This window comes from Hetaerina americana, unplaced genomic scaffold (assembly GCF_022747635.1).
Source record: "Hetaerina americana unplaced genomic scaffold, ioHetAmer1.1.p SCAF_1, whole genome shotgun sequence".
NCBI lineage: Eukaryota > Metazoa > Arthropoda > Insecta > Odonata > Calopterygidae > Hetaerina > Hetaerina americana.
In genome coordinates this window covers 73094092-73162843 of record NW_027286069.1, presented here as the reverse complement: position 1 = coordinate 73162843, position 68752 = coordinate 73094092, and the positions used below count along the sequence as shown (strand labels likewise).

General features: G+C 38.3%; 1 long non-coding RNA gene across 1 annotated transcript; it reads left to right on the top strand.

The window, feature by feature from the left end:
- The first annotated feature begins 29357 nt into the window (after positions 1–29357).
- On the top strand, positions 29358–51913 carry LOC139686060 (uncharacterized). Its single transcript, XR_011700292.1, has 3 exons — positions 29358–29440; positions 36633–36684; positions 51829–51913. It is a non-coding gene; the product is annotated as an uncharacterized lncRNA (long non-coding RNA).
- Positions 51914–68752: the final 16839 nt, after the last annotated feature.

Below are 68752 nucleotides of genomic sequence, written 5' to 3'. Positions count from 1 at the left end.
ATGTCGAATCATGTGTTATGATGTAAGGCCTATGGTCGCAAACCGTTCTACAGAAGATAATGACGCGGTGGACAGTGCTAAAGATAACATGCAAAATAATATCCATGGCAATGTGTCAAGGGTCTTATGTAAAAATCGTGACTCTAATTTACATCGTTGGAGACCTTCAATCCCTTCTCCGTGCAGATCTGACATTTCAGGAGATATTAATTTACTCTTCCCGCTTCCTCATGTCCATTTCCATTTTCCGCGCGTGCAATGATTGAATATATGTATTCCCTAGCATTCTTCTATTTTTCTTTATTCTACTTCACTGTCCTACACGATTCCAATAAATTAGGATTTATTATTTCTTTTGATTTCTCACCTCAGAAATATGAGTTCCTCAACGACAACAGAATCATTCATTTCAAAAATTGTTCAACTTCATTTGAGCTCAGATTCTGGAAGATGATTTGGCTGTTGTAGTTTAAAACATCTAGTTGCGATGAGTTGTTAGGGTTAAATGTGGAGTAGTTTTCGTGGATGAGGGGGTGGAAATTTTCGTCCACGATGCGCCCCATTTCAAGTGTTCTCCACGAGTAGCGTTCACAAGGTCGTCCGAAAGCCCTATCAACATCAAAACCGAAGCCTCTTCTTGTGAGGCAATGTAGTATCCTCTTTACTTATCCGCTCCCCGGTGTGTGCGACGCCTTTGAAGTAATGTACCATCATCATCATTGGTCGTACAATCCTGAGATAGGTTGACTGCAGCCCTCCATCCTACCCTGTCTGATGCTAATTGGTTTACTTCCTGGTATTTTTTGCAATGTACTTTCTTCTTCATTTGTCCCATCTATTTATCCCTTGACCTTCCTCTTGGGACTTTTCCCTCGATTTTTCCTTCTATTATATTCTTCATGAATCCATTGTGCCTCAGGGTGGGGCCAATCCATCTGGTTCTTCTTTCCTCTATGCTGTTTCATAAGGTCCGTTTTTCGTCTATTCTTCTGTATACTCCTTTATTTCTTATTTTATCCGTCCACTTGATCTTAAGCATGGTCCTCCAGCACTAGGTTTCGAAGGCTTCTAGTCTTTTCTGGTCTACTTTTCCGATGGTCCATGCTTCTGATCCATAGAGTGCCACGCTCCATACGAATGTTTTCACTTATTGTTTCCTCGTCTGTTGTTCTATCATCTTTGGCCCCCAGCAGTTGTCTTTTCATTGTAAAGCTCTCTTAGCTTGAGCTATTCTTCGCTTGATGTCTGTAGTACTTCTTCTGTCCCATGAGATGGTACTTCCGAGATTGGTGAAGGAATCCACTTGCTCTAATTTTTGTCCTTTCAGTGTGAATGCTGTATTCCGCTTCTTTCTTCCACATACTAGGATTTTAATCGTCGTCTTATTTATTTTAATTTTTGCTATTCTAGAACTTGATCGTTTGGTGACCTTTGAATATTCTCCTGGTTATCTGCTATCATTGCAATATCTTCGGCAAAGCGTAGCGTGTTTATCTTTTCTCCATTAATCCTAATTCCGTTTAATCCGATGCCTTGTGCCTCTCTTATTGCCTCCTCTAGTTACACGATGAACAATTCAGGTGAGAGGTGGCATCCTTGTCTAACTGCTTTGTTAATTTTAGCTTCTATATGGCTTCTATCTCTCATTCGCATTGTGGCCACTTGCTTCTTGTATAGCTGATAGATCATTCTTCTGTTGTTGTAATCTATTCCGAGTTTTTCCAGCAGTCCAAACATCTTGTTCCATTCCACATTGTCGAAGGCTTTCTCCAAGTCCACGAATGCCACATACGGTTGCTTGTTCACACGCATTGTTTTCTCTATCATGATTCTCAGACAGAGTATGGCTTCCCTAGTTCCTCTGTTCTTCCTAAAGCCAAATTGGTTTTCCGAGAGGTTATCTTCAATTTTCCGTTCAATCCTTCGACCTTTTATTCGGGTAAGTATTTTTGATGTAAGTGACACAAGATTCAAGGTTTGGTGTTCCTCACATTTCTCTGTCCTCGGCTTCTTTGGTATCGCAATCATCACACTCTTTTGAAAGTCTTCTGGAAGACTTCCGTCATATTCTTCCGACTTCCGTAGTTATTTTTGATTATTACATACAGATTGTCCTTTGCTTTGTTTTCGAGTGCCTTGATGACATCTCTTCGATTTTGTCTTCTCCATGAGCTTTGTTTTCCTTAAGGTTTTTTTACTGCTCTATCGAATTTGCTCCTCAGTATGTATAGGCCCAGGTGTTCGTCATCCGTTTCACTCTCTTATTTCATCAGATTTTCTTCCAGCGACCTCGGACCTTGTTAGAGTTCTTCGGTGTATTGCTTCCATCTATCGCTAATATCTTCACCTTCTATCAGTGTATCCCCGTTTGCATCCCTATTGTTGTTGCTTTTCATTTTCCTTTCTCCGAAATGCTTCTTCATTAGTTTGTATGCTGTGTCGGTATTTCCCTTCGTCATATTTTCGTTGATTTCCTCGCAGCAGCCTTCTAGCCTTTTGAATTCTCGGTTGACTTGGTTCTTCAGCTTCTGGTAGACTTTCCTCATCATCATTTCTGGTGTTCTTGTATTTTCTTCTTTATTCTACTAGTTCACTTATCTCCGTCGTGATCCATGGTGTCTTCGTGTCGGCTCTCTTTCTCACCAATTGCTACACTGCAACTTCTGCGATTACTCTCTCCAGTTCATCCCATCTCTCTTCGGTGCACCTTTATTTCTACCTTATTGGTATAGAATTATTCGTAAAAACATGGTGACATATCAAAGTGAAAATAGAGCGAATAATGTGAAGATATTTCGAAGTATCGCGAAAAATTTCGTCATCCAGACAAGCTCGTAATTTTCAACGTCCCTAATATTGATATTTTAGATGACAACACTTACTAAAGGCAAATATTTCTATTAATAATAAACTAAACTACCAATCGGGTTAAAAATGTCTTGTAGCAGTAAAACATTATTCCGTCGAGAGTCAAGTCTAAAAATTGCTCCTTGTCGATGGAAATTTTAAATTGATCAGTGTCAATTATTGCACGAATAACTTTGATTAAATGAGAATATCTCAATTTTGAAATGATCACATTTTTTCTTCTGTATTACTTCTGACTGGCTGAAATGTTATTACATGCATGGCATATGTGTGGACTTAATATACTGATTTAAAGCGATACATTCAACTTTGATCCATGGAACTTGCAAATACCCCATATGTTTCCGAGCTTTAACTTTCTTACGTTATTTATCGGTATCATACTAAAACGAGAATTGAATACGGAATTAATGTTAAGAAGAGAAACTATTTTAGCGTATGCAGATGCATTATTCCCAACATTTTACTGAATCACTCCTTTGTAAATACCCATACATTTTTTCAATTTATCCATGGAAATATTAATGATTTTCCTTGTAAACCGATTCAGTCATGACAATTGAACCATCATAAATTGCTAGTATTTGCTTTTTACACAGGGCCAGAACATTAAATTATTTGATAATACGTGTAATTGCCAAACTTATTCCTCAACAAACAATACATTTTCCTCTTCGCAAATTTCGTTTATATTGTTTAATCATTGCTATGGTTCATCATCTTAATTCGCCGTGTTTTCCATCCCACCCGAAGATATAAATAACACACAGCGCGGCGTATCAAATCGGACACTGACAAAAATATTCACCCTTGAAAAATTAGCTGCTGTTGCCACAAGTAAAGAACCATCATCTTGAGTCTTTTGTTGTGATTTTCTCGCATACCATGTGGTCAGAAGGACATCTGGAAATACTTGCTAAATTGCTTTGTAACATTACTGACAGCCTTTTCTTGCTCTCGAGAGGGAAATTAAAACAATTGTGTTTTCCTTTTCATTCTCCGCGCACTGCGAGGACTCACTGCATGCGGTGGTTTAGCCCTTGAGGCCTTAAGGGAAACAAATGCATCTTGTCAACTTGTCACTATACCCCAATCACTCAGAACTTCTCGAGTTCCCTCCACCAAGTCCTTCACCCCTCCTATTGGTTAGCAGTCGGCTGCAAGGAATGTAGCAGCACTCCTTAGTTTCAATCCACACTTGAGTCGACGGACACCAAACAAAGTTGTGTAAGCAAATACCTCAACCGAAAGATTATTACATTAAAATTTGATAAGAACCCCAAGGTAACTTGGGGTTCTTATCAAATTTTATAAGAAGTCCTTTACTCGTTTTCAGCGTTTTTCAGGCGATATTTTCAGTCATTAGCTTTTTAAAAAACCAGTTTCAATGCCGGACATCTTAATGATTTTAGACAGTACCCCGAAAATCCGCGGCAACTGCGTGTGGCGATTTTATATAATGCTATTATTGAATTCAAATTTAAAATCTTTTCATTTCAAAATTCAATAAATCAGTTACATAACAAACAACGCCAGTTTTCTATGCCATGAAGATAATCCGTTCGATAGGTTTTAATGTAATTTTGTGCATCTAACATGACGCCAATACAATTGGTTACAAAGAAACTTCCAGAAGGTTATTTTAAAATATTTAGGGAAAAAAGACGGATGCTGCGAAGCCTTTAATTCGAGTGACATTTGTCATTTTATAGAAATAGATATTTCATTATTTTAGATATTTATAGATTTTAGATAAAATATCTATATCTAAAATACCTCGTCATTTTTTTCAAATTTTCCAGTGCGTGACATATTTTGAAATATTTGATGCTCACTCTCAAAGCGTTTTGTTTTGTGTTACGATAGTTTCAGTTTATTTACTTGCCTGCAATACATTCAAATAAATAAGTATTCAAAGAGCAAAATTAAAAGTTAACTTTTCACGCATGCATTCATTTCGAGGTTCATCCCCTCCCTGGCCTTCACATAGACGCACACCGTACACTCACTCTCTGGACATAACACTATTTCCGTCATACTATATTCAAGTCAACACACACATGCGGATTCATCCTCAGGTAAATTAAAGGCCCTTCAGATACACTGCTTTTTCTATGGGGTTGCTTTTTTTCTTTCGGAGATGGTTCTACTGTCACATTTTTTTGTTTTACCTGTATGCAATTTTTTAATTGCCGACTTTTGGTTTGATTTTAGCATGGCACGAGTGTGGCTGTCGTATGGTAAAAATATCAATGCTATAATGTCATTCCAATGAATTAGCAGTAGGCATGTATGTAAGAGTCGTAGCGGAGATGAATCTTCGACTTTCATCGGTGACCACCATCTAGGTGTTGATATTGTCATTACATGTAATTACATTTGACGGATCTTAGAAGAATTAGATGCATAAGTATTCGTTAATAAGCCGCTCCCGATTCACTTTTATAGTTTCCTTTTACAATTAGGTTGCTGAAAACTGGTGTTGGGTTTCTCTTCTCGGGATTTTCCAATCTGTTACCTATTCATATATCCAGTAATTCACTGGCATGTGTTTCAAACTGGAGCGGCAGGAACGTGGAATTTTCCCGCAGCTAAAGATTATCCAGACATTTTCCCTCAAATGCACTTATCTATCCGCTGAAATGATGGTACATTGATACAATTTACTGGCTAAGTTTCTCTTTCACATCGCCGTTTTCACTCCTTCATGGCGGCAATATATTAGACATTTATTATTGGCATTCACCTCTTCACAACATCATTGTAAATCTAGAAAGTAACTTGTCTGATAAATCGTTTCTCTTTTTAAAATAAAACTTCATTGCTGGAACTTCAGGCTTCGCTTTCACGGGATATGTTCTTTGACTAAATACCACGGAGATACAACCCTCTTACTTACAGCAGTGAAGGTCGCCATGCGGAATCACTTGGGCAATCGCCATCTAATTAACTGAATCAATGAAGTCGTTCCTTTGACAATAGCTACAACAAACTTCGCCTACTTAAATTAAAATATTTGTGTATTTAAGCCTTATATAATCGCATTTTCCAGATGCAAAGTTTTACACAGAAATGCTGTATGAGTGTAAATCTGTTTCACCCCCCATTTTTCTTTCGGGAAGAAAAACAGAGAATCTCGTCAGTTGCGGGTTACGCATGCATATATATATATATATATATATATATATATATATATATATATATATATATATATGCATAAATATAAATACCTTCGCCAATCCTTTGAAAGCGCCAAAAAGTCCATACATCCCGCCAACCTCAAGTATAGCTTCTGGCTCCTCGGTTCTCTCCTAACGCACTGAGGACATGTGGCGCTAATGTTTCCTTTAACACTGAATCCTTTCAGTTCCGAAAAGATATCAAACATCAACAGATATTTTGTCACCTATTGACTAAGGCGACTTATCTATGAACTCAACCGGTATTTATTTTTTTTGACGTTCCTCAGCGCTGGTATTTTCTTGACTTTTCTTAAACCAAACAATAAGAGATATCGCAAATATCAAGGAAAATTGTTCCTGAACTAGGTACTAATTCATTTTTGTGGATAAAGAAAGCGGAGTAGATACAACCACCATTTTACATTTTAATCCGGGCAGTTTCAAATGTTTGCTTGTTCTTTCAAAAATATTTTCCGATGCAATGGAAATAAGTTAGGTTTCATTAGTTTTTCTTTTTGAGCATGGTAGTTTTCTTAACCTTTCTTTCGTTCTGAATGGGTTCTCAATGCAATGGCTGAAGAGGAAGGTGATTAACCCTTGAACGAGAACGCTATTTTTTCACCCTATTCTGGTAACGTGGGGTGACAATTTTCGAAAATTCTTATCTCATGCCCATTATGACTATAAGAGACCCATGGGGGCTCATTTTTTTCTTTTTTTCATGCAGAATCACCTGACACATGCATTGACGTGAATTTGTTAAAGGTCTCGAGTAGCAAACATACGCCGGTATCGTTTGGCGCGAGATTTCAACCCACTCTGGGGTGTTTTTTCACCCCCGTTACCGTTCTGGGGTTGAGTAGGCAGATATTCAATGACTATTAGATCTAAAGTAGTTAAATACGAGGAGTTGGACGAGGGAAAAGAAGGAATTACGAAGGGGAATGGTAACTCATGATGCTCGCCGGAGAATCTGTCGACTCATGTCGCGAAAAATAAGTGAAAGTGCTTTCAGTATCTCTGAGGGGCAGTCAAATGAAAACATAGTGGACGAACACATTAGACCAGTCCTCACACCAACAAAGACATAACCCAACAACTGCGTGCGCCTGTGAGTTGTCACTACGCAGTTCTACAACCACATTGATGTCAGTATTGATACGTAACAACAGTGTTGCCACCTTTCGCGTGGATTGTATGTTATCGCGGGCGTTCGGTTTTCGTTTGACTGACCCTTATAGTTGTTCCTGTGGCAGATTCTCCAGCGAGCGACCGAGCATCGCGAGTAACCCTTCGTAATACTTCATCCCCCTACTTTTTCTTCATCCCACTCCTCGTCTCCTCTCACTTGATGGTCATCGACAACCCCTCTATTTAATCTTTTTTCGCCTTTTCCTGCACGCAAGTGAAATTCTCACTTGTTTGTTCCACAATTCTCTTGTTAAAAAGAGAATTTCATGTCTTAGCCCCATTAATAATAAACATCAACGCATCTAAATTTGATTTTTAAAATTGAGTGAGAAACACGAAGAAATTTACATAAGATCTCATTCCAGAAGCAGTCATTAAACGCTGAAGAATATTCCTATGACAATGTTAGATAGGTTTTAACTCCCTGTCCTACGTATAAATTCTTAAAATCAATTGAAACAAAAAATGTTACTCATGAAAGGAAGAAGGAATTATCAGTAACCTTTGAGTGTTTTCCTTTTTTACTATTGGAAATTTTTTAGGACCACTAGCTGGTTGTGTAATTATTCTACATTTTTCAGAGATAGGTTATCGTTAATCAAGCCTTTATAGGTTTGTATATAGCCCTACATAATGCACACTGATATTTTTTACCATTTCCCCCCCCTAAAATGGTTATGGAGGCCATAATTTAAGAAATTCTGGATTGCAAAATATTTCGGTTTTTTCTTTATTGTTTACGTTTCGTCCCTCGGGAGGTGATTCTAGGTCCACCCGGAATATCTCTGGTAAATGTGAAATCGTTCGTGTCGATTGCGAGCAGCATCACTGAAAAATGTTTTCGGGAAAATTAAAAGCATGAATATTGACTCAGCTTATTGTGGTTTAATGCAATATGGTATTCCAACTAGTCTAAACTACACTTGAAAACCGTTTTATTAACAAGTTTAAGTGTAAATAGGGCCTAAACTGGTAAATGTAAAAGCAATCTTTGCATGCACAAGTGGCTATGAATAAAAACAATTTATAGTAGGATTTCGCAGTATCATTTGGATTTTCAGCAAATTATCTTATCTTAGTAAATGCACGCTTGCCACTTGAAAAATTCTTAATGATGCAGATTAATTTAATGACTTCGCTTTCATTTCCAGAATCTATTCACTTGAAATAGTTTTCCGGCCATTTTATTAAGATTGAGGTCTTAACATTTTTGTACCCACACTACTGCTTTGATCTTTCATCCTTTATGTCGCAATACCCAATACGTCTTCACGTCTCCGAATGAATAAATCAACTAACCATAAATTTGCATGCTCACTAATTGTTAACTATAAATATATCCTCGCAGGAAAAGTGAGTCCTTCATAGCTAGGAGGCTCCTCAACACCTCGTTTACCCTCCGCCACACACACACCTCCCGGGGAAGATAAACGCCAAACTTCAAGGACTTTCCAACGATACGCCTCTAAATCTTTGAGACTTAGAGTGATTTTTTTTTTTTGAAAGGACGATCCTATTTTTTAAATGCGTCATCCTACTCATTCCCTGGATTTACTTTAAAAGGATGATAATCTCCTCAGTAATTTCAAAGTATTAATGATGGCTTAAAAATTCTTTCATCCGTTAAAGGTGAAAATTATGTTACTCGTTTGCTTTTTATTCGTGCAAAAGGTGCTACTGTTCAGATGGTCAAGTGAAAGGCCAATTTTGAGTAAGTTTCGATGAACTTTTTTTCGTAGCCGAAATTATCTATTTATCTAGAGTTTCTCCTCCAGCTCTTTAATAAATAAAATGAACATTTTTTAATTTAAAAAGTATGAAAAAGCGTTTCTCACATCAATAATATTGTCTTTTTAACAAGAATTTCTAAGTTTTATTATCAGTTCTACACATGAAGGAAGCATATGTAAGCATAACCGAATGTTAAGCTGCTGTTAATTTGCACAATTGCGACTACTTGCACTAGTTTCAAGACTGAAAGTAATCATCAAGAGGGCAAATCATTTTATAATTTGTACGGAAGACATTGAATTCTAAACATGTGGGAACTTCGAATTGCATCAAACCGTCGACACCCTAAATAATCTCTTAGGCATAGTGGCACCCACCCCAGTATATAATCCTTATCAGATGATCTGATTATTTACGTCAGACGGTAATGACGGAGTCGACAGGCTAATAGCCTTTCTAATTGTAAAGCATTTACATGTTGATCAGCGTAATTACTTTCCAGAACATGTAAAACATTTTCCTTCGAGTTAGCTTCAAGTTACGCTTTCATCTTAATCTCTTTTTTACTATTCATTTTCATATAATATATACACAACGTATTTATTTCATCATTTGCTGTGAGCATGTTTTCCTGTCCTTATAGGGTGTTAGTCAGTTTCCACGAGAGACGCCCAAGGGCCTGATAACCATCGGGCTCCCATATTCCAAATGGTAGCGGCTATGTTCATATATGATATAATTGACCACATGCGTCCAAATTGTAGGTCTACTATTTACCCTTAATTAGCGCTGAAGCCATCCTCATATTCCCATAAATAATTTAATCAAGGCGAATGATTTTTGCACTCTGAAATTGTTGTATTGAAATGCACATTAGCGGATGACTGCGTTAAAAGTTACTGTTGCGGAATCTCTCACAGTTTCTTTGGAATTTGCCCTCCGTTGCGTTCAACTTACGGAATGCGAGTTTGGATGCCCGCCCCTTTTTCGGAATGTAATCTATTTTCGTCTAGTTTGTTCCTTTTGTCTTGTTTATTTTCAAGAGTGAATATATGTAAATTCTTCTTTTTGCCAGTACTTTTTTCCTCACACTTATCGAATGACTTTTCCAATATTTGTTTTACTTTTCTTTCTTTCATTTTCATAAAACCTAAATATTCGATCAATACCCGTCTGCATTGGTTGACCTAGTAGAGAGACATTTTGAAGAGACTCCAACTTTCTCCGTGGCGGATAATCGATTTTTTCAGTATTTTTTCGCTTCATGCCAGTCGAGTACAAAATGGTGCGCCTTTCTTTGAACTTCTGACCACTTTGGTAAGTCCTGGTCTACATCAAAAGTTAAATTAGATTGAGAATATACCGTCGTCTCATTCTCACAGACCAGTTTCCAGGTTACCTCCATAGTATCTTCTAAATCGGGCCTATTTAAAACTGACAGCATCATCATTTTCACCCTCTACACTTAAGCGAGAATTGTCCATTTCATACCGTGATTTCCGGCAGATAATTATGAATAGGATTTACTCCCCTTTCCGCTCCCAATGGGATCACTCTTTCTGTTTTGTGACTGATTTCGATACTTAAGCTATCGCGACAGTGGCCTTCTTCTCGGGCACACCCTCCCGTCCGACCTTTGAGGTAAGGCGAATAGGGTGAAGTACGTCCTCATTTGTTAGAGAGATTGTTTTGGCACTCTCCCCTTTGACATACATCCGCATTCGCTCACCCTTCCGATAGTTTGCAGCAGAATCATTTGTATGATTTCCGTAAATTACTGTCCGAGCCCAAAATTCTTTTTTAAGTACTCATGTAACGTAATTTATTTCTCGCCATTCTCTTAATTTTTGCCGCCGTCAACGTTATTTTTCAATGCTCTTTGAATTTTCCAAATTTTCAATGATTCATTTAACTGCTTAATTATAATATTTAGTTATTTTTTATCACTTTCTCTTTTACCTTTGAGTTGGCTTTTTAGACAACACCCCACCAAAAACTACTTATCTACTATTGGTGAACTTTTCAGAGGTCTTTCCAGTCGAGAAATACGTGCAAATTAATGGATTTACCGAGAGCTAACTACTGAGTTTCCGGAACAATGAAATACTTCAATATATTGAAAGTTTGTTAGCCTTCGCTTATTAGGGGAATAATTTGATATTCACTAGTTTAAAAAGATCAAAATACGTTCAAAAGTAAGGAAATGTAATTTGAGCTCTAAATAAGGGTTAATGTTACAGCCTTGTTCATAGAATAAGGTTCATTTTAATATTATTATTATTAGGTAATCGACCGGTTAAGGTAGGTTTTGAATGGGAGACTCGTGGAATACTTTGTGAAAAAGTTTGTCTTCGTACTTATATTTTGCGTATAAATACCGACATCAAATATTCCTGATTACTCTTCAGATCATTAACTTAAAATATTAGTTCTAAATAAGATACACACTGATAAATTGATATATATATATATATATATATATATATATATATATATATATATATATATATATATATATCCCTGCGTTCTGGTAGAAACTGAGTGTCGTGAATCCGTGTGTGACAATATCTTATGCCTCTAAAGTTAGCTGTTGTTCTTTGAAATATTTTCTAGTGTTTCCGTTTTAGGCTCAGTAAACATTCCTATTTAACGCAAATTACCTGGCAAAAGAAACAATAGCCGTCTGATATAGGTTTCTGAAGCTTAATTAAGTTGATTTTTGCTCAGAAAATGAGCTGATGAAGCTCATTTGCTACACAAACATGTTTGAAAGATGGAGAGACTGATAACCATGTACATGCGGGTATATATATATATATATATATATATATATATATATATATATATATATATATATATCGTATATACGAGTATACCATCATCATCAGTATTTCAATCCTAGGATTGGTTTACTACAGCCCTCAATTCTACTCAAGTCAATGCCAATTCCCTCAATCCCTGATACCTTCTCTGTTTTACGTGCGTCTTAATTTTCCTATGTATGTACATGTGTCTTGGTCTTCCTCGTGGAATCTTTTCTTCCATTTTTCCTTCTATTATATTCCTAATTAATCCATTGTGCCTCAATGTGTGCCCATCCATCTATTTTTTTCTTTGCCGTAGAGTTATCCATATGATTCTATCCTGTTCTGTTCTTCTGTATACTTCCTCGCTCCTTACTTTGTCTGTCCATTTAATCTCCAGCATTCTCCTTCAGCACCGTGTTTCAAAGGCCTCTATTCTTCGCTGGTCCACTTTTCCAATGTTCCAAGTCTCGGAACCATAGAGCGCCATACTCCATACGAAAATCTTGACGAATTTCTTCCTTGTTTTCAGCCTTAGGTTCTTTGAACATAGCAACTGCCTCTTCTTCATGAATGCGGTCTTAGCTTGGGCTATCCTTCGCTTGATGTCGGTCGAACTTCTTCCATCGCATGATATGCTGCTGCCCAGGTAGATGAAGGATTCCACTTGCTCTAGTTTCACCCCTCGAATTGGGATATCTGCATTCAGCTTCTCTCCTCCACAACCAAGGAATTTAGTTTTCTTCTTATTGATGTTCATATTATATTCCCTCAGTACTTGGTCCATAGCGCTTAGATTTGCTTGCAGGTCCTCTCGCGTTTCTGCTACTACTGCGATGTCATCTGCAAACCAGAGTATGTTGATTTCTTTTCCATTTGCCTTGACTCCTTTGATGCCCAATTCTTGAGTTTCTTTTGTTGTCTCATCCAGGTATACGTGGAATATTGCTGGCGAGAGGATGCACCCATGTCTTTCTCTTTTGTTTATTCTGGCTTCTATTTTTCTTCCATTTTTCGTTACCATTGTGGTAACCTGATTCTTGTAGAGATTATGGATAATTCTTCGGTCCTTGTAGTACAATCCAAGCGCTTCTAGTATTTTGAACATCTTGTTCCATTCGACATTGTCGAAGGCCTTCTCCAAGTCCACGAATGCCACATACAGCTTATTTATGTGTCTCATTTTTTCGGACAGAACTCTCAAGCTGAGAATTGTCTCTCTTGCTCCTTGGTTTTTCCTGAATCCGAATTGATTTTCAGAAAGGTTTCCTTCTATCCTTCCTTCTATTCTTCGGCTTATTATACGAGTGAGGATTTTTGATGCTTGAGTCACCAGGCTCATTGTTCTGTGTGTGAATGTGTATATACATATATACATATACACACACACACACATATATATATATATATATATTTATATAAATTTGTTCTCAGAGGTGGGAATATCTTTTATCCGTCTTAATTAAAATCTTTCTGACAGTTTAATTTACGATGACCTGGAAGGGCAATCGGTAGGAATTCTTCGAATATGCAAGCCCGAACAAATGAACCGCTTGAACTAAGGGGCCAAAGGAGTTAACATACCGCAAAGTAATACGGATTCCAACAGTCCTTCTTTAGAATTTTGCAAAACATAATAAACCTAGAGAAAGAGTTAAGCTTTCCACTGACCTATATCTCTTGTTGACATCTTTGATTTTAAACCTTCATAGGACACGAGTTGTGTTTAAAATACTCTCCTACATTTTTTTCGAGTGTTTGGAGAGAGCAAAGTGATAAAAAAAAGTATTTAAAGCTCTGCCCTTGAATAACGAGGTTCGTTGATCTACTTCTTGTTACTAGGGGAATCTTGAGTATACTCCTTTTAAAAACGACAAATTAGTCTTCCTAATCGTATTCGAACCTTTATTGAAATTGGAGGGAAAGGTTCAAATTAATTTCTGCCATTAAAACTGACAAGTTTCATGTTTTTTACCACTGTTGGCTTGATAATTCTTCATTCAAAGCTACGGGCATGCTAAATGGAGAAAATAAGGTCACTTCCTAAGCGGCACCAGTAGATAATCATGACACCAGTTGACTATTTCCTATTACCAAGAGTGAAATTCTCCCTCAAAAGACGCCACCATGATACCCTAAGCGCCATCAAAGAAGCTTGCCCGCGTGCCCTTAAGGATCTTCCAGAATTCGCCAACCAGGGAGCCTTCGATTCGAGGAAAACCGCTGGCAAAAGTGTGCCGACGCTCAAGGGATGTACTTTGAAGAATTTTAGAAATTGCAGCAATATCTGAAATAAATCTATTTTTCCGAAACTTTTCCCGATACTTTGTATACAAATCTTTTATTTTGTTTCTGCTGGTGCTTTTAATTTGGAAACTACCATTGAAATCTTTGTAAGTCCAATATGCAACTTTCAAACGCCGTTATTCCTTGGCATCACCGAAAAAGTCACGCCGTCACTAAAAGTCAAAAATATAATTCTTTTCTTGGGATGTACTCCTCTTTCAAATAGCACTGCGTAATGTTCGATTTTCAGAGATTGGCGCGTAAATGGACAGATGGAAAAACACGCTAATGTTAGAGTGGTTACAACGGAATGGATAAACTCCCTACTTAACGTAGGCGATCGATTTTTAGCAATCCTTTATTTTTGCAGTGTTTTTCTTGGCATCATTAACAATGCTTTCACCCATCTGCAGTTCGGTTATTTGGCACCGCTATTTCTGGGTCGAAAGCTCCGAAATGAGAGTGTACTGGTCACCACCGATTGGAGTCACCAGTTGAATGTGCAAGAATGGCAGCAAACCTGTTCAACACATCCGCGTTTCGGGTAGTCGCGTCAGTAGGGGCAGCGGCGACGAAAATGTTTCGAGGTAAATGACGCGAGTGACAACAGTTCGTAGTGATTCACAGGTAAAGACATGATCAAGAATAATAAAATTCTAGTTTGGGTATTTTATAATTTTAGCCTGACTTCAGATTTAAGCATGGCCTAAAAACTATGTCCTTGTTTTATGCGTAAACTATGCTTTAAGAGGTTGCTATGAAAAGAGATTGATTGATTAAGAGTTTCGTCTCCTATTGTATGTACAGAATTTCAATATGAGTACTTTACCCCTTCGCCGAATAAATCAGGTGAACCCGCAGGGTAAAGACAAGTTATTTTAACCATATAGTGTGAAAATAAAAACAAATGTAGAAAAAGAGACGCACATTAATTATCAAGGGGGACTGGACGAAGAAAGTTTAAATATCATTTTTAACCGGTTTTTGTTCCCAATAACAAATCCAGCCTTTTTTCGCATTTAAATGATCAAACTCTCTATCGAAAATTTCGTTCTTTAAATTCAAAATTAATTTGCGTTCGGTGGTATGTTGGAAAATTGAATGGTACACTAAAAATAAATACTGGCAGTTGAGTGGTTAGGCAATTGAACTCAATAGCATTATTTTTTTTCCCCTGCAAAGTTGAGTTCATCATATTTAGCTTAGTGCAATTTAGCTCCTCGAAATAAATAAAACAAGAGACCATTCCCCTCCGAAATAAAGATTCCCTTCGGTGAAAATATTCATCTGTTCGGCGTTAAGTTCAGGTCATTGATACAAACCTCCTCGAAAGTATGTTCCTATACACTCGATCATACCATGCAGTAAGTGCTCTTAAATAAATTTAGAAGACGCAATCAACTTTGCCATTCGTTAACGCCAAAAGATTTCGTATTTATGTGCCAATGAATACTCCATACGAGAGCATTGCGTTGAGGCCAGAGATTATCTAATATGGAAAGCAAAAATAGCATCATTGAAGCCTTTATGTAAATGGGATGATGCTAGAAGTCCACCGTTTTAATGTAATCTATGAGTGGAAGGGTCTGCACGCGCTCCACAGTTAATGCATGTATATATTTATTTCAAAACATTAGCGTTTAAGAAGCAACTGAGTGGATATCGGCGCGCGGGTAATGGGATTGAGTTTGCAAGCGAGAGAGCGATTCGCGTGGTTTCGAGTGGTCGGGAATGAGTTGGACGTGCGAGCGTGGTTCCGGGCCACGTGTCTCCTTGGCTCGGCGGAGTGGCAAGTGCAAGGCGTCGAGGAGTGACAGACAAATGATCTGAGTTACTATTTCCGAGTCATGTCACTGAGGATCACGCGTTGCCCAGAAGATGTCACAGCAGCAGGGGATCCCTCGCTCTTCAAAACAGAACGAAGGACAGCTTGAGCTATCAAGAGAAATTTAACAGAAGCTAAAGAGATCCTGCTTTCGTTCCAGTAGGGGTGAAAGGACGATAAATTCATGTATCGGAATGGAGGAACTCCGTTTGTTAAAAAGATATCAAAGCCGTTTTATGCTTTCCCCCGTGTATATTAATAATTTCATAGACCGTATAAGCTTTCAACCCAAACCATACTCGATGAATTAAATTAATTAAGCAGTTCTTAAAAACATTTTTGAGAGAAAAATAATCCAAGTGGAATAAGTGTTCGTTTATTTACATAGGACCTGTTCTTTAGTCAAGAAAGTGATTTTCATTGAAGTGTTCGTTATTGAGATATTTTTATGACTTGTTATCTAGGTAGCTAGATGAAATTAATACATGTGTGTTGCGGATATCGACCATAAATATTTTCGCTTTTCGAATTCCTCTCTTCTCTCCTCATCCTTTCTTCCCTCATATCGCCTCTCATAGAATCCTTAGTCTCATCTGATTTACTCACCTTTATTAGGTTTTTCAGTCCCCTAAAGATGTCCAGCATGGTTGTGCGTTAATTGCTTATGACGTCCACTCAAATGTCCTCTGGCACAAGTCTCTGAATCGTACGCTGCGGCACACCTGTTGTGCAATATCTTCAGCCGATGGTGTATTTTCATCATTTATTCCAAAATTACGTCAAATACACCGTCTTGATTTGGCCCTCTTCTTCCACAGCCACAACTTAAGCACAAACTATCATACAAATCACCTTGGATTACTAATACCAATTACTTTCTTCCAGGGTGATGTACGCACTGAATGCCACTGAGTTTTACTGTCCGATCACATGGGAGCACTTTACTACTCATCCTCACTTTACGTCCTTACTGAGGTCATGTCTTCAAAATGCAAAAGTTTCAAGGCTCAGGATCACAACTCAGCATATTCCACGTAAAGATTTTACAATGATCCCTTGCAAATCCCCTTCTTAATAAGGTCAATTGTTGATTACACGCGTGAATATAAAAATAAAAAATGGCTGTTGGCACGGACTCAATATTAAAAACTAACACCAACTGAGAAATAATTTTTTAATTTTTTCATCTTAGTAAAATATGTATAAAACTCCTTGCCGTTTAAATAATCCCAAAACAAATAAATTTACTGGTTAAGGCAATTAAAAAATTCACAAAAACATGCTCTGCTACTGGCATTTGTAAGTTTTTTAAACAAAATACTTACTAATGTCATTCTGAAAAATACAAATATGTATAACAAGAGATCAGTTGACGGAATTTTGATCGCAGTTCATTCGAGCAGAATTCAAAGCAAAACCACGATATCTTAACGATATTCAAATGCGAGATCGTTATGAACCTTCGTTGATTTTGGCATGTATCGTGATTGAAACAGAAAAAATTAACCCTTTATCAGGTCGCGTCGTCTGAATCACGAAGGGTAGCATGGTGCCCAATTTTTCTTGAGTAGACTGTTAAATAAACATCAAGAAGGAATATATCCAAGCTGTCATAACTTCCCCAAATGATCAATTGTCCCGTGCCAGCGTTAAACACGAAAGCACAACTGTGCCTGCGCCGTGCTCATCCCAGAGCAGTGTAGTTAGCGAGAAGTTTGAAATAACCTCTGTTCTGGGCCTCTGCTTTCATGAAATCCACCTCTTAATGCGGCTTTCTATGCTATTTTCCGCGTAGTCTGTTCGGAAGATCGAAACAGTATAAACAAACCCACGCGGAGGCTACTGAGCGATTCCCGTTTCTCCTGAGCTACTGCGGGACCGAAAGGAACGAGCAGACGGCCTAGGGCAAACTGAGAGAGAGCTCTGCTCTCAAACGACGGCACATGGAAGGATGGCGCTGTGAAATGTTGTAGGTTAGCATTGCGGGCGACGCTCAAGTGCATCAAACTAATGCATCGGTGCCAAAAAAACGTTTAAATTAATACGCTTACGCCAATGTGCGACTTCGGAACTTTTTCCCAGCCCGTAGTTTTATTACTCTTTACTTTTCAGTCATGGTTAATGTTGTCTGAATTGGAAGAATATGACTCGAGCAATTTGTCACAGCCGAAGAGGGCAGTGAAGAAGAGAGAGCCAGAAAAAAAAATGCGGGTGCATAGATAGTGAAGAACGAGGAAACAAGAGAATGAGGAAATAAAAACAAAACAGTGAGAGAGAGAGATGTGCTTCTCTCGACGGCACACACAAGACAAGAAACAGGTCACTCCCCAACCCCCCCCCCTCTCTCTCTCCCGATCACAGTTTTGGGTTATTATCGATCCGCAAATCACTCTTGAGATCCGCCACTTTTCTCTTCTTTACCTTCGCGTAAACTTCGGCCGGGATACTCTTAAGCGCCAACATCGCGGTCTTCCACCTGCCCCGAGACTCCCCATCCAAATACCGGTGTGAGAACGCGGGGCGGGAGACGGCGCCTTTTCTCTACACGGAAAGAGAAAGTGGGGAGGCGAGGAGAGTAGCAGAGAGAGGGCGAGAGGGCGGCGGCCCTTCCCCGTCGGTCGGCTCTTCATCGGGTCGTCATCCCCGTGCGGCCAGCGTCACTTTTCGCGGGCGCGGCGGCGGGGACGTCCGGCACGAACGCCTCGTGGATCGCCGACCCCGTACTCTGCGCACACAAACACACCCCCCTCACACAAACACGCACCCCCCCCCCCCCCCCCGGGGAGAGAAACGCCCTCCCAACAGGCACGGCACGCTCCTCCGCGGGTGGGTTTATTCGTCCGCTTATTATTTATACGTGATGTTCGTCGCTCTGATAAGGGACGAGGGAGGGTCAGAGCGCTCCGGAAAGGGCGGCTTCCTCTTCTATTGAGGTAACGGCCGGACGGGGATGGATCTCCGGCGGAGGACCCCTCGTCGCGGCTCCCCGGAGGAGACTGGGGTGCGAAGGGCTTAAGTCGCGGGCGGGCGAGGGGATGGAACGAGAGAGCCGGGGATCTCTCCGCGGCTTCCGCGACACTTCCTCTCGCGGTTCGCTCTCTAACTCGCGCGCGCCTCACGAGGCGGAAAATCTCGCGATGGGAGACGCGAGGCTGACTGTCTGTAGGCTGTTAAGGGGCTCTATATCCGTCCGAGTCCAGCGCCTTCGGATTGGTCGGCGTGGATGTAGCCCAATGGGAGGAGAAGTGGATGAGGGTGGTATATATGAGGGTGTGCTAGGGAGAGAGAAGCGCGGGCGTGTGTGTGTGTGTGTGCATGGGCTTGCTGAGCTCGCTTTTGTTTTTCGGTCGAAGACCACTCGCTCGGTCAATTAGAGAGCTGATGCGAGTAAGACATTGATGGAGGATAAGGAATGGGGCACGTGGGCACCTCACCGTCGGTCCCCCGCCCACAGATGTACCACCGTTGGAATAGAGGCTGTGGAGAGAGAGAGAAAAGAAAGAGCAGTGCCTTCTGGTGAACATCGAGAAACCCAGATACCATTACAGAAGCTTTTCGTATGATTAGCATAAACGATTAAAATTAAAATGCCTGCTATAAGCCACTCCGGCCTCATTTCAAATGATAGTTTATCGTTTTTAAAATGAGTGTGGAAATGTATATGATAAAATCATCTAAAATTTGAAATGTAATGAAATAATTGACTTTGTAATTCTACGCACTTTGTGAATGTGAAGTGTGTGGAATTACAAAGTCAATTATTTCATTACATTTTAATATGTTATGCAAATTCCACAAAGTTACGCCTGAGACAACAAATTTCATCTAAAATTTCATATTATTTTATTTATCCTTACGTCAAGTGCTTCAACGATTAAAGGTCGTCGTCGCACCTGGGGACACAGTTCAAATGCTGAAGCGCGTGTCGTGCTGATAAATAAAAATGTTGGGAAATTGTAATTAGTTCGTAATTTCTGTTTTTCCACACATTAAGTGGAGTTAAATCGAGTCATTGCTTCTACATTCAACTTCATTTGTTTCTCAATTAGTTTTTCAACCTAGGATCATGTTATCTTGAAGGAATACCGGAATGAGGCTTTCATAAATTCAACTTCCCATGATTCAACTTCGCATGTATTTTCTCCCTTCGGTTACCTAATCATATCGCCTCTTCGGTAAGCTGGTCATCGGTGTTATTTAAACGGTTGCAATCAACTCCTGACGAGCCTATGTTATTTTTTGCCTCTCTAATACTTCTTGCGTGTCTTATTACCCGTCAGATGTTTTCAAACCTGCGTGAATTATTGCCTAAACTATTGATGGTTTGCGGTTTCGATACGTCTCTCTTTCTATGTTTTATCTTTCCTGGGATATCAGAATTCATTGTATGTTTTTCAATGAGGTAAAGTATGGAATTAAATTTGAGTTGGCCTCTATTTATGATTTCCTGCCCGAATATCAGCTCGGTCTCCCTGCTTTGCTTGGTTATTAGCTGAGACTATTTAAACCAATGGATTTAAATACAATGCAGATGGTGAGATTCATTTGAGTTTCACTTGTTGAACAACAAAACTGTTATTAAATTACTTTTAAATATGTGAGTAGTTTTGCTTATCTATGAGATCTTCACAGAAACTAATCTACGGGTTGATTAATTTGTTGAGGTTAGATTTTCATCATATTTTCAGAATCAATTTTACTATTTTGGAAGTCGATGGAGTTACTTCCAGCTATTTCGCAAGTAAAACCAACAGGACATTTAAGTAATTCTCAATAGGGTCAAAGAGATGCTTTAATGCTTACATGCTTCTTGTGTTTTCATTGAAATGAAGGAAATAGTTTAGGAATGGTAGATACCAATTTTAAAAGTTCCTTTCCATATTATATTTCTACTTTCGGATGTCATTAAATATTTCAAACAAGATCCAGCAGTACAGTGCTGAGATTGTTTTTGCATTGCTCCTTTGGATTAAAAATATTACTCGCCTCCTCTCAAGAGTCAGTAATAATCAAAATGTTTTTCATTTCTCTTTCCTGCTACGCCACCGTGATCATTGGAAATCCTTGGAATCAGTGTTAATCACCGTGTTTTCCTGAAACTGAGCCCAATAGACATTAAAAGATAACCACCATGTCACTGTGATTAACATGTGCCTACTTCGGATTTATAGACTAGCGCATTGGCCACCATAATAACACGGCAAGCTGTTTTATTAAATAAAGAGATTTTAAATTATTTTTCTATAATCTTGCTGATAATATATTTAAAGAGCAGTTTTTCGTGGATCTTTAGAAAAAGAGGTCTATAAACATTTTTTCTAGGGCAGCTCCGTCCTCGTATGTTGATTTTTTCACTTGGCCCAATTTTAATTTGCTGTTCACAATGATCAAATTTTCTTTATCTTGTTGGTTGAAATAACGAAAAAGTCTAAAGAAGATATCCGACGGATTCTTTCGTGAATACTTGATTTGTTTTCTCAGTTTCACCTTCTCCCGATGGTGAATCAATGACTCGTATAACGCGGCACATGCAGCATGCGCCCGGGTGAGCAAGATTGAAAAAATATCGTTCGCAACCGTAATGGCACTTGCAAAGTCCTGAAAGTTGCAGAAAACTTCCCCCAATGAGGCACCTTCCAAAAGTTCAGGGAAAAGTTTTCTAATAAGATATGCATCTGTTTTCGCTCTCACCAAACAGTGATCTACAATGGCATAGGTCCTATTTCTCCGTTCTGAGACTCCGAGAGAGGTGAATCTCTGCTTTTTCACCCATGGTTTCACCCCAAATGACGCGCACACGCTGACTTTTCAGTTCTGCTGATCACGTTGGAATACCAGGGTGATCAGCTTGACGAGACTTCCTGGCCAGAAATCGAATGCAATCGATGCGTGATTTAAGTCGGTGATGAGAACGGTTCCCATGCCTCATCGTTTGGATGCCACTCCAAATTTCATCTATTCTACGATGTTGTCGTTCCCTTAAGGAAAGCATTATGTGGGATGCACGTAGATTGTAGCTGTTGATTTTATCCGTAAGAACCATGATTCAATCTTGGTTAAATCCTGAATTTTTTTCATAAGTAATCATCATCACACATCTCAGTTAGCTGCGAACGCGTTGCATGCCCGTTTTATTGAATTGATGACTGGCAACTGGGTCAGGAAAATCGGGAAATGGGAAAAATGGGCCGATTTTTATTGAGTCGGGCATATGATGTGCATATTGGAAATATGATGCGGTATTTGGAAATACTCGATTAACACGATGTTCCTTTTCATTTTGAGATGTTTCTGTGTGTCGAATACCATTGTGTGTGCAGGCCCTTGCAAAAACCGAAAATATGTGTTATCGGTGTCATTGGAAACGATGAGATGACACATCTGAACACCTTATCGGATTCCAAACACTTTCGTCGGGAAAAAAGTGAAAGTATGGGATGGAAATCCGTAAAATGAGTGGACTGCATTTATAATCACTAGGTTCCAAAGAGTTTTATTATGTTTAAAGTAATCACAATAATTAATTGATTCTTGAATTTTCGTGTCGAGTCACTGTTATATTGACAATATTATATATTCCTTAATTTTTGAAACTAAATTTACATGAATTTAATGGAGGGTCAGGGAGGCAATTTTGGGCGGTATCGTATGTACCTAACAACTGTCGTCTCTCAGAAATCCCATGACGGCTTCGAAAGGAAATAAAGTAATGGATTAGAACCATCGTACCCTAGAGTTATTTTAGGAAGAATCTATCTAAAAGACGTTTTTCCTTCGTTGCTATATAGTAAGTCGAAAATACAGGATTCCCGACTCCTTGTCAATCCTTCTTCGGAGGGTCCACTCCGTACCATTGCTTTCAATGCCTTGTTCTACTGCCCTACTTCTAACGTCTCTTCTTTCCCTTCCTAGTTCTTACAATAGCCTAGTCATACGTTTCCTAAACACATTCCACTTTGCTAGACCCCTAACACCGTCGTAAAATGGTCTCCCCTCGATTTTGAACTCTCGCATTATTCTGCTAATATTTCCGCTGAAACATTTGGAATCTTCTCATCCATTCTGTAAAAACGTTTGATATTCTCTGATCATGGTGACATTGCATGTTACGTATAATTTCTAAATGTCATTATTTGTTTCTTGTTTCTCTTCTTCTATTTTGAAAGCTTATATATTGCAGGTATTTGCTAATGCTAGATTATTTACATTAGTTTTATCGATATTTTCTTGCTCTATTAAAATGTGGGAACATCATAAAATATATTCCTAATGGTTTCCCTCTTTAAATAAAAATCTTTGCTCCAAACCTCTTCAAAGCGACAGTATATAGAGTGCCGAAAAAATAGGTTGACCTCATGGGTGGCTGTCGTCCTCTGGGATGATTATTAATGAGAAGTCAAGCCAGGCGCGGACACCTACTTTGCACTCTTAATACTTCTTTTTCTTTCTGTGCCTTGCCTTTCTGCTTTGAACTGCTTTGTGATAGACATTGTCCTTTTTCGCGAAATCATTCTTTGTCTTTAGGCTGTTTAAGAGGCGAGGACAAGTTTGACATACGTCCGAGGCCGGTTAATTGGTCTTAAAATAGTACTCCATGCTTCTTTATTTGGGAGATCATTCTTCAGTTTGCTTGTATCCATGATGCATATGTATTGTACATTTCTCTAGTGGTTTTTTAAAAATAAATTCTTCGTAGCAAAAATTTGCATTTGGTGGGATCAGCATAATCTCATCTACGTTCACAATACGATTTTTAATCCGAGAGGGCCGAAGTGAATGGTATAATATTATTTGAAAAATGATATTTGATCTCATTTAATGAGTATGAAACGCAAATTCGCGAACTGTGAGAAGTTCACTCCTATTTTAAAGCCAAAAAGACAATGAATCCTACTAAGTTTATCAACTGAATACAACGTATATGTTGTTTACTCTGAAGGCTGTATCATGTACCACAAACCTAGTGAGTTACTGAACAGTATTTGACAGATCTTTACGCTTGAATTCGACAGATTTCCATATGCTACCAACATAAAAATTAAATTCTGTTGGTTATTTCTGAAATTTGATGACGGAAAAATACATCGTAATCCTTGAACTATTTGCATTTTTTAACAAGTTTTGGTATTTCAGTCACATGTGGTGGAATAGATGCAATTCCTGGGTTGAATTGTCATTGAATGTTCCAATATAGGTCGTATTAACTTTCATAAACGTTTTCTATAATGAGTCGTGAGTATCGACAATATCTACTCCACGATGGCTACTATCCGTCCATCTCCGGCTAATTAAGGAGAGGAACACAGAATACAATCAGGGAGTATTATTTTTTTCCTTAGATTTCCAGAAGGCGTTCGAGAGAGTGGATTTGGTAGAATTAATGAGTGTATCGCAGAAAATAGTTGATAAACAGAGGTGTCTATTATATGCTGTATTTTCAACATATATGTGAGTAAATGGTTAAAAAGGGATGGGTAGAACTGGAAATAGAAATGAAAGTCAGCGGACAATTCATAAAATTAGTTGGGTTTGCGGATGATCAAGCTTAAGTAAACCAAGTTAGTAAGCCAAGGGATTGCAAGCCATGCTGAGCGCATTGAAAAGTCAGTTATGGGATAAAAATAAACGTTAGCAAAGCAAAGGTTGAAGGAGAACGAATGGGGAAGGCTAAGTTAAATAAGTAAAATAGGAGCTCATCAACTTGGGCAGGTTAAACAGAGTACCCAACTCGGTTGTATTTTTTTAGGAGAGATAAAGAACTGTAATATTGTGTCATTTTTCTGTCTCTGTCCATCAAAAACCGGCCTTAAATAGTAGAATACCAGTAAAAATAATTTCATTGACATAATTAAACTGTTATCGGAGCTGAAGTAGCGCAGTTATAGTCGCGATAGAGTCACAAACAATTTTCCATCTCTAAGAATAAATAACTCTGTCCTAATAAACATCAATCCATTTTTAAGAGTAGTATAAAATGCATCAATGACATTTATGTATATCGTTTGCACTCAAATAAAAACTTTCTCATAAATTGCTTACATATTTTAATTTCTGCCAAAATAGCAGCGACTACTGTATTTATAATAACTCCTCCTTTAATTAGGTGATGGAAAAATGCTTAACATATTATTTAATACGGACTTGCATAATAGAGCAGCAAATCAAAATTAATAATACAAATCGAAGAACTCGCTATTCATGATTCAATCGCTGCCAACAATATTTAAAGAAACTGCGGAGAAGGTCACAACATTTCTCGGATTTCTTGAAATCCTCGCTTTATGATTTCCAATTTTATTTGTTTTACTATACATGTAGTATTTCGAAGCGCAAGTCCGTGATTCAAATCGCCGTTCAGTTTCTATGATTGTGCGTTATTTGTCAAAAATGTACATAGAGGAGGCGTGGCGAGGCGGTGCTCGTACCCTTTGAGCCTTCCCGAGAATTGGCACGAGGAAGATCCGCGTGCCGGTGGATCGGTGGGTTACGTCCGCCGAAAGGAGTGAGTTTCCTTGGAAATAAGAAAAGCCTTGATAAGCCCGTTCCCTCGTTACAAATTTTATTGGACGGCGTGGAAATTTAGCGACCCCAGATTCATTCAAATGGCGACAGTCGTAATAAATATGATAATATCAGATAAGATTCCTTGGAGTATTTCCATAAATGGGTATTTTGTTGCAGTTCAAAAACTCTTACACTGTGTAGCTATTGCCTGTGGTACATGTTTGCAAGTCAACATTACCTGCCTGGAAGTGGAAGGAGAGAAATAAAAAGTTAAGTGTGGTTTCTAGCGTGGTCGTGCCTCGCGTGTTCGTGGTTTTGGTATTCCTCTCTTAAGGATTTCTCCCACAGGTTTCTCGGGAATGTGTTTTACATAATTCTGATTTTATGAGATTAGGACTTCGGGATACACCGATGTTGGTGCTGGAAAGGAATGGACGTTGAAACTTAAAAATGTAATTCGTATGGGGCTCTCTTCCACCCTTTGGGCTAGAATAGAATTTAATTTGTTTCATATGAGGCTCGCCCTGTCCCCGTTTAGAAATTGTAATTGACTCTGGGTCATCATGCGGAATAGGACTAGGCGTTTCGTGTTTTTCTTTATGTGGTTTTACCTTGACTCATCTTGTCGGTCATTGTTTCCCGTGTTATATTGAGGGCGGCTTCCTAACCCCCGCGCGAGGGAGGTAATCGGGTCGGGACGGCTACGTGTGTCACAGAGGATTCGACAAGAAAAGTTCGTCTCTGAAATTAAACGTCCACAAGAAGTACTCAATTTCAGAGAAACGTAATTTCTCCTTAAATCTTTCCTGTTGTCCTCATTCTGTTTTTCGTTCTCTCGTACACCTCTGCGCTCGAAATCAGTCTTTGGAAGAACGTCGAATTTTTACGTATACATTTTACGCGATGCCAAATTATTTCTCCTTGCACGGCAACTAAAATGTCAGCGGAACCATCATTTAATTTTCGGCCAGTAACACTTATTAGGTAATTTTGCCGCTTCCATATCTGTAGTACGATCAATCGGATGTGATTTCTAAGTTGAAATTTCCGCGGATCTCATGCCTGTCTTCCTGGTCTATGGACAAGTTGACCTCTATGGTTCCTCGCCAGCAAAGGATACTCCTTTGCTGGTGAGGATTTGACCATGACCGTCGTAGTGACATAATATGTTGATTTAAGGATCCATTACCTCACTTTCAACAAATACCCGCCAATAGCTACTTAAATTATAGCATGTTAATTATATATTCACGTGTCATTTAAATGAAATCATTTAATATTACTTTTAATCCAACCATCAAATTATTTATTTTTATTTTCACATTGAATTCGCTTCAAATGAGGAAGAAATTTAATTCCTGGTTGTTAACCTCTTGGTCCTCTGGGTCGCCTTGCGGGCATGTATTAAGAACTGCAGTTAATTTAATTCACTCGATACCTTAAGAATCATTCAAGGTTTAAGTATTTGGGAAAAATTGAGTGTCTCCAATACTTTATAAACAAGCAAAACTAACACGTTTTACTCAGGATATCAACTGTGATGCAGAAAATTCAACGTAGGAGTTGAAAATTATACCATATACGAGGTCTGTTAAAAAAGAATCACGACTCTTATGTTTTTTCGGAAATTATTTATTTATTCCTGGATATCTATTTTTTCCCCTTCAAAGTAATCCCCCTCAGATATTATACACTTGTGCCAACGTTTTTTCCAATCCTCGAAGCACTTCAAATAATCATTTTTTGTGATCTTGTTCAGCTCCTCCTTCGATGCAGTCTTTACCTCGTCAATCGTAGCGTAGCGTCCTCCTTCCATGAGCCTCTTCAGTTTCGGAAAAAAGAAATATCACCGGGGGCCAGATCTGGGGTGTTGTTTTCGGCCATAAATTTGCGCACAAGTAACGATGTGTGAGTAGGGGCATTTTCATGGTGCAAAAGCCAATTTTTGTTCTTCCACAAATCCGGGCGTTTATGGCGGATTGCTTCGCGTAAATTGCGCATAACTTGCAGGTAATATTCTTTATTTATCGTTCTACCCTGTGACAAGAACTCATGGTGCACCACGCCCCAGCAATCGAAGAAGTAAATCTTTCATATTCGACCGAACTTGGCGCGCTTTTTTCGGTCTCGGTTCGTGCTGTAGTTTCCATTGGGATGATTGAGCTTTAGTTTCCACTTCATAACCATAAACCCATGATTCGCCACCAATTATGACCCTCTGGAGCAAATTTTGGTCGTCGTGGACAGAGTCCAACACCTCATTAGCAATATTAATGCGTTGCTGAAAATGGTCGATATTGAGCAGTTTTGGTACGAATTTCGCGGCGACCCGTGAAATAAAGTTTTAATTGTGGAAAATTGCAACGTAGTTTTTATTATATCTCGATTCCACGACATCACGCCTGACTCTTCACTTTTCGGACGTTCTAGATATTTAAAAATATCATTATTCAGCCATAAACTAAGAAGTGCTTTTCTCTTTCTGCTACTACATTCTTTTCTCAGCCTACTGCCATGCCAATTTGTTATGATGCAGAATAATTTTGTAATGAGTTCGGTGTGAATGTATGTGCAGTAACGGATCCATGCTGGAGGGGTCAAGAGGATCATTGTATCCTCCTATACGAATTTCATGATATGATTAACTTTTCTATCGGTTAAAATATGCTCCAAAGTTACAAACACCAAAAAAGTAGAAAAAGGATGCCTTTAAATAACAATCATTTTCAAATTACTGACATGAGTCTTCTCTTCACCCCCTGGATCAATTTTGTGTTCGGGATGAAGTCCCCACCCCGAAGATCCGTCCTCGTTTGGATCCATGAGAGAAGTTACTCCCGTTAAAATTAACTTTCTTGAGTCAACTATACACCGTTGAAGCCGTCGAGGTTTTGCCTCATACGGGTTCTTCGTGGAGTTGGTATACTCATACGAGTTTGCAAGTTCGATGTACTGATCCCAAAAAGAAAACGCATCCAGGCCTATATAACAGTAGCATTTTTAGGCCATGCAGTTGAACCTATCAGCCCACACCTTCAGGTACGCTGCCATTGATTTCAAATAAAGGCTGAAAAATGTACTTACTTACATCAAAAACCAATTTCTCAACGTCAGACATATTATTTTTAAAAGTTCAGACGATTGTCAATTGCTATTTTCACACTTTGAATGCCAAACGTGGCATTGATCTTGGGATCGTAGTTCAGCGTGCCATGAACTAAGCCGCGGGCGAGATTGACTGGCGAAAAGCTGGTTCATGCGCTGAAAGGTGCAGTGGTCGACCGCCTGCATATTCGGTCAGATTCGCATGTAATTCCATTTAGCGATCATATTGACACGCGCAATATGAAACGCGAGTTATCCCAGGTGAACCATTCTCTAAGCGCACGAGAAAATTATTCAAGTGGCGTACAGCGTACTCTCGAGACTTGACAGAATACGCCTCATTCAACTAAATTTCGAATCTGAGACCAGACCCAGGACACCGAGAGACACAATCTTTGCCCGGGGCATTTAACTAATCTCTTTATCCTCAAACCCTCACCTGTGACCCACCTCTCTCCCAAACCCTACAGCTGCTTGAATTTGTCCGCCCGCAGGTTCTCCTTGCGCACGCCTCTCAACAAATGCGACCCGTCTGACACGTCCCTGCACATCTCCGTAACTTTCAATTCCACGTGTGCAGCGCTGCCTTTAGTCTGTCGAATGAACCATTCACTTTGTCCCTCGAGTCGAGCCAATGTGCATCGTGAGGGGTATCGGGAGAAGACCAAGGACCGGATTCACCAGTTGAATCCATACGGTAAGCGTTAATTTTCGTGAAAAGTATGATTCCACTAATATTCACAGAAAAGCACCAATTAGTAAACATTGTTGTGGCAAGAAATGGCGTCAGGAAATTAAAAAGTGAAATGGAGTAATTAAAAGTTGGTCATGATGGTTCTCATTTATCCTTTTTCTCTTCCAGCCACACCTCAGAAGAGGAGTTGCAGTTGTGCTGAGGTCACCAGTCACCAGTCTGCGGTGAGGTTTCCTGCCGAATGCCATCGGTGAGTGAAATGAAATACTTGACCTTCGCCCCCAGCTAATTAAGTGCTGAAGTACATGCATCATTTGTATGTGCGTCATCTCCGATATATTCAATGTGCACAGTTAATACCATTTCTATTCTCCCGTTTCCTTTGCTGTGGATATTTAATCGGTTGGATACTAATTTTGATTCACCAGTGCAACCTGGTTATGCTTTGAATGTAATGGTTTTTCTCTAGTTAATTCACTTTTAGTATTCGATTCTTTGATTCTGAAAATGGCAATAGAGCTTCTTTGACCCCGTAGTGAAAGGCACGGATATGGGGAATGGGAAAGAAGGGCGTTCAATCTGACAGGCCATGGGGTACAGGGGAGTTGAAGCCTCCAGTGCATAGAAGGAGTCGAGGGACGATACTTGCTGGTTTAATAAGTGTTTTGGAAAAAATAAAAGCATTAATTTGGATAGGTTTTTCGACGTAATGTGTTCTTAACTTAATCACTTTTCCCATCGTTTCTTCAACATTTTTAACATTCCAGAAATTAGGATTTCGGAAGGTCCTCAAAGTAAGTAAATTTGGACCTCGTTCGACGTGAATCGTTTGCCCCGGAGCCATTTTTTCAAGGTTGTCAATAAAAAAGTCACTGGGCGCAAAATCTGGTAAATTCGGTGCATGTTGTAATATCGAACTTTAATTCAATAAGTTTCGCTACAGAAACTGCGCTGATGTGCACCCGCGCTTTGTCTTGATGGAAGATTTTTTTCTTTTCCCAATGACGACGGTTTTTTTTGATTTCTTCGCCCGAAGGGTGCAATAACGACGCTTAGTACTCTTCATTTATCGTTTATCCTTTTTGTAAGTAATCGATGTAGATGATATCCAAAAAATCACTGGCGACCACTTCGTCGGCCGATTTCATCGTCTTCGCTTTCTTCGGAACCGGATTGTCTTTAGAAACCCATCGTTTTGACCGTTCCTCGAGTGTGGTATCCATGTTTCGTCTCACGGGCGCAGTAAGTCGTCAGGATCGCGACGGAAAAGCGCAAACTAGCCTCCGAATTGGCCGCACCAATTGGGTTTATTCTTCAGTGAGAGCAAGGCCATCTTGCCGCGATTTTTTTCACGCCCAATTTTTCGTACAGAATTTAAAACATTCTACCTTGTGATATGTCTATGGCCTCAACTATTTCGCGAACTTGGATTCGTGGGGATCGAGATGGTGCGGGGGCTAACGTACTGGCTTCCCACCCTGAGGGCGTGGGTTCATATCCCGGCGGTGTTGAATATTTTTCAGAGGTATCTCGATCCCTACTTGAGGTGCTTTGTGGAGGGCACTTTGAGTGAGTACGCCGTCCGTCGGATGGGACGTTAAGCCGCGGACCCCTTGGCGCCTTTCGTAAAGAGTAGGCTAATGCCGACGCCGGGTTTCTCTCCACCCTTCATCCTTTCCTGTCCTTCCCCTATGGCGCAAATGACCTTAGCTGTCGGTCGCCTCCCATCAAAACTACTACTACTACTTGGATTCGTGGATCACTCAAAACCAAATCTTGGAGTCAACCATTAAAATTCCAGTGGACTTTTAATGGTTGATATTGAAAATGGTTAAATGGAAAAACTCCCACTGAACGTCCAAAGCAATATTTATCATTTGTGGATGCGCGGCCACTTTCCGAGGGATGCACTGTGGTATTTCCCTGAATGGGATGAAAAACATTGGATAGAAAAAGATATGATCAATGGTGCCTCAGGTGGAAAGGGAAAGAGAACATGTGGCCTAATTGGTAAATGAACAATGCAATACGCGGCGTATTTTTTCTTAGTTTCACTGAAAGTTGACTTCTAACGGTTTACTCGATTTGAGTTGTCCACTAGTTTCTCATCAAAAGGATTTATGTAATGTTGTAAAAAGTTCTCCTTTCTCCTTTGAACAAAATAAATTCGAATAAACTGTAACTTTTTTGGCACTTTTTGTTTTGATTTGAACTTTGAGATTAACTTTTTATTAATACTGGAAATATCTCTGTTATTTCCAAACTATAATTCTATTAAATAATCGCCGCTCGGGCATTTTCATTTTTGCAACCATTTATTTATAAAGATATATGTATGATAAGGAATAAATTTGCACAATATAACCACTGTACATTAATATCTACATAATGCAATAAAGGGTGCATATTTGCGCAAATTCTAATGCTCCGGGCATTGAAGGAACTACGATTCCTAGGCTGTAATTTGTTATTTCTTAATACTTTTTTCCTATTTTAATTTTAACTTCATCGGTGTAGATTCTTTTTTTAAGACTTCATTTTAACCTTTATTCCTCACATTAATTAAAGTTATTGTTGTTCGCAAAGCGAAAGTGTGACGCTGACGAATATTGCCTTGTATGACGTCGACGAATCTTTTGTATTTGCGGAGAATCAATGCCCTTAATGTTAATCACAAAGTATAATTATTTATTTAGCATTAATCCGCAAATAGCACTTTTTGGCCTTCACATCGGACTATTAACATTGATAACAATGGACAAAATGACAAAAACCAGAACCCTAGGTGGAGGAAAACCCACTCGGGCAGTAATCGACCCTTGAGTTGGCAGACGAGGACGGTACCCCACCGCCACCGAGGCCGGAATGTACGTATACCGGCCGGCCGGTATGGATTCGCCTTCATAGAAACCCTTTCGACTCTTCCTTTGTCGCCGGAGTGTACACAGTAGTCGCCGCATCTATCTTGCTGAGATTTTGTTCACACCCAATTTCAACGCTCAACATTTCAACCGACTTACGCATCTTCCCTTCCATGAAATCGCATCAAGAAAAAAAATATTCCCACGTTTCAAAACCAATTTTCGATCAACTTACTCAGATTCCTCCATACCTGATTTCAGTCGCTTTGTATTTTGATTCACAAATCCCCAAGTTACCATTATATCTGGATACTCCGCGATACAATAAACACGTAGGTACCCAAAAGGATAACTCAGAGGAAATCCAATGTCTTCTAGTAAGAGTTGCCCCGAAAAGCACGTTTGCCTTTTTCAGAGAATTGTTCTGGCAAAAAATGGACGCCAATTTTGGCAATTCAATTCTCTCCAGTAAATGTAACAGTAGACATTTATATTTAGGTGATGAGTGGGCCGCGTTAGTCAGCCAGGCGCTGGTTCGTGAGCTATGGTCGCCGCGGATGCGGACGGATGCTTCCGAGGAGCGCGGATGGATGCTTCCGACTTGCGCGGACGGAAGTCGAATGCGACGCGCCTTCTGCACGCACAGTAAATAAATCAGTGTCTACGATCAGTTGGACGAAATGATTGCGATTGATCCTACCTTCCTTGAAGGTAAAACTTGAGATAATGGTGAGGGATTGGAATGCAGTGGTAGGCGGAGGCAGACACGTGAGTGAGGTTGGAGAAAGAAATCGCGGGGACGATGGGGGCGTCGTCGGAGGGCTTCGGGGATGTAATTTGAACACCGCTTCAAATATTTTACCAAGCGCAGCCAAATGGCGTCTTTAAGGGCAATGGCGCTCCTGGCTCGGAATATAGGATTCAAGAAAGATAAACTAAGCATTGTTTTGCAGAGAACGCGGGTTCGAAACCGCAAACTGAAATGATGGTTCTGTGTCATTTTCTGTGCTGCTCAAATGAGTCGTTAGAAACGTTGGCAGAGCATATTTTATGAGAACAATTTCAGTTTAAAATAACTGTCAACGATAATTTCCGCATGCACAAGCTGCTGAAGGAGCTAGGTATATATTGCAGACTTTTCCCTAGGTTCCGTTTGGGTATGCGCTGTGGTTGGGAGTGTTCGGAGCGTCGGTAGCCGAGTGGCCATTACGCTATTGATTAACCGAGCATGAGTGACCATGGCGAGTGTTGACCACATGCCAAAAATATCCTGCCTTAATTGTTCCCAGTCCTGTCAGCATGTACTACGACTGAATCCGTAGGACCCTCCGATAGGGTTCGAAGTACGGTGTGTACATGCTGGTAGTTGGGTCAATTGAGTCTCTTAAGATGGGATATTTTGCAACTTTTTAAATAATGTAATATTTGATCCTATTGCTTTTTTATAAGTGGAGTAAGATGAAGTGTGGACTAATCTTTTATCCGTTGTGCGTATTTTTTTTCACCCTCCAGTACAGCGCACCGATTTCACGCTTTCTTGTGAACTCGTATTTTAGCACAACCAATGTTTCTTTCATCCTATTGGTTTCCCGTCTCCCGTCCGTTTATTATTCAATCAAACATTTATATTTATTCTATATAGCTCTATTTTTACGTCCTTCCATTTCCCTTTCTTGCCTATCTCAACTATTCTTAATCAAGTTAGATTTGAGGGGAATGGACACAAGGGTACAGCGATAATTCCTTTGTCCCTCCTAAGAAAACACAACCCAATATCCTACTCCACAATATTCTCGTACATTCAACGATCGAATTAGTCCATAAAAATTCTTCCTCCCACCTTTTCCTAAACCTCAAAGTAGTTATGAGGGGAGGTTCTCTAAACCCAGTGCCTAATATGATCTCATTTCACTTAATGCCCTTTCTATCTCGGCATAGAGTTAACCTGACCCAAGCAATCCTTATCTATATCACATTATCTTTCTATGTCTGTATTAAGAGAAAGATCAACAAAAATAGCCTTTATTGCCTTATTCTAAATTTAACAACTAAAAACAGTGTGCATCAGAGTAAGATGATGGTCTGATTAACTCAAAACTTTCGACATACATCAAGGATTAGTTTCACCTTGTATTATCATAGCCATATTATTATTAAATAATGCAAACCTTACGGCAAAACATAGAGGAAAATGCCTCAGACCCTGCCTTTTAAACCCTAAAACGGTAACTGGGGTGAAAAAACATCCCAAAGCGGGTTGAAATCTCGCGCTAAACGAAAAGGGATTACGTTTACGACTCGGGACCTTTACCATAAATCACGTCAATCAAATTGTCACGTAATTTTACATTAAAAAAGGAAAAAATGAGCCCCCATAGGACTCTCATAGTCATAATGGGTTTGAGATACGAATTTTTTTAAATTGTCACCCCACGTTACCAGAGTAGTAGTAGTATTTATGGGAGGCGACCGACTGCTGAGGTCATTTATGCTATTAGGGATGGACAGGAAAGGATGAAGGGTGGACGGAAGCCCGGCGTCGATATTAGCCTACTCTTAACGAAAGGCACCAAGGGATCCATAGTTTAACGTCCAATCCGACGGACGGCTTACTCACTCTAAGTGCCCTCCACAAAGCACCTCAAGTAGGGATCGAGATGCCTCTGAAAAATATTCAACACGTTACCAGAATAGGGTGAAAAAAATAACATTACCTTTCTAGGGTTAATTAACATTCACAAGACTTGTAATCATGCTGCCCAAGTTCTTTATCAAGGAGTTCCTCTATGTAATCCTTCCATCTCACTGAATCTTCTCAGGTTCAAAAATAGTTTTCATGACTGATCTTTTAATGTTTTCAAGGAGATCCCCCTTTTAAATTACTGATGGTGTTCTCACCTTTCTGTACAGTGCTTCAATTACACTCTTTGTCTGTTTCCTCAACTTTTAAACTTTCCATATGGTCGTGCCTTCCCACATACTTCTCGACCTCTTTCCGTTGTTAGCCCGATTTTTTTATTCAGCTGCTTAAATTTCCTTCTGCCTAACTCTGTATTTTCATTCCTTCTCTCTCGTCTATCTCATTAATCATATCGTCCAAAATCTACTGTTTCCTTGTACGAGGGTTGTTATTTATAGTTTCTGCCTAGAAATAAAAAGACAGTGAATTCACAGAAAATTAAATTATTGTTGAAAATGGCTTTATTGTTTTTTGAAGTATTCTCCATGATAATCCATACACTTTTGCATGCGCTCGAACCAATTTTCGTAACACTTTTTCCACTCCGATTGAGGTACCTCCAAAACATGGTTTTGAATGCATCAACTGCTTCTTCAGGCGCAGAACAACGCTGGCCACGCAATTTTGTCTTGATAAAAGGGAATAAAAAAAAGTCATTTGGTGCAAAATCAGGGCTGTACGGAGGATGACCCATCGATTCGACGTTTTGGCCAGTCAAATAGGTAGTTTTTTTCAGCCGATCTGAGAGAGTTTGCATTGTCATGATGAAGAATGATCCTTCGTAGCCGCTTCTTTTTCCGTATTTCACCAAGTACTTTTGGCAAATGCTCGTGTACCATCCAAAATTCGCGGTTCCACGTTGCTCTAACGAAACGGTTGCCAGTTGTTCTGAAGAAACAGGCGATCATTGGCTTCGGTGTACTCCGTGCACGAATCACTTATTTCGGATTTGGCTCGTCTTGGAAGACCCATACCCGGCGTATTTTCCCGGCGAATAATGTTTTCCAAGATTATTCGGATCTCCCACCGGGTCCACGTTCGTAGGTTTGCCGACCTTTCGATGGCCGAGTCGTCCATCGTCTTCAGGGCATGTCGTTACTCAGGTATTTGGCCTGAGTAACGACATGCCCTGAAGACGATGTGTCATCCACATACCCGAAGAAACATTTAGGTTTGAGAGGGGCTGATATTAGGGCATTTTCTTCGAAATCTTCCATGAAGAAGTTGGCGATCACAGGAGACAGGGGAGATCCCATTGTCACTCCATCGGTCTGCTCGAAGAACTCGCCATCGTATTTGAAGTACGTGGAAGTCAGTGCGTGGTGAAAGAGATTCACCAAACTATATAAGGCGGCCAAATACCTGAGTAACGACATGCCCAGAATCGATGGGTAGTAAAATTTTGTGGTTGCGAGCCTGGAAAAGACATAATTGTTGATGAAACTCGCAGAAGACGCTCGTTCTCTGCCACAGACGATAAACATTGCAAACAGCAAATATTTCAATATTTCATATTTATTCAACAGCCAACATTACTTTCTCTGCTAAAGATTATAGTTAACATATCAATTGAATATCTTCATTTGAATCTGGATAGCGTGAGCCCAATGGTGATGTGATATTAATAATTCAATTTTGTAATTAAATCTCCTAGTCCACTACTTGATGAAGTCATTGCATCATTGATTTCCATGTGCACACTTTATTATTTCAAATAAGTGCATTGATCAAAGTAATAAATGAAAGACAAATCATTTGATGAAACATTTTGCTTATGAAGGTCTTTTATTTTCAACTTATTCACAACTGCTCCAACATAATTATTTTTTTCATATTTACAGACCGTTGATGGATCTTAAGAATCACAGTGCAAGATGGCCGATGCTTCTGGGGGTGAGTAATACATATTTTTACTTTGCTTTAATTTGAGCCAAGTAGTATCACCAATGTACAAAAATTCTTGTAGGGTATGTAAACATAGGAAGATAACTGGAAATATCCAAGCAAGCCATATAATATTTGAGAATGGTTAATATCTTGAGCCTTATCATATGATAGACAATTAGGAACTTAAATTTTGAAACGAAATTGATTGGGTTAAATTGGATCAGTGGGAAAAATTATGTCCAGAGGCATGTCAGTCAGTCTGTATCGAGATGATTCTGAAAATATAAAAACTTTACCAGAAAGGAAGGCATCAAATTGAAGCAAAGATTAGTGAAGGCATGCATGAAGAGTATTCCAAAGACTTGAGGAGGTGAAGTAGTGCCTGAAGTTGTGGGAAGGCACATTTGAAGAGGAGTCTGAAGATGGAAGACCAAAGGCATATTTGAAGAGGAGTCTGAAGATTGAACACCGAAGGCATATTTGAAGAGGAATCTGAAGATTGAAGACTGAAGGCATATTTGAAACATGAAAATGAAATTCAAAATCACCTATCCGTAGCAAGTTCACTTTGCCCACCCTCATCTTTACTTAATGCACCAAATAACATTCTAAAAATTCCTTGTGGGTAAAATGAAATCTTTACTCCTTTCGATCCTTAAGTTAGGATGATAAGCATAGATAGGAGATTTTTAAAATGTGGTAGACCATGGAGAATGGAGAAAAGTTTACAGAGAGAAAGAAAAATGGAAATTAATGAATAAGATTGGTGAAGAGAGTAAGCTAGCTGCTCCAGAAAATGGCAGGAAAAGAAGATATAAGAAATATCAAACAGTAGTGTGATGTGTAGGTTGTGTTAGAAAGTAGAGGACTGTGGATCGGAGTAGACTGAGAAGGGAGAATAGTATTTTTAGACAATATTAAGGCAGATGAACATACTAAAAAATTATATAGAGTAACAAAAGAGCAAGTTTACACAATATTTTGAAGTAATAAGTCATTAGGAATCATCCCACAATCTCCCTTCGAGCAGGTAGAATACCTTGAAAGGAAATCACAGTGTTTGACATCCCGTTTTTTGCACACAATAGTTTCATTCATTAATTATTAACTAAATGCATAAAAGAATTTCACTCATGATGTCAAACAACATGCGTGATTGGATGGTTGGCATCATTCAACCACTATTTAAGTACATGAATAATCTTGAGTAACAATTGTAAAGGTTAAAATTAACCAAAGATATTTCTGATAAATTTAATAATAGAGGATACCTATCAGTGTCAATAAAGTGGTTGAGGGGTATTTGAGGGGTGTGTAAAAAAACAGGTGAGATGAGGTTCTCTGGTCATTTGCTTCTGAATTTCTGAAGATGACATTCAAACAAAAAATACAGCAATGCAAGTGCTTATATTTTGCATGATGATATGGATGAGAACAATATCAGCTGTGGTTGTCTGCTTGAAATGTAGTAATGAAAGCAGTTCTAGCAAGCTAATGAACTCACTAGAAGCTAATAGTAATTTCAGACCCCTCTGCCCCCCCCCCCATCATGGATTTTTACTGTAATATAAAGCAACTTATTTGACCTGTAGGATTTTTTAAACTTATAGCCACGATTCCTACGTTACAACATCATTTTCAAGGTTTTACCGATTTAGCAATTTTCCTGTTTCAGTCTGCAAGTCAGTTAACCGGTGATGATGACCTTGTAAAATTGATACTTTGTTTGGAAAATTTAGATTATTATAGAAGGCATGAGCTTGCTCTTTCCATTAAAAATTTCACTTTTTCCACTGAGTTAATCCTGTAGGCATAGAAAATTTAGATTGTGCTTATTCATCCTTGTCTCTCAACTGCAAATTAATTACATATTCTTTCATAACCCTCAGAATTCTCAGCCTCATTCAATTTTTTCCATTAGCTAATCAAGGGCCCAATATCTGCCTCTTTGACCCTGACAGTCATCCTTTATTTTTAATTTTGCAACAAAATTTCTATAATGCATGTTTTTATCAAACAAGTGATGGGATTATTATCAAGAAAGTACATAATAGGTAGAAGGCAATTTTCATGCCTCTAAAGTTTTTCAAAAGCAGCTATCAGTAGGTACAAATTGGCATCAAAGTGTGATTAATCATTTTTTAATGAAATTGGCATGGTGCCTTCCTTGTGAATATATCGATCACTGCTCTCCTTTTATTTTTCTGAGTTATTCTATCATATAGATTACTCATTGCTTGTTACAGTCATGGAACATTTTTTTGAGAGTACTGATCTTTACTAAACAAAAGCTTCATCCATTCTTACAGCGTTATGATTTGTTTACCATTCATTGTCAATTTGTGTCCATAGATTATTGCTCGTGGCCAAAGAATTTGAGAGAAGACTAGGCAGTCACACACAGACATGCACACTTTCTTTTTAACTTCTGGCGTGACTTGTTCCTATTTCTACCTCTGTTGCAATTCCATTGCTAATTTCGTTGCTGTCATACAATTCTTAAAACCATCATCATACAATTGGTGTGCCATGTGCACCTGGTTTGAGTGGGACATTATTCCTCATGAGTAATTCACTAAGAATGGCCTGATGCTTACATTTTCACCCCTCATTGCTCTGGCTCTTAACATTAAATTTTCCTTTTATAATAGGCCATCATATTCCCTGCCTTAAAATCATTTTCTTTAAAAGTTGATGTTTTGTCTAAGTACTCCATTTCAATCTTTGCCACAAAGAGTCTAATGTAGTCTCAAAACAATTTCTTTGTAGCTAATACCTGCTTTTTCAATTGATGTTTAGCATATGACTCTTAGCTAAATGATATTAGAGCACGTGACATGTTTCAACTCCTCAATGGTGTTCTTCTCTATTCTCATAACAGAGTCATTAAGCAAGACCCTGTATCCAAAATATTTTGCCAAGTTTGCTACTGTCGTAATGCTTAAATCTTCAACATACTCCATCATATCCCACTTCCGTATAAATAATTAAAGTGGGAATGATATGGACTACTGGCTCTTAGCAGTATTTCACACTGTCCTAATTTCTTTTCCTGTACGGCAAGGACAATAAACATTTTGTAAAGGAAAATTGAGATTTTTTCTACAATAAACAGTTGCTGGAACACATGTATAGTGAACAACTGCATATATTTGCAGCAATTTCTTTTCAGTGAATTAAGTGAAACAACCCCAGTAAGTCAATAGGAGCTGGGCAACCAAACTCCACAGTGAAAAAAAGTAGTTATGCATCCATACATACATATACATAAAGTGCACAACTTATTATTGGCATAAATTTCAGTTTTATTTTAGTATATCCATAAGGTTTTCAATAATGTACTAGTTGGCCAGATATCCGTGTTTCACTAATTTCCATTAGGACTTTGAAGATTGGCATGGCCTCTTTGAGTCTACTATCATTTTCACCATAATACCCTCAAACGCTGTTGTTTGAAACCACTCATTTCTGATGAAATTTCCCTAGTTCAGTGATGCTAATTTCTTTAAATTTACATTTAATCACAAGAGTATGTGAGCATTAGATTTAGGAATTAGATTCATATACCTAAACATGTCAGAACCTTCAAGGCTTGTGGAAATGGTTTAATATTCTACAATTTGTACATGTTTTCCCCTAAGGGTTGGCCCTCAATGGTGATTTGTTTCTCTTTTGTTGGATTGGTTTTGGAAAAGTCATGAACTTTTATTAGCTCTTCTTTTCATCACTTTAATGAAGTTATTCCTGCATCCTTCATCACCTGAGCCATATTGTATTTTGCCTCTGGCCCACTTCTCCATCTTAACCCCTAAACCACACCATTGGGTTGCCATTAGGATTCATGAGACCCATGTCTAATTGTAACTCAGATTTTCTTTTCACTGTGCTCTATAATGTCATCCCCACTTCACCCATACTATAAATTATCTCTTTTATGCCACTCTCTCTACCAAACTTCTTTTAGCATATTGATAATGCCAAAATTTGAAGTTATCAGTTCCCCTTCTTCCTTCTCTATGGACCAGATTTTACACCTGCATGAGAGAAAGCTCCAAACAGAAACTTATTAATTTCCCCCTTAATTCTATGCTAATATATTATGCTTTTGGGGCACTTTTTCTCTGGCTGAATCTCTTTTTGCTATTGGTATTGATTCTTATTTCTCTCAACATTATTTGTTGTTATTGATCCCAATTATTTGAAATCCTTTTACACTTGTACATTTTTCCTTGTATCCCTACATTACCCTTATCTCCTCTGCACACCATTCCCTTTGCTTTTTTCAGTGGTAATTCATGTATTCCATTCCCATAATGACTCATTCATAGCTTCCTTTGTAATTTGTCATTCTTATTCACTTTTACTTATATTGAATTATCACCCACAGATTATATCATATCTATCCCAGTCACTTATATAAATACAATGTCACTTAAACACTTACTCTTGACTCTGAAATGAATCTTTGATGTACGAGTTCAGGATTGTGACGTGGCATAGTACTGTATCTGCTGGCTCACACTCATTCGAAGACCTTATGTTACAAGCCTTTTCAATAATTGACAAATTCCATGTAATCATTGTCTCTAAATTTCCTACATTATATACACACATATGCATGCACACTCATACATGTATTCCTTCTGCCTTAACATCTTGTGGATAGCATCTCAGTTGCTCGACTTTGTACATACCTTTTTAATAGTCCCTCCATCTTCTTACAATTTCATCTTTAAGCAGATGCTATTTTCACATCTGGTAGCAAAACTGACTAAATTGTTTCTATCTGTGAGGAAGCATCAGACAAATTTAACTCAGCTCCATTAAACATGGTTTGTATAAAAAGTATCAGGAAAAGTTTTTTAAAAATGGATTTATTTCAGATATTGCTACAATGTCTCAAAATTCTTAAAAATACATCCCTTAAGTGCGACACACTTTGGTCAGTGACTTTTGCATGACTCGAAGACCCCTGGGTAGGTGGCTTCTGGAAGGTCCTCAAGAGTATCCATGCAAACTTTTTTGATGGCACTTAGGGTCACATGGTGGTGTGTCCTTTAAGGGAGGATTTCACTTTTGGGAATAGGAAATAGTCTGCTGGTGCCAAGTTGGAACTGTAAATGGGTTGGGGAATTGTCGCAATGCCATTGCAGAAGGTCTTCACTAGCAAACACTTGATTCTCCAAAATGACCTTCGGGATGAGTTTAGTGCAGACCTTTCGTATTACCAAATTTTCAGTGACAATGGTATGAACCGACATCTGTCACTGTCATTATCCATACCAATATGATCTGCGATCATGCACACACTTATCCAAAGGTCTGAATTCCTCACTTCACGCACAAGTCAGCCAAAAATTGTTACCGATACTCTTATGCAAACCTTAGCATTAGTTGATTGGATTAACATATGGCATTATCATATTATCCTTATTGTCTTCAGTGTTCACACCTAGTCTTTTCACACCATTCAGTGATTTTCCATAACTGAGTCTATCAATGGCTTTTAAACAGGGCTTTTTAACATCCTCAGGTTAATATTACCATTCCTTAACATGATCTAATCTTGGGCTTCAGAAATATTTCAAAGTTAAACATTAATACGAGGGTCATCCGGAAAGTAGTACCCGTTCGTGCCGCATGAAGTGCTGATGACGCGAGTAGCCGCTGGACGAGGTCAGATAGCTTCAGTGGCTTGTCTGCCTTCTCTGAGCCAAGTTGCGTGACGCTAGCATTGCCTGTGTTGTTTCTGTGATTGTTTACAATGTTTAAAAAAATTGAGAACGCCGCCAGTTGTGAAGTGAGGGCAGTGATTAAATTCCTCAATGCAAGAAACGTTCGCCCATGTGATATTCATCGCCAATTAAAGGAGGTGTATGGAGACAATGTAATGGACGAGTCGTCTGTTCGGCGGTGGTGTCGCAACTTCAACATGGGGAGGGGGAACACACACGACGATGAGCGTTCGGGGAGACCGTCTGTCATTACAGACCAACTGGTGAGCTCAGTTGACGAATTCGTGAGGAACGATCGGCGCGTCACAATTGATGACATCTGTGAGCATTTTCCCAATGTTTCTCGAACAATTGTTCATGAAATTGTTAAACACCATCTGCATTATGCAAAAATTTGTGCAAGATGGGTCCCTCGCGTATCTCAATGAGCTGGCGGCGAAGGACTATGCAGCAGGAATACAGAAACTTGTCACACGTTATGACAAATGCCTTAATTTGCTTGGAGATTATGTTGAGAAGTAGTTTAAAGTATCCTCTTTCAAATAAAATTTTTTATGTTTGTTAATATTTACTTTTGTGTCTTTATTTCACGAACGGGTACTACTTTCCGGATGACCCTCGTACATCAAAATTCAATCTTTCTTTCATTGTATATGGGGCATTTAATCATTAGCATTCCTTGTATGTAACCCTTTTGAACCAAAGGTACTGATGGGTAAATAATATCTCTTGCTAAAGACAGTCATCACCAGTTTAGATATTGCAAGAAACAGGAATTTGTTAATATTTAATAATTTGAGATTTTAATTCACAACTAAATAACAAAATGGGAAGAAATTGAGATATCTCTTCCAATATCAAGTAAAAAGTACTGAAGATCAATTGGCAAAGGAACCTTTTCATAGTGGAAAGGAAAAAAAATAAGCGAAATATATTCATCAGCATCCAGATCCAAGGCAAAGGCACAATTTCATTCTTGTAGGTTTTATTCATTTTTTAGGTTACACATGTAGTTATTGATAAAATACCCACTGCTTTCATAATCATTCATAATTACAGGGAAGTTGGCATTTAGAGGAGCTTTGATGTTCTGGCAGATACACGTACCTTCAGAGAGATGGAGAAATACTATCCTGAAAGAGTAGAAAAAGAAAAATGAGAGGTTGCAGTAGTATATGAATGGTTGTTTGCATTTAGGAGGGTGGGAATAAAGCTGGTTTAGTTAGAAATAGGTGAGTACACTGTGCAAGGGCATCTGCAGCAATTAAGACGAGTATTACTTTATATTGCCATGAATGTTAATAACCAAGGACACCGCATACACTTCATATTACAGCTCCCTATCTAAAACATCCTTCCTTCCGGAAATTGTAGATACCAATCAGGCTATCTTGGGAGGTTATAGATATAGGTTGAGATAAATAGAATGCCATTGAAGAGTTCCATTCCTATTTAAGTCTAGTATTAATTTCTATGGCCATGAATCTCTTCTACTAACTATCCAAAATTACAAGACATTTATTATTTGCAAATCAAACCATCATAAAAATCTTTTAACAAACAATAATTCTACTCTGATTCAAGTTTTGGATCACTTTTAAGCAATAAAAATCATGATAGTATGGAAATGAAATTATGAATGTGTAAAATGATTCGAAGGATTCATGTTTTTCTATGTAGATGTTTTGCTGTTTTGTTTGTTCTTGGCAATGAAAATCAACTAGGGACCACTTCTGACATTCTCTTGTGCACAGCATGCCTAAATATACCTCTAGATCTATGTCAGATCAATATCATTGTTCACCTACATCATTTTTATATCAATTAATTACTCTTTTTTTTGGATTGACACTTTTATTGCATATTTGAAACACAAGCTTAAACATAATCATTACAACCATATAAACCTGTTTTTAGCAGAACCATGGATAACACCTCCTGTGAACCACTATTGGTTTCTCCAAATAATTTTCATTTTCAAGGCCAAACACAAGGATACCACAACTACTTGACAGAAAAATTTTCCCTTGCTTGGACTATTTTAAAGTTTTTCTGCTAGGCAAAATGGAGGAATCATGTTGAAATCATCAATTCTCCAGTTTATGCTCACGTAATTTTTACATCTCTTTTATTCAGGGGTGGAATGAATTCAGCATTCGCTCCACTCTCCTGTCACCACACCTCTATTAGAGGGGGTGGGTTTGTTGATGTTTTATGGGGATCTCATATGTAATCGTCAAAAGCACTATAAATTCACATATCGACCACGATAACCAAGGCAAAAGAAAGGAGAGTAGAGCTAAAATTTTAGAGATTATTCATGTTCTTTTTTCCGCCAAATTGGCACATCCTGGAACATAGCTACCCAAGTGAGCTTGAAAAGTTATTCCAGCACGCTTAGACAAAGAAAAAGAATATGGCATATGAGAGGATTTTTTGGGAAGGCTTCCTCAGATCAGAGTTACCTTTCTTTTCCAAGAAAGGGAAAGGCAGTCCTATGTGAGGTCTTCAGAACAAATAGTTTCATTATGCATAGAGCTAAATGCTTCTCAGGGTCATCGATAAGAGGATGAGAGCAGAACAAATGAATACTTAAGGGATGCTATTTTTGGTTTCAGGAAGGGGAGAGTAATGCATGATGCCACTGCAGTAAAGAGTTCACTATTAGAGAGGAACCTAGAGAGAATTAAGGACCAATTTTTCTGTATCTTAGATTTTGGAAAGGCATTACATGGAGTGAATATGGTAGAAATAATTAAAAAATTGAAATAAAAGACTCCATTAGAGGGATAAATGAATTATCAGCATCTTGGGCAAATGTTATAATACTCTGGTGGAAGTGACAGAGAGAGCCCAGATGGACAGTGTTTGTATTGGGAGTAAAGCAATGGTATATTACCACCTCTGCTGTTCAATGTATATGTCAAGGAATGGCTAAAGAGGCATGAATAGAACTGGAGGTAGGAGATAAATTCAGGGGGTATTTATTGATACCATTTGGGTAATGCAGTGTTTCCCAAACTTTTTCAAGCCTTCTTGGATCCATAAACCTACACTCAATGCCCCCTAATCAGTAGCTTTAAAATGATAATCAAAATCATAGAGCAAAATAACCATATGAGGAACATTGAAATAATTAAATTAAAAACAATGGCTAATCAAATGATTATTTATATTCCAATAGATTTGTAGTTTTATCATCACATTAATACAAAAGAACTAATACACAATGAAAGGAGCTTATCCATATTAAAAAGACTTGGTACTTTTCCACAGATTTTCAAGTACCAAGTCTTTTTAAAATGGATATGAAATACTTGCATGAAGTGAAGCCTGAAACAGTAGAATATAAAAGGAGCTTGGGTTAGAATATACTTTTTACATAAAAATAAATTATCAAAACAAATAATGTTAAGAAAGCTTTTTTTTTATAAGTTTACATGTCATTTTTCTACTTAACTTAAGCAATTATATAACATAAATATTTTCAATTTATGAAATTAGAATAACTAACTATGTTTTGTTACAATTAGTTAAACAATAGAGTGTCTATTGACTATGGTTTTTCATGGTGTAGAAATCATTTCATGAGATTCTATTGCCTAATTTAATGACATATTTCCATCATATAAAATTTTAATGGAATGGATGGGCTTGATGGCCTGATAAAAATTTTCCAATGTCCAGTTTAATGCCACTTAGCAGGAGTTCATGCCTTCGAAAACCTGAAGTCTGTTTCACTGCTTGGAAATAAGCTGTATGACTGCACTAAAACCATGTTCCACCAAATATGAAGTCAGGAATGCAAGCAGAAGTTTTATAACCACAATCCATAATTCAGGATAATGATTGGAAACCTCATCCCGTTACCAAAACTCATGATAATTCATCTTAAACTTTGGTTTCAATCCAATGTCTTTTGTAGTCCAATTAATTCTTCCTCTAATACTTTAACTTCCTCAATATCTAAAAATGGATTTTATCACCGTCTGGAAGAGAAGATCCTCAAATCGCTGCATCATATTTTTATGCAAGGTGGCTAAACGGTCCAAAAAGACTCTCACCACAGATTTTGCCTTCATAAGGTTGGTATCGTTTCCCTGCAATTGTAAATTCACTTCATTGAACTTTGCAACTAGTTCAGACAAAAATTCAACATCACTCCTAATCTCTTTAAGGTTGCCGCTGAGAAAAGCATCTTTTTCCTCAAAAAACTGCTCACCATTGTCAAAAAGATTATAGAAACACCTTATACAATTGTCTTTTGATAGCCAACAAACTTCTGTGTGTAGTAACAAACATTTGAAACCTTCATCATTCTCATCACAAAACTCTCGGAAGAGTTGATCATTAAGAGCTTCGGCTTCGATTTTGTAACTGCTGTAATTACAATGTTTAAGGACTTGTGAAGGTGATCACTCAGTATTTTAGCCATTAGATGTTGTCGGCGTTAGTTATTTGCCATTAGTTATTTGATTACCATCACATATTTATCAACCTGAATTTCCTATTCACTCATTATTGATTGCAACCCCTTGACTGACTGACGAACAAAATCTTAATCATCAGGGAACGTAAATGATTTTTTGAATACCCCACCTACTTTCATTCTATCTTCGGTGCTTCCCATGCCTCTGAAATAATTTCCTCCTGAAATACATTGAGTAGCACAGGTATTAACGGACAATCCTGCCTTACTCCAGGAATAGCAAAAACATTTGTTACATATTTTCTCAAGTATTCAATGCAACCATGGAGACGACCAGTCATTGACAGAGCTGTCGCAACAGCAAGTATGTTAGTAAGTGGATTTTTTTGTCCCCAAAGAACTGCTCCATGATACAAAACATTGAATCTCCTTTAATGTCTGTTTCTAATTGCCTTGCAAACAAAACTCTTGAGGTAGATTTTCATTGTTAATACGCGCCTAAGGCAGAACACAGATTATTTATCTGGCGAAGTTGAGTCGTCCAACTGTAATGCAAATTCTGTTGTTCTCAGGATGCTGGACAATATATCCTCCACATTTTTTGACATTTCATCTATTCATCAGTGAACTGAAGTATTGCTCAGGGAAAATGTTTTTATTGTAGTATCTGCAGAAAAGTACTCAGGACTTTACTTACTGCTAGTAAGATAACTTCTTCACCAATTTTATGTGGCTTTCCAGATTTGGCAATTTTGCATGATGCATGCAAACCATCAGTGATATGTTTTGAAGCATTACACAACACTATCAAAATTGTTGGCAGGTTTTGCACTCTGTCACGAAATGACTGAAAACATTTTAAAATAGTCTTTTCTGTTTTGTCTGGATGTGCCTTTCTAAAATGGTCAACTAGTCTGGAAGGTTTCACCGCCTCATTTGAGAACACCCTTTCGCACAGTAAGCAAATAGGCATGTGATTGTTTAAAAGGGACTCTGTAAATCCGTACTTAAGATAATCCTCATTATACTGTTTACATTTCTTCTTTGATGAGTCATTTTCAGCCATTCTGTTTCTACAATAGAGGTTTAAATATTAAATTTTGTTAAGATAAAATTGAATATATATTAACTAAATAGAATACACGTATGAGATAATGATTGGACGTGTATTCAATCTTAAAGTGTTTGATTTTTAAATTTGAATTACTAATAATCCTATGGAAAACATCAAAACAAAATATTTATGTGCTTTTGGCATAATTTCAGACATACATAAGCAAGGCTGATACATTTGTTTGTTCTGCATACCTGGTATAAAACAGATTTATTTATGCATTATTTTGCTCTTGAACGGTAGTAATTTTACTTCAGCAAACTGAAAATATTATTTCAGTGTATTTGTTTTATATAAATATTGTACATTTGTTATACAAATGCAACACATTTATCACGCGAGTGTGAATTTGAAAACAGAGCGGAGGGAGTTTGTGCCCACATGCACCTTTGCCGTCTTTCATGCGGAAACCAAACACTCGTCTGCAAAGTAAGATCCTCTCAAATTCGATTTATAATACTGGTCTATTCAGTTGAGGGTGAAATAATATTTCTTTGGCTCCTATTCTGTCATTATGAATCTTATTAGTCCATGTGATTCCCTAAATTGAATTCATAAGAAAGGCAGTTCAAGGGACTGTTGCGGTGAACTTGGTTTGGATTCAATTTTTAGATTCTTGAGCGTGCGTTGGTTCAACCAAAGTTTATTCCATAGCAAGGCCACCTTTTCATTTGATGGTATATTATTAAGAATGTTGAGAAGAATTTTTTTTAACTACTCAATTTACTCGTGAAGGCAAAATATTTCCAAAATTTTCTTTTTATTCAAAGAATTATTGTGAATATTACCTATTGTTTGAAAAAGTTATTTTTCAGGTAAATACTCAATGACAATAAAACCATGACTTAGTTCAGTGAACCAGGAATTTATTTAATTGATATGTTCCAGACAAAGGGAAAAAGTTCAATCGTATGTATACGAAGTATGAGAGAAAAGGTCCTCTTTTTGAACTATCTATTACCACTTCATGAAACATTAATTATGTAATGGCCATTTACTTAATTAATTTAAGTAGTTCATAATATAATTTGCCATCATAAAATAATACAAAGAATTATATGGTAGTACTATAACAAAAATGACGACATGCGATGAATGAAAAATAACTTATCAATACAGCCTTGATAATATCGTTGGAACCAAATTGTTTGGAAAATGATTAGTTAGGTAAATGTTTAATATAAAAACACCGAATCTATTTATCAGATGAGCTGATTCCTTTCTGGATTCACACCCGTTATATTTAGGCTAAACCTTTCTGCCAAAGTACTTAGTGTTGTGAAGTTATGCCAACTGTACAATAAATGAGCTTAAACCCCTTCAAAAGTTTCCCTTGTACGAGAAAGGCTTGGAAATATTTTTCAACCGTTCTTAATTTAAATGTAAGTAAACACATTGTTTCCTGCATCTGTAAGAACTTTAAACCATGTAAACTTTGAAAACGAAGCTTATAAACAGAGACAAAAGGAAGGTTACCGACCCTTAGCAAATGCCACATTGTCAGGACCCTCCAGTGCCCCCTTGCCTCTTTTTGCCCCATAGACTAGAGCACCACCCCACGGGGGGGTGGTAGCACCCATTTTGGGAACCACTGGGGTAAATGCGATGATCAAGTTTTTAGTCAGTCAGTCATCCAAGGTGCTGCTGGTAATGCTGAGTGCATTGTAAAATTAGAGGAATAGATATGGGATTAGAGTGAATGTAAACAAACCGGTGTTATACCATTTTCCAAAACTAGAAATCAAGATAAATATTAAAATGGAAGTTTCTAAAATAGAACAGGGTGAATATTTTACCTATCTAGGAATTGTTGTGGACCAAAATGTTTGATTTAGTAGGGATATAAGGCCAGCATTGAGTTAGGCAGTAAAGATTTCACAAGGAGGAAGAGTTTGATGGCTGGTACTTTGTGTAACAATGTTAATCAAAGGCTTGTAAAGTTTTCAATATAGAGTGTAGTTATGCATGATCTGGGAAAAATCATTGAAGCCAGTTAATAGGCATAGATAGGAGATTTTTGAAATGTGGTTGTGCAGAAGAATCTCTCACCTCCTACCCTAGTCCATAGGAGTTTGGCTAACATTTGCCTATTTCAGTATGATAATTTTATGGGTTATTCATCCTAAGGGGTCTCCTGCTCCAGAAAAATTAGCAACATACTTGAATTCCTTGCGATTCTCTGGCATTATGCCCCTGCATGGAGCAGTTTATAGTCATGCATCAAAAACATACAAGCTGGAGGGCATTGGTATATCTGAGTATAAATTATAAACTTTCATCTAAACTATCTATGGTTTATTCAATCATGTAACTCCCTTTCTGGCCCTATTTTACTAAATGGTGCTTACAGACCCTTCAGTATGTGGCGTGAGTGACTACCTATTTTCTAAAGGTTTTTTTATCATGGAAAGTAGTTATAATAATTGCATTTGTGCATAAACATACCACATTACTCACAATATAGCCAAATTCACTGCAATGGGATTTGCATAGGCCATTCTTATATATTTCAATGAGTGAAGGGAAATGGGAGTGTTATCTTGATCACAATAAAATGCAGACATAAGTTAAAGACTGAAAAAGTGTTCATGGAAAATCCTTGAAAGTTTTCGCTCCTCATCTTTGTTTCATTGTTTTACAGAATATCTTATATTATCAAAACAATGTTTAATGTTGGTCGCTGAAATTTCTTCTCTCTGTAGTTTGACACAATTCTAATAATTATCAACCCATCTGGTAAATCTCTGACATTTCTCAACTATTCTTTTCCTCTTTTATCCATGGATTTGGTCCATTATCATATGCCTCACTTATTCATAAATTCTCTTAATTTCTCTTATATTTTCAAGATCTTTTCAAAATTTTTTCAAGATGTCCTCCACACTTGGCAATCCTCTGCTATTCCTCCCTCACTCCCATTTTCCCCATATCTGATGACAGTATGTCAATCCTATGCAAATATTCATATGTGCAATACACAAATATTCATTAATTTTTGTCTTTAGGATCTATGGCTGTGCTAGTTTTGTCAAAGATGCATTCTCCTGCAATTGGAGAGAAGAACTTAAAACTGTCTAATGTACATTTCCTGCTCTATTCAAAGTTCTCTATTACTTGCTGTGAAATAATAAGTGTGTGGACTCCTAAAGTAAATGTGAGTATTATTAGCTTAGACAAGTTAAATAAAAGAAATTTAACAGTCACACTAGCCTAAAATTTCTTCAAGTATATCGATGCATCAAAAATCATTCACAGGCATTTTAACTAAAAAAAAGGTGTGATAGTCAGTTCAAAATCTTTAATATATTATAAGGCATGGAATTTGACCATATAGTCCCCATTTAACCTAAGACTAGGTAACCATTTTTTCAGAGATAATCACCTAATTCATCTCAATCAAAACTCTTCCTACTCTGCAAAAGCATTTGTCATTTCCTGGGTAATTATTTCTTTTTAACTAAATTTCCTTTTTTTAATTTAGAAAGAGGCTTTCAAATTATCAGCTTTATGCTATTCCTCTTGTTGAAGAATGTTTACCTCATTTAGTTTGTACATGGCAATGATTTAACCTCTTAAATTTACACCCTTGTGAGAAATGATTGTGTTTCTATAAATGAATTGAAGCATTTTTTCAAAAGCAGGTGAGGGTTTCCATGTTACTTAATATATTTATGTATTTAAATATGAATATTTCATTAATATTGGTATTATCCCTAGGAAAACTCATCTTTGGGCTAAAACTATGAAAAAATTCCTGGCTGTAATATCATAGAAACCCCCCCCCCCCTCAACCTAAACTTTGGGTGCCTAATGTAATTCCCTAATTTAGAATTATAGACGTTCTCTTAAAATATATGTTCCTCTCATTGCAGCTATATCCTAGGCAGCACCTAGGATGACATATTCCAAAGGTTCTACCTGGGATCCTCCGCGCAAGATGAAGATTGATGGGAAAGAATATGAAGGAAAGGAAATGGGAAATTCTTTTGACAAAATAAAAGTATAAAGGAGTTGAAATTACATGAAGATGCCTGTGGTTATATTTTTTAAATTATGCCAAATAAAAAATAAGATTAACAGATGAAAATTGATAATTGGAAATCTTTATTGGATGATTCATTTACCTACCTATTTAGATACCATCCCCACCAAACCTACCTTCCTTAATAAATGAGCATTATTACCACTGCTCAATTCCTGTTTTTCTCTCTAGTTCTCTCCTAAATATATGGGATTTCAGGTATTGCCTAATGAAGAAAGTTAAATTTTCACCCCATAAAATCTATTTATATTTTAGTTAAAAATCTACGAGGGTCATCCGGAAAGTAGTACCCGTTCGTGAAATAAAGACACAAAAGTAAATATTAACAAACATAAAAAATTTTATTTGAAAGAGGATACTTTAAACTACTTCTCAACATAATCTCCAAGCAAATTAAGGCATTTGTCATAACGTATGACAAGTTTCTGTATTCCTGCTGCATAGTCCTTCGCCGCCAGCTCATTGAGATACGCGAGGGACCCATCTTGCACAAATTTTTGCATAATGCAGATGGTGTTTAACAATTTCATGAACAATTGTTCGAGAAACATTGGGAAAATGCTCACAGATGTCATCAATTGTGACGCGCCGATCGTTCCTCACGAATTCGTCAACTGAGCTCACCAGTTGGTCTGTAATGACAGACGGTCTCCCCGAACGCTCATCGTCGTGTGTGTTCCCCCTCCCCATGTTGAAGTTGCGACACTACCGCCGAACAGACGACTCGTCCATTACATTGTCTCCATACACCTCCTTTAATTGGCGATGAATATCACATGGGCGAACGTTTCTTGCATTGAGGAATTTAATCACTGCCCTCACTTCACAACTGGCGGCGTTCTCAATTTTTTTAAACATTGTAAACAATCACAGAAACAACACAGGCAATGCTAGCGTCACGCAACTTGGCTCAGAGAAGGCAGACAAGCCACTGAAGCTATCTGACCTCGTTCAGCGGCTACTCGCGTCGTCAGCACTTCATGCGGCACGAACGGGTACTACTTTCCGGATGACCCTCGTACTTAGAGTCCTCAAAATTAATAAACTCATGCAACATAATAAATACATGGAAAAAAATGTAGGTTTAAGTAATATGTTCACAACTGAAGGTGAATCAAAGCTCCTGTAGCAGTATTTTTTAGTCTCTTCGAAAAGAAACATTAGCTAATGAATCCTGATGCTAAGAGTTACTTTGAAAGGCTTACTTTGAAGTAATGAATTTACCTTACCTTCCTGTACACCAGATTTATTAAGCTGATAAATGTACTAGGATTAGGTACAATTATTTAGTTAGTGTAGGCAGTGATGCCTCTGAGAAAGAGGAACTTGCTGATTCCAGAGGAAGAAATTTATTATGAGTAAGTATGGAAAACGTATCTAACTATTAATAGACTCATGAATATGCAGGGAAAAGGCTTGGTTCTGAGAGCATAACTGATTTTTGAACGAGTGATTTGAGCCATATTGATATTGAAAGAAATTAATGTTACATTTCAGGAGATGTAATTTTTAACAATTTGGTAATCTTAAATAAGAATCTTTTGAAATAAAGCTGGGTCCAGGTAAGGAGAAATTTTTCCTAACCTGGGAAAGACTTGAAGCAATGCAGTTATTTTGATTAGTCAGCTTGATGCTTTACATGTAGTAGGAAAAAATTGAGGTAAGCTATCAAAGGTGAAAATGGTGACTGTTTAAGTAAATGAAACTGTAAGGAAATGGAAGACTATTGAGAAAGGTTGAACAAAGTAAAGCAACTGGGAATATATCCAAGATTTGTAAAGACAGGATGTGTAGAGCATAAAAATATAGAGATGAATGATTATATTGAACTGTCAATTATTGATTAAGCTAGCAAGAGACGATCTAAGAATGAGTGGGAGCAAGCACATGCAGTGTTGTGCCATAGGTAACGATACTTGCATATGTTAGATTCAATGTAGCAGGATAAGCAAAGGTATATATTTATAGATGAGGGAGATAGACACAATATAACTTGTGGACGATAATTTAGCGTCAGTGAAAGCAAATAAAAATGACTAATACAAGGAATATAAGAAACACCACTGAAACGGCAAAGAGACTGATCTGAAGTACAGAAATGATTAGAGTAGGGAAACAAAGAAAATGTACAAGAAAATAGGAATTAAATTGGTAGGGGGTAATAATAAATAATGCTGAGAGAAATGAGAATCAGAATATTATTGGCAAAAGGATATTCCATCAGAGAAGGGGGGCCTCAAAAACCTCAAATAATAGCATACAATTTAAGTAGAAATGAATAACAAGGAGTAAAAGCTGCGGGAAATAAGAATAATGTAAAAATCCCATGCATTAATTTCAACAATTGACCCTAAAATCAAAGAATTACTTACAAAAAGTCACTCATAACTTATATTATAAATAATTCTGAAATGATTTGAAAGATCTGGACAATTTTATTGAATTTTTTATTAGAAGGGCTAGCTAATGATAACAATTGATTCTAAGAGGGAAAGAGAAATTAGAATCAAAATATTAATGGCAAAAACAGATTCCACCAGAGAAAAAGTGCCTCAAAAGCATCAAATGTCAGCATACGAGGGCGATTCGAAAACTAAGGTCTCCTATTTTTTTTCATGAAAAATCAGATATATTCTCAATTTTGAGTACATCATAGGAAAGGCTGAGCGTTTTGCTATTTTTCTACATATTTGCCTTGACGATCAATCACTTTTTGTATCCTTGTAACCAGCTTTTTAATAATGGCATCGTACCTTTCTCCCGCCGCGTCATGAAGCCAACTGAAGACTGCTTCTTGCACTTCCTCGTCTGACTTGAATTTCTGTCCTCCAAGGTGTTTTTTGAGAATGGGAAACAAGTAGTAGTCCCTGGGGACAACGTCAGGGCTGTTGGGAGTGTGGTCGATGATATCCCAGCCGAATTCATGGAGTAGGGTGGTCATGTAGACGTGCATTGTCATGATGCAAACACACTCCTTTGGTGAGACACCTTGTTGTAACTGAGGACCTCCGACACAATATTCTGCACAGAGAAGTAGCAACTCTCTTCACTTAGGCCTTCCTTTATCTCATGAAGGGTATCTCCGGTTATTGTGCACCATCTCATCAATTAGAGCCACCGTTGATTCTGGCAAACTCGGCCGCCCTGACCGTTGCCCATCGTGGACATTTTCCCAGCCATCCAAAAACTCCCTGCACCACTTACGCCCGTTTTTGATGTTCATACACTTCTCACCGTACACTTCCACTAAGTGGCGATGAATTTGTATTGGAGAAGCAGTCATCGGTTTGCTTCGCGACGGGGGGCGGGGGGGGGGGAGAAAGGTACGACGCCGGAATAAAAAAGCTGCTTACAAGGATGCAAAAAGTGATTGATCGTCAAGGTAACTTTGCAGAAAATAGCTAAATGCTCAACCTTTCTAATGATGTACGCAAAGTTGAGAATAAATTTGATTTTTCATAAAAAAAAATAGGAGACCTTACTTTTTGAATCGTCCTGGTAGAATGGATGCAGTAAAGTTTCAGGTTGGAGCACACCACTATGCAGGTGTTAAATCTGGTGGAGAGAGAAAGAAGAGAATGGATACCTTCAAAGTTTGGCATCATCAATATGCTAAAATAGGTTGAGTAGAGGGAGTGGCATAAAAGAGGTATTTTAAATAATGGGTGAAGATGGAGCGTAGTGTTAAGAAACCCTTAGCTACATAAAGAAATGGGCCTTGTAAAACCAGCTAAAGGGAATGGTTGAGGAAGTGAGATAGAGGGGTATGTCAAGGCCAAAATATATGGCTCAGGTGAGGAAGAATGTGGGAATAACTCCTTAAAAGAGATGAAAAGACAGCTCATAAAAGAATTTTTATCTCTTTCCCATCTAAAAAAAGAGCAGGAAAAGTCACCCTTGGGAGTCCTATTAATGGAAAAAAATGTTCAAATTTTGGAACATTAAGCCATTTCAACAATGCTTGAAGGGTCAGACATGTTTAGGTATATGAATCTGATCCGAATATTTACACACTCTTGTGATTAATGTAAATTTAAATACATTAGCATTCCTGCATAGGGAAACTTCATCAAAAATGAGTGGTATTAAACAATAGTATTTGAGGGCAACACTATGAAAATTAAATTGGACTCATAAGCCCAAGTAAATTATGAAAGACCTATTGGAAATTAGTGAAACAACAAACAAAGAACATCTGGCCATAGTACATTGTCGGAAGCCTTATGGAGATACTTAAATGAAACTGAAATGTAAAACAGAACTGTGTTGTGTACTGTCAGTGAATTTGATGCATAACTAGACTTTTTTATAGTAATATGTGATGTGATGAGTTACATGTGGTTTACTTGGTTTTTTGTACTTAACACACTGGAAAAAGTGATTACTACTAAATATAGGCAATTTTCCATCATGCATGAGTTCCAGCAATCATTAACTGTAGAAAAAATCTCCTTCCTGTCATACAAGTGAATAAACTGGGACAGCATTCAATAATGTTGAAGAAAGAAGTATTATTACACAAGAAAATTTTGTGAAAATGTTTGGAAGTGAGGTATAACTTCAAGGAGCTGCTATGAGAATACAGAACAACACCCTTGAAGAGTTTAAACATGCCATGTCCTGTGCACCTAGCAGCCATACACTAACTATTAAATGAAAACTTAGGCATTTGTTGTAATGAATCTCTTTTGAGAATATGTTAGACCCACGCTGAGAAAAGATCTGCTTTCCCTAACTCTATTTCATCATCAATTGATTCAATTTGCAATCATGTTGAAATATTGCCAACATTTACCAATTTAGCATTAATCTTAGAACATTCTTTCGAATTGGAAATATACCATCATAGGCTCTGCTAAGTAATAAGGGATTTTTTACTGATGGATTACCCTTTAAATAACCCACAAATCCATTAAATGACTCTTAAACATTTTTTTGAATACAATTGCTCATTATTTGAGTTATTCCCCCTAACCCTCTCTAATCCCATCATCCTGTCTACATTACTAAAGTACTATAATTTAGAATGAGTGCATAATTTATTAATTCTCATTCATTCCAAAATACCCATGCACACTTTAATACCTATGAAAATAGTCTTGCTTCATCTCGCAAATTAATGAATTCAATATATTCAGTGTGGTCATTGGTCAACATATAATGGCTTGTCATTGTGTTGCAACTGTTCAAATTGTTCCCTTAGACATCTTTCTTGTTTTGACAGGTTTCAACCAGTTCCTCTCGCATAACATGTGTTCTCTTCTTACAACTAGAGGCTCCCTTTCATCTCTCCTGCAGCCAGGGTCCTCTTCAATTATGCCTTCAAACTTCAGACTCCTCCTCAAATATGCCTTTGGTCTTCAATCTTCAGATTCCTCTTCAAATTTGCCTTCGGTCTTCAATCTTCAGATTCCTCTTCAAATATGCCTTTGGTCTTCCATCTTCAGATTCCTCTTCAAATATGTCTTTGGTCTTCCATCTTCAGATTCCTCTTCAAATATGCCTTCAGTCTTCAATCTTCAGACTCCTCTTCAAATATGCCTTCGGTCTTCAATCCTCAGACTCCTCTTCAAATATGCCTTTGGTCTTCCATCTTCAGACTCCTCTTCAAATGTGCCTTCGGTCTTCAATCTTCAGACTCCTCTTCAAATATGCCTTCGGTCTTCAATCTTCAGACTCCTCTTCAAATATGCCTTCGGTCTTCAATCTTCAGACTCCTCTTCAAATATGCCTTCGGTGTTCAATCTTCAGACTCCTCTTCAAATATGCCTTCGGTCTTCAATCCTCAGACTCCTCTTCAAATATGCCTTTGGTCTTCCATCTTCAGACTCCTCTTCAAATGTGCCTTCGGTCTTCAATCTTCAGACTCCTCTTCAAATATGCCTTCGGTCTTCAATCTTCAGACTCCTCTTCAAATATGCCTTCGGTCTTCAATCTTCAGACTCCTCTTCAAATATGCCTTCGGTGTTCAATTTTCAGATTCCTCTTCAAATATGCCTTCGGTCTTCAATCTTCAGACTCCTCTTCAAATGTGCCTTCCTACAACTTCAGGCACTACTTCACCTCCTCAAGTCTTTGGAATACTCTTCATGCATGCCTTCATTAATCTTTGCTTCAATTTGATGCCTTCCTTTCTAATAAAGTTTTTATATTTTCAGAATCATCTCATTACAGACTGACTGACATGCCTCTGGACATAATTTTTCCCACTGATCCTATTTTACCCAATCAATTTTGTTTCAAAATTTAAGTTCCTAATTGTCTATCATATTATAAGGCTCAAGATATTAACCATTCTCAAATATTATATCGCTTGCTTGGATATTTCCAGGTATCTTCCTATGTTTACATACTCTACAAGAATTTTTGTACATTGGTGATACTACTTGGCTCAAATTAAAGCAAAGTAAAAATTTGTATTACTCACCCTCAGAAGCATCAGCCATCTTGTATTGTGATTCTTAAGATCCATCAAAGTTCTGTAAATATGAAAAAAAGATAATTATGTTGGAGCAGTTGTGAATAATTTGAAAATAAATGACTTTCATAAGCAAAATGTCTCATCAAATAATTGGTCTTTCATTTATTACTTTGATCAATGCACTAATTTGAAATAATAAAGTGCGCAGATGGAAATCAATGATGCAATGACTGCATCAAGTGGTGGACTAAGAGATTTAATTACAAAATTGGATTATTATCAGTCGTGAATAGGGTAGCCATACATCCCATCCTGATTCTGTGCAAGTGCTAATGGGTTAGTGAGTACTTAACATGAATGACAGAACCCACAACTTTGTATCAATGGGGGAATTGTTCCATATATCACACCACCATTGGGCTCACATTATCCAGATTCAAATGAAGATATTTAATTGAAATGTAAACCATAATCTTTAGCAGAGAGAGTAACATTGGCTGCTGAATAAATATGAAATATGAGTATGAAAAACTATGACTTGTAATATTTTTTAATTATATCACAATTTACAATCTAGCACATCATATAATCCAACCTAATTTTTAATAATAAATCCAGGTAGAGGGTTGATTATCAAGTCAAGTGCTATCAAATGAAGCAAAAATATGTATTCACCAGAAGGAAAACATTTTAATTAGATGGTCCCAATGATCTAGTTTTCAAATACATTTTTCTAAAATTAAAAAGAACTCCACTTTACCAGAAAAATATATCTCCATATGCTCATGCTATGAGAATTTTCAAATGCAATTATTAAAAACAGCGAAAAAATAACCAACCTTCTCTTACCAATAATATTTTCAAAATTTTTCATAAGTTTTCTGTATTGATAGCATAATTTTCTCAGATATTCAATACAATCCTTCTTTATCTAGATCAGCATACTTATATAAGATGGAAATGAATTCAAGCCAATGACAAAAATGGATATCAGAAGGTTAAATGAGGGAGTCACAAAAGGTTTAGGGAAGTATTGTAGGTATCATTTATGTGCATTTGCATCTACTTGTGAATCTTTTATTTTATTTAAAGGAATAAAGAGATTTATTCCTTTAAAAATACTCATTAAATTCTAATGTACTTGTGAAGAAGAGAAAAGTTATTGCATCCTTTCTGATGCTCAATGTTAATGCTTTCGATGCTTCTTAGGAATTTCAATACAATTAAAAATCAGTAATGTGGATATTAAAAACCCTAATTATTCTTTTTGTGCAAATTATTAAGGATATAAGTTGCATATGATTATGCATATAAAATAATCATTCAATCAAAATTACCTATATGAAAGGCAGTATCTAGACATAATTATTTCTACTCTGATAGTAGCAGCCAAGGCAATGTAACATGATTCATTACAGTGGTGTGCCTTGGAAGAAAAAAAGGTCAGTATGTGACATCTATTGATATTTAAGTCACAATTTGAAAAAGTTACATCACTCAGAATTGGTGCATTTTCAACACTATAAATGAACATATTTAGGGGGCAGGACCTAGAGAGTTCCAAAATCAATTATGCGTGGTTTCAATGTTCAACCTATGTATGATTTAGACCACTTTTGCTCTCAAATGGTGTTCAAACACTCTCCACAATTACTCTATGAACATTGGGATCAAAAAATGCCATTCAGGTGATCTGGAATTATAATAATTTGGAAGCCCTCATGTGAATCTAGAAAATGTCTCAAGGAGGTCCTATGTCCTTCCTCTGAGCACCCTTGCCGCTGCAATTTTGACAACTTCTATGCTATCCAACAACCAGCATCATAGATTTTGTTAGGAGAGACACGGGAATTATCACTGTACCCTTGTGTCCATCCCCCAACTTAATTATGAATAGGTGAGATAGGCAAGAGAGGAAAATGGAAGGACATAAAAATAGAGTTAAATAGAAGAAATATAAATGTGTAATTGAATAATCAACAGATGCGGGGAACCAATTGGATGAAAGAAACATTGGTTGTGCTAAAATACGATTAGGTAAAGTTTGCGAAGATAGCATGAAATCGGTGCGCCGTACTGGAGGGTGAAAAGAAAATACTTGCAAGGGATAAAAGATAAGTCCACACCTCATCTTACTCCACTTATAAATAATTAATAGGATCAAATATAATATTATTTAAAAAGTTGCAAAATATCCCATCTTAAGAGACTTAATCGACCCAACTACCAGCATGTACACACCATACTTCGAACCCTTTCGGAGGGTCCTACGGATTCAGTTGTAGTACATGCTGATAGGACTGGGAACAATTAAGGCAGGATATTTTTGGCATGTGGTCAACACTCGCCATGGTCACTCATGCTCGGTTAATCGATAGCGTAATGGCCACTCGGCTACCGACGCTCCGAACACTCACAACCACAGCGCATACCCAAACAGAACCTAGGGAAAAGTCTGCGATATACTATATACCTAGCTCCATCAGCAGCTTGTGCATGCGGAAATTATCGTTGACAGTTATTTTAAACTTTAATATTTCTCGTAAAATATGCTCTGACAACGTTTCGAAAAACTCAGTTGAGCAGCACAGAAAATGACACAGAACCATCATTTCAGTTTGCGGTTTCGAACCCGCGTTCTCTGCAAAACAATGCTTAGTTGATCTTTCTTGATTCCTATATTCCAAGCCAGGAGCGCCATTGCCCCCAAAGACGCCATTTGGCTGCGATTGGTAAAATATTTGAAGCGGTGTTCAAATTACATCCCCGAAGCCCTCCGACGACGCCCCCATCCTCCCCGCGATTTCTTTCTCCAACCTCACTCCGTGTTTGCCTCCGCCTACCACTGCATTCCAATCCCTCACCATTATCTCAAGTTTTACCTTCAAGGAAGGTAGGATCAATCGCAATCATTTCGTCCAACTGATCGTAGACACTGATTTATTTACTGTGAATGGTCGAATGCTACGTGCTTCGGAAGCATCCGTCCGCACCCAAGGCGACCCGCTCCTGCCTTCCGCTGCTGGCTGATTAACGCGGCCCACTCATCACCTAAATGAATATGACTACTCTTACATTTACTGGAGACGTTTGAATTTCCAATAATCGGCGGTCGATTTTTTGACTAGGACATTTCTCTGAAATAGGCGAACGTGCTTTTCGGGGCATCTCTTCATGACAGACATTGGATTTCCTGTAAGCTTTTGAGTACCTACGCGTTTTTGAGTCGCGGAGTGTGCAGATATAATGGTAACACGCGGAATTATGAATCTAAATACAAAGAGACTGCTGAAATCAAGTATTATCGAGTTTGAAATCTCTGATTTGAAAAGTTGAACGATCATTGGTTTTGTAACGGAAAAATAGGACATTTTACTTTTACTACTACAAATACTTCTCTTTTCCGTCGTAATTCTGACAAGTTCCTGCAATCAAAACATGGAAACACTCCAGAGACAAAGGAAAAGTCAAAACAGTGGGTTCCTAGAAAGGCAGATACGGTGAAACCGGCCCACAAGGTGATGGCTACGGTTTTCTGGGATATGATCTACATCGATTGACTTGGAAAAAGGATAAATGGAGAACCAGATTTGGCCCGCAGTGACTTTTTTATTTACAACTTTGAAAAAACTGGCTCCGCAGAACAGATTCAAGTCGAACGAGGTCGTCTTCGCCGACACCTATGCCTACTTTGAGGACCTTATGAAATCCTATTTTTGGGCGGTTAAAAAAATGTTGGGAAAAGAAAGATATTACGTTGAAAAATAAAAAAAATCTACCCAAAATAGTTTTTCTATTTTTCCCTAGGACATGCATAAGTATCAATGTAACTGGCCCTCTATACTTCGCCATTAACATTAAGGGCATTGATTACCCCGCATGCAGTGACACAAGATTCGTCTACGCCACAGCGGCATTCATAGCTATAGATAATCCACAATTTCGATATGTGAGCAACAATAATTTTAATTCACATGAGGAATAATAAATACAATTATATCTTTAAAAAATCATCTACGTCGATGAAGTTAAAATTAAAATGGATAAAGAAGTATTTGGAAATAAGTTACAGCCAGGGAATTGCAGTTGCATTTCGCTTCTGGCACGCCCCTCTTCATTTCTATGAACTTCCTCCTTCCCTTCATCCTCCCCCTGCCCCCTCTTCGTTTGCCAAACAACCCTTAACCTTTCTCCCCTCTATGGCAGTCTTCAACATTGCATTGCCGATCAATACGCCCCTAATCCATTTTTCCTGCCTCAATCCCCTCCCTTAGCACTTCCTCATTTGTTTTCCTTTCGGTCCATTTCACCTTCTTCATTCTTCTCCACACCCAAATTTCAAAAGCCTCCAATCTACGTCTATCCTACTGCTTCAGCGGCCACGTTTCCGCGCCGTATATAGCTACGCTCCATATCAAAGTTTTTACGAGTCTTTTCTTAACATCTTTACTCACGTCCCTGTCATCAACTCCCTCCTTGCGAAAGCCTCTTTGCCTACCGCAATTCTTCTCCTTAAGTCCCAACTACTTTGACCGTGTTGGTCCAAAACACTTCCGATATGCGTAAATTGTTCCAACTGCTCTATTTTTTACCCTCTTATTTTAATCTTTAGCGTAGCCTTTTTATGTTCGGAAAATCGCATTCCCTTTGTTTTATTTATATTGATTCTCATTCCATATCTATCGCACTGAATTTCCAATTCACTCAGCAATGCTTGCAACCCCTTGGCTGGCTGACAAACAAAAGCTTGGTCATCAGCAAACCTAACTGATTTTACAAATTTCCCCCCGACTTTCATTCCTACCAGCAGTTCTTCCTATGCCTCTATAACCATTTCCTCCACATATACGAGATCGTACATTGAACAGGACTAGGGCTAATAGATGACCCTGCCTTACACCTCTTCCTAACACTGCCCATCCGGACACCCCGTTCCCCACTCGCGCTTGAGTAGTCTGAGACCTGTGCAGGTTGCGGATAAGCCTATATATTCATTAGTTTCTAATATATTCATTAGTTTCTCTCAATTCACTACATCAAACGCCTTTTCGAAATAAATGAAACAGGAAAATACATCCGGAATATATTCTATAGTCCTCTCGATTAGTGACATCATTACAGCGATGGCGCATGCCTCCCGCCTCCCTAAATCCAAACTGATCATCCCCTAAGTAATCTTTTGCCTTGCTCTCTTTTGTTATTGTTGAAAATTTTTTGTTGATGATACAGAGAACTTTAACTGTGTGGGATATCAAACTTTTTTTCTATAGTCCTCACATGATTGTAGCCTTTACCTTATTCGGAATAGGAGCTAACACTGATCTCACAAAGTCTTCCGGCCAGATTCCTTCCTCATAGATACTACGAATCAGTCTATTTAAATGTACTCTTCCTCCCTTATTTTCATAAACCTTTTAGCAGTTGCACAGGAATGTTACCCACCCCTACGGCCTAATTTGATTTCATCTTTCTCAATGCCCTTTCTATCTCATCGTCGCGTATGCCTGGACCTAAGCTACAGTATACATAGATATGAAACTAAGCTTTATCTTCATCTATGTCACATTCCCTTTCTGTTTTTAAGCTTGTTGGCCTCAGTTCTACAGTTCTGGTATAAATTCCTTCTATCTCTCTTGGATCTTTTCTCTTCCAACTATTATCTTACCTGATTTATCTCCAAATTTGAACACATATCTACCCTTCTTACTTCCCGATCGTGTTTTAACCTTCTTGTATGGCGCACCAATTTCACCCTTCCTCTGCAAACTTCCTACGCACGATATATCCTTGCACTGCGTCTTTCACCATGCTCCTTTTACTTTATTTGTCGCCCGTCTAAATTGATTATTTAACTCTTTGTACTTCCTTCTGCCCAACTCTGTGTTTACATTCTTCCATTTCCTTCTCTCATCTATCTTTCTAATCATCTCATCCGTGACCCACGGTTTCCTTGTCCTTTTCCTATAATAAAGAGTTCATATATTTTCTAAAGTGGCTTTTGATATCTCTTTTTTTATATATTTCCATTTTTCCTCAATGGTACTTCGCTCTTTTCCCTCATCCAAGATTTTCTATACAGCCTGCTGAGACTCCTTCCTTATCAATCCAGTAAATGCTTCTAAATTCCATTTCCTAAACCACCGCCACTGCGCTCTTTTACAATCGGACGATACACTTTATGAACACTGAATTGTGATCAGAGTCTCGGAAAACTGATCGATCATGCTGTTCCTAAGTATGTGCCTAACCATAATATAATCCAACTGATACCTTTCTGAGTCACCAGGCATTTTTCATGTATACCTAAGCCTTTTGTGGTGCATGAATTAAGTGTTGTAAAAACTGCTGGCCGGAAACGATTCACTCCGAGCAAGGAGGTCTTCGCCAACACATTTGCTAATTTGGAGGACTTTCCGAAACGCTTTTTAGACGGTTAAAAAGTTGAAGAAACGCTGGGAAAAGTTTACCGAGCTAAAAACCAATTCGGCTGAAAAAACCTAAAAAAATTATTTGTTTGCCTATTCCTTTCTAAAGACTATTTGGACACACCACGTATCGTCCCTCGATTACTTCCGTGTGCTCTGGATTTAACCCTGTACTCCATGCCGTCTCAGATGGAACGTGCTTCTTTCACATTCCCTCCATCCATGCCTTTCACTACGGGGTCAAAGAGGCTGTATTGGCATTTTCAGAATCAAAGAATTGAATACCACAAGTGAATTAACTAGAAAAATATCATTACATTCAACGCCTAATCAGGTTGCAGTGGTGAATCAGAATTACTATCCAACCGATTAAATATCCACAGCAAAGGAAAGGGAAGAATAGAAATGGTATTAACTGTGCACATTGAATATATCGGAGATGACGCACATACAAATGATGCATGTACTTCAGCACTTAATTAGCTGGGGGCGAAGGTCAAGTATTTCATTTCACTCACCGATGGCATTCGGCAGGAAACCTCACCGCAGACTGGTGACTGGTGACCTCAGCACAACTGCAACTCCTCTTCTGAGGTGTGGCTGGAAGAGAAAAAGGATAAATGAGAACCATCATGACCAACTTTTAATTACTCCATTTCACTTTTTAATTTCCTGACGCCATTTCTTGCCACAACAATGTTTACTAATTGGTGCTTTTCTGTGAATATTCGTGGAATCATACTTTTCACGAAAATTAACGCTTACCGTATGGCTTCAACTGGTGAATCCGGTCCTTGGTCTTCTCCCGATACCCCTCACGATGCACATTGGCTCGACTCGAGGGACAAAGTGAATGGTTCATTCGACAGACTAAAGGCAGCGCTGCACACGTGGAATTGAAAGTTACGGAGATGTGCAGGGACCCCGTGAGACGGGTCGAATTTGATGGGAGGTGTACGCAATGAGAACCTGCGGGTGGACGAATTCAAGCAGCTATAGGGTTTGGTAGAGAGGTGGGTCACAGGTGAGGGTTTGAGGATAAAGAGATTAGTTAAATGTCCCGGGCAAATATTGTGTCTCTCGGTGTCCTGGGTCTGGTCTCAGATTCGAAATTCAGTTGAATGAGGCGTATTCTGTAAAGTCTCGAGAGTACGCTGCACGCCACTTTTCTCGTGCAGCGTACTCTTTTCTGAGCAGTTTTCTCGTGCGCATAAGGAATGGTTCACCTGCGATAACTCGCGTTTCATATTACGCGTGACAATATGATTGCTATATAGATACGAATTACATTTGATCGAATGTGCAAGCGGTCGACCAATGCACATTTCAGCGCTTAAAGTAGCATTTCGCTGGTCATTCTAACCCCCGGCTTAATTCCGGGCACGCCGGACGGCAGATATCGCTGGGCTAGCACCTGATACCAGTTGGAAATGGGGATGAGATTTGCCTCCCAACTCCCATCCCTCGCGGCAGCGTCAACTTTCCTCCACTACTGCGCGAGACCAATCCTCCGTTTTACGGAATGGGACCTCTCCCCCATCAAAGGATCGGTCTCCGGGCCGCCTCTCGATCACTCCGCCGCATGTTTCATTAGGGTGGTCCCTTGCGGGCCCATTGGCGAGGCGAGTTTCCGCAATTCCACCCAAGTCAAGCCCTTCTGCTGAAGAGCAACCTTCCCGTTAGCCTTAGATCGAAGCTCAGTCACGATGCCCTCCTACGCAGCGATACGCGCCACGCATTCACCGGCGCAGGCGAGCATCGTGAGAGAAGACCCAGGGGAAACCATCCTAATTCTATCGTAAATGCCAAATTTTTAAACAAGGCCTAGGTTCTAACAACGAAAGTTACAAATGTATTCAGTGAAAATTTCCTTGGGCTCAACGAATACTACTTCATCGTGCAAATTGATGTTACTGACCTGCGTAACTAGCACAAATATTCACTAGCTATATAAGACATTGACGAAAACTCAAAATTTGTAGCAATGTAATCGGGCTACGTACAGCCTAAAAATAAATATAAATAGGAAAAATTAGTCTGGTGTTTATTCACACCCTATCAGTGTCTTGCAGGGTGCTAAAATATCAAAATATTATCGTACCCTACTGCGCTCGGGCAATGTCATTCTGATCCCTTATCGTTCGTAGCAAAATAAAATCTCAAATCCATCTGTTCTCCACATAATCTTGCTAATTTTGTTGATTTGACCTCTTCTTACGTAGTACGACGAGGGTAATGATAAGTTTTCAGCCTAACTGCTGAAGAGACATGCTCCCAATTTATTCAAGAGATTTAATCTGTAATTTAACCTTCAGTCTGTGAGTGATTCCCAGCATAGCTCCTCTATTATCTTTGATACGCTTCTAAGTTTATCTTTTTACACATTTAACAGTTTTTCGTCAACGTTTTACAAATCTAGCACCTCTACGCTGCACGCGAGATATGTCGACAATCAATCCAACTTCGTGAGGATCCCATACACAGGGTCTTCCCCAAAATTAAGTAGAATAAATCGGGGAAAAACTTTATTTCAGATCATAGTACAAATTGCTAAAACTCTACAAAACAGCACCTTTGTGCATCAACACATCGATGTCAGCGTGTCTGCCATGCTCCTGGTATGCTTCCCGGAAGGTGTCGGCGTAAATCTGGTTCAGGCACCTAGTCACGGCCTCTTTGACTTGATCCAGTGGCCCAAAATGGTACTCAAAAGGGTTGTACTTGGGTCGTACTCAAAGACTCATGTCTCGTCTCGAGTAACCACCCATTCTAAAAAAATTCTGGTCACTTTCACTGTGGTCCAAGGCAAGATTGTCACATAAGCAGTCTTCCGACAGCACCATGGGGACCATATTGGCACACATTTCTCATGGCTAACTCTTCCGTAAGAATGCAATGCACTATGGTTTTCTGAATATTGCAGGCTGCTAACATTCTGACACTTGGGTGCAATCAGAATAGAGTATATCTCACTTTTTGCACATTTTCACCACACGGTGTTGTTGATGGATGTCCAGGGTATTCCTCATGGTCAAACTCCTCGTTACCCTCCCAGAACATCCTTTACAAACAGAAAACCATCACTTTGGACATTTCTACATCTCCATGAGCATCCTTAACCATAGCCATGGTCTCCGAATCCGATTTCCTGACTTTAACACAAAATTAAATCGTACATCATTGCTCCATGGAAAGTGGCATCGCGAATTTGTGACGCGACCCTCTAACAGGGGCTCAGTTTACCAGCGATCCGAAGATTGTAACGGCTCGCAGACAACTGACGCGGGTCGGGTTGCTTTCCCAAGACCTCTCACCATTTTTCCCATCACAGATCGTCCCACCCCAGTCATCCACTTTGCCAAGAAAAATCGCTTTACTTAGTTTTTGAGAGCAGCATTTCCAAATGAGGCCTCACCAGCACTAGATAGCATTTCTCTTTGACCTTTTCATCATATTTACCCAGCACTCAAAAATTGATCCTCATTTTTTGTTAGCTTGTTCACATTACTCCCCGTATCTGTTTTATCCAGGAGAGGTCGTGAGGGATGGTAACGTTTGAGTAATTAATGGAGTCTACACATTCCATTTCGGCGAACCCGATGCAGTAGGCGTTCGGGAGGGAATTGCTCTTTTTCTAAAAAAAGAGCAATTTCCGCAATTCCAAGAAAAGTTTTCAAACTATGCGAAGTCCAATCAATAGATGGGGCATTGAAATCTCCACCGATTGTAATGTCGTGACCGTTGAATTGGGATGGGAAACCTTTGAATGGCTGATTTAGTTCTAGTTTTGAATTTTCTTTGTCGTCCGGCGGTCTGTGAAATGCTCATACATAAATCCTTTTGGTTCAGTACTTTTAATGGAATAACAAACGCTTTCCAAACCGTTACCTCGAATTAATTCAGCCCTG